The 62,079-nt window shown below is 46.7% G+C and overlaps 1 protein-coding gene and 2 pseudogenes across 3 annotated transcripts; all 3 read left to right on the plus strand.

Annotated features, from left to right (window-relative positions):
- Window positions 1-1,476: 1,476 nt before the first annotated feature.
- Window positions 1,477-23,946, plus strand: LOC106800120 (sialic acid-binding Ig-like lectin 5; annotated as a pseudogene). Its single transcript, XR_015549648.1, has 11 exons — window positions 1,477-1,485; window positions 2,062-2,143; window positions 2,209-2,593; window positions 2,813-3,090; window positions 3,316-3,363; window positions 13,715-13,969; window positions 14,053-14,504; window positions 15,101-15,194; window positions 15,534-15,615; window positions 18,028-18,197; window positions 22,477-23,946. The product of XR_015549648.1 is annotated as a sialic acid-binding Ig-like lectin 5 (transcript).
- On the plus strand, window positions 11,987-13,620 carry LOC147912794 (myeloid cell surface antigen CD33-like; annotated as a pseudogene). Its single transcript, XR_015549426.1, has 4 exons — window positions 11,987-12,070; window positions 12,148-12,519; window positions 12,685-12,962; window positions 13,399-13,620. The product of XR_015549426.1 is annotated as a myeloid cell surface antigen CD33-like (transcript).
- LOC101387750 (myeloid cell surface antigen CD33-like) lies at window positions 15,157-37,749 on the plus strand. The gene is given in 10 exon segments (XM_087422354.1): window positions 15,157-15,194; window positions 15,534-15,615; window positions 28,923-28,992; window positions 29,059-29,304; window positions 29,307-29,441; window positions 29,654-29,932; window positions 30,160-30,207; window positions 31,525-31,621; window positions 31,912-31,993; window positions 37,597-37,749. Coding segments are annotated over 10 exon segments (1,230 nt in total).
- The last annotated feature ends 24,330 nt before the right edge of the window (window positions 37,750-62,079 follow it).

A 62,079-nucleotide genomic window follows, 5' to 3' on the forward strand; every position in this document is an offset into this window, starting at 1 on the left:
GGGAAAGGAGCCTGTGACATAATATGGTGGGTTTTCTATATCAAGAGTGTGATGTGATGGAGATGATGTCTGAACAAAGACTTGAAGGCAGGAATGAATGAAGCTCTGTGTGTCCCTAAGAGAACAGTGTTCCAGGAAGAGGGAGAAGGGAGAGGAGTGAGTGCAATGGTCCTGAGGCAGAAGCGGGTGTGGTGTGTGGTGGAGACAGGAGGCCAATGTGTGACAGCACAGGGAGGAAATCCACAGACCCTGTGGAATACCATTGCAGGTCAGTGCACGGTTCTGGAAGCCTTTGAGGGGAGAAGACACATGACTAGACCCTCAAGCTCACAAAGATCCCAGTGGCTGCTATGCTCTGAATCAGCCAGAGGAGGTCCAGGCCAGCCAAAAATAGGTGTGGCACGTCACTACTGGGTACTCCAGGCAGGAGGTGATGGTGCCCTGGACCAGTGACATCGTGTAGGTAGAGAGGATATATTTGGGAAACATTTTGAAGGTCAAGCTGACTGAAATTTCTGATGGATTTGGTAAGTGGGGGAAAGAGAAGAGCAAGGATGGTGCTGAAATCTTTCCTCTCAGCAACAGGAAGGATGGAGTTATGTTCCATGAAGGACGACAGAGAGTAGGGCTTTGAAGGGTGATGTTCATTCTGAGAAGCCACTTGATAGCCAACTGGGAATGTCAGCTAGACAGCTGGATATAAATGTCTAGAGAGCAGGAGAGGGGTAAAGACTGGATATGTTAGAACATATAGCCAGTGTAAGGTGATACAATAGATGAGGTAAAATAAAAACAAAAAACAAAAAAACAAGAGGGGGTTGATAAGAGAGTGGTGGTTCCTCAAAAAATAAAATTATCATATGATCCAACAATTCTACTTCTGGGTATTTATCCAAAAGAATTGAGAGCAAGGACTCAAAGGGATATTTGCACTCCCATGCTCACAGCAGCATTGTTCACAATAGCCACAAGGTGGAAGCAACCCAAGCATCCCTCAACGGATGTATGGGTAAACACAATTCCTACAGTGGAATATTATTCAGCCTAAAAAACGAAAGAATTATGACACATGCTACCACATGGATGAGCTTGAGGACATTATGGTAAGTGAAATAAACCAGTCACAAAAAAAGGCAAACACCATATGATTCCACTAATATGAAGTATCTAAAATAGTCAAATTCCTAGAGACAGAAAGTTGGATGGTGGTTGCTAGGGGTTGGGAGGTGGAGGGAAATGGGAATTTTTGTTTAATGGGAATAGAGTTTCAAGTTGTGCAACTTGAGAAGACTTGTTGCTTTTTGTTTATTTTTTTTGGACTACATGTCAAAAATACCCTGTACTCCTACTTTAGAAAATACTTAATATGCTACCAGGACGCACAGCAAACTCACCAGTGACTGCAGCTCTAAAGCCCGACGGTACTGGGTGTTTGGAGACGAAGTGATGCCACTGGGTGGGGAACATCTCATGGGCATGGACCAGGTAGGTCATCTCCCTTCTTGTCTCCAGTCTCCCCAAAACAGAGATGCTCACTAAGTGTTTGGGGAATGAATGAATGAATGATTGGCTGATGTCTTCAGTCACCTAGGACCCCCTTCTTTTCCTCTGCTCAGATGCTCACATGACCCTAAAGAATCCTTCACCTGACAGGACCCACTACCCTGAGCTCTAGATGAGGCTGTGACCCTTCGGGGTCAGGCAAGAGCTGACCAGCTCCCTAGTATAGACAGTAGGGCTCAGAAAACCACCTCAGGTGGGAGGCCCTTAGAGACTCACCATGTCCCACTCCTCAGATGTCCTCAGAGGTCCTGGTCCAGCTCTGGTGCTGGAGGATAGCCCCAAGATGGGGGCAGGAGGTGGGGTCTGCTCCTTGTGCTCCTTTCTGAGCAGGTCTTGGGGTGTCTGGGCTGTGGGGTATCCACCTGCTCCGTGCAGAGAGGGACAAGCCTCGACCTGCCGTTCCTCTTCTGTGAATGGTCAAAGTCCCTGGCTCCTCCCCAGCTTCCCCTTAGTCTTCTCAAGCCTCCCCTCCCACTTGCCTTCCTCTTCTCTTTCCAGATACAAGACAGAAGCTCAGAACCCTCCATCTCAGAGATGCTGCTGCAGCTGCTGCAGCTGCTGCTGCCCCTGCTGTGGGCAGGTGAGTGGGTCACGGGGAGAGGGTGGGTGGGGCATGGGCTGCAGCTGACCATCATTTCCCCACAGGGTGCCTGGCTCAGGAGGAGAGATTCTGGCTGCGAGTGCAGGAGTCTGTGACAGTGCAGGAGGGCCTGTGTGTCCGCGTGCCCTGCACTGTCGCCTACCCTTGAATCGGTTACACTGACTCTGACCCAGCTCATGGCTACTGGTTCCAAGAAGGGGCAAATCCATACCAGGATGCTGCAGTGGCCACAAACAACCCAGATCCTAAAGTGCAAGAAGAGACCCAGGGCCGATTCCACCTCCTCGGGGACCTCCGGACATGCAACAGTTCCCTGGACATCAGAGATGCCAGGAGGGGCGACAATGGGAAAATACTTCTTTAGGGTGGAGAGAGGGTCTTTTGTGAGATATAATTACAGAAAGAAGCAGCACTCTGTGCGTGTGACAGGTAAGGAATGAGGTCAAGGAAAGGACACGTAGATGGGTTCTGAAGGCCCCCTAGCTGTTGCCAGGAGAGGACCCCCTGCTCCTCATCCCAGTGGGACCCAGGAGGACAGGATGCTGAGGTTGGCTGGGGAGGAGACAGCTGGCCTGAGGCAGAGGTTGCTCTTAAGGTCACACTTGTGGTCCCCCCCTCCAGGCCTGTGTCTGTCTCTCTCCTCCTCAGCTCTGACACAGACACCTGACGTCCACAACCAGGGGATGCTAGAATCTGGCCAGACCAAGGACATTAGCTGTGCAGTGCCATGGGCTTGTAAGAGGGGGACGCCTCCACCTTCTCCTGGATTGGGGTTGCCCTCACCTCCCTGGGCCCCAAGATTCCCCACTCCTCAGTGCTCACCCTCAACCCGGGGCCCCAGGACCACGGCACCAACCTCACCTGTCGAGTGACCTTCCCCAGAGCTGGTGTGGGCACAGAAAGGACCATCCAGTTTAACATGTCCTGTGAGTGTCAGGCCAGGATGGCTGGGCCCCTGAGGGCAGTGGGTGTGGGGGAGGTTGGGTCAGGGCCTGGGGTACTTTGTGCTGCACTCTGCAAGCTGGCTCTGGGGAGGGAGGAAAGAGGACACCCGACTCCACCCCCTTCCTATTTCTAAAGTTTCTGGGGGAAAAGACCCAGCACCCATGTTCCTGCCCCTGAAAAGCGAACAATTATGTCTGTCTGTCCAGATGTGCCCCAGAACCTGACCATTAGCGTGTTCTGGTGAGAAGGCACAGGTAGGGTGCAACCTCTCCTCCTGGTGTTGGTTTCTGGTTCACAGAGCCAGTTGTTTCCATTTTTCCCAACTCAGGGTTCAGTGAGTTCAAACTGGGTGCTTGAAATTGGCCAAGATGGGAGTATTTGCATCAAGGAAATTGACAAATGCTACAAATCAGGACCCGTATCTGCCCCCACATGAAGGAGCTGCTTGTTAAACATTGACTAGTAAACCACTGGTTGCATTTATCAATATTTTCTTTCATACCTCTGACTTTCCCACTCTAATATTGTATTTTAAATCTCCCATAATTTCTTCCAACAGCCTAATATGTAAACACTCCCAAACAGGCCCATTCACTCAAACCTCACAGAACTATGTGTTTTTCCCTGAGCATGCAGGGTTATTTCACCCACCAGCTGTAGTTGCACCTCTTGTACTTCCCCCCCACAAGGTCTTTCCATCAGCACCTTCCTCTAGCCAGCTCCCACCCGTTCTCAGGCTCTGTTAAGCCCCTTCTCATCCAGGAAGCCCTTCCTGTCCTCAGGGCTCCCTCAGCCAAATTTTTCCCCATCACAAAACGTGTCATTTGGCTCTTTTGGGTAACTTGCCCCCGAGGCTGTGAGCTCTCAGACACAGCCAAATTAAACTGGTCTTGGTGAAAGAGAAGTCTTTATTGAAAGACAAAAACAGCAAGGCTCATAGAGGCAAATCTGGGATCTGTGTTGGCACAGATGTCCAAGAGAGGAGGTGCAGGGACCAAGGTAGTTCCAAAGAACACACCCAGGAGGACCTCTTGGAAAGACTGTAGTGCCTGCTCCTGGCTCTGTCTCCTCGGGGCTGAGCCCAGGCAGCATGAGCTCATCAAGCAGTGGAGGAGAAGAAACAGATCTACATGATTAAAAGAGAAGAGAGAGAGAGAGAGCCGCTAATGAGGGCTGGGGCTCAGCTTTCTCTCTGTCTTGCCAGAACCTGAAGCTCTGGGCAACAGTTCATCTCTTCCAGTCCAGGAAGGCCAGTCCCTGCGCCTGGTCTGTGTCGCCAGCAGCCCCTCCTACCACCATGAGCTGGATCCGGGGGAGCCTGCCTCTGAGCCCCTCCTCACCCTCAAACCCTGGGGTCCTGGAGCTGCCCCGGGTGGAGCTGGGGCACCATGGGAAATACATCTGCTGAGCTCAGCACCTGTTGGGATCCCTGGAAGCTGCCCTGAGCCTCTTTGTGACCAGTGAGTGGGACACACCTGGGGAAGTACGCCTGGGTCCTTGAGAGGAGAGAGGTTCCTCTGCTCCCTCTTCTCTCTCCCCACAGACCCCCCACTGCTCTTTGGTCCTTTCTGCTCCTGGGAGGGGGAGGCAGGGTCTGGGTCACATACTGGGGACTGTTCTTAGGGACATGGCTGGGGTGGATATTGAGAGAACCCCTGTGACCCTACCACCTGGCTCATGACCACCCCTCCTACTGCAGGAGGCCACTTATTTATTTCTGTTCCAGATGCTCCACAGAAGCTGACAGTCCATGTCTTCCAGGGAAACAGCACAGGTGGGAGAGGCCTGGGTGGAATTGAGGCCTCAGAGGTCACATCAGGGGACTACATGGCGGTTGGACAGAATGAAGCCCTGTCACTCTTCACCCCCTCTCTGGTCCCGCCTTTGCCCTCCCCCTACTTGTCCCCTGACAGGACTCCCTAGGGTCACAGTGAATTCCTAGTTGACCCTTCACTGTCACTTCCAGTTGCTTCCTCTCTCCTGACCTCCTCTCTCCCCTCACTGTCCCATGACATATTTTCCCAGATTCCCTTCCTCTTTGACTGTGCCATCTCCATCTCCCACAAGGAGACTGAGTCCCTACAGCTCTGCACTAGCCTCCAGCCACCTTCTTGCATGACCCTGAAGCCCAGCTCATCCACCCTGGTGCTTCCAATCTGACCTCTGCCCTGAAGACCCTCATAAATCCCTGTCGGGTCCAGAGAGTCCTGAGCATCCTCCCCTCCACCTTCGCAGGCCTCTCCCTCCAGAGTTACCTGAGTCACTTCATGGAGGTCACTTCAGATATCTCTGTGTGTCACCAACACTCCCCATGACTCAGTGAGTTTTGCAGACTCAACTTCCTGAAAATGTTTCAAATCCCTCTCTTCCTCCATCCGTATGGCTGAAGCCCCACCACAGGCCTCTGTCCTTGCCTCAACTGGACATGAGTGAGACCTGGACAGGACCAGCCTCCTCTCTGGTCTACCAGCCTCTGGTCTCTACCCTCCACCTGCCAGAATTTGGGCCCCAAAGGGGATTCTACATACCCCAGACCTGACCCTCTTCCTTCTCTGCTCAGAACCCTCCCAAGGCCCCTGTGGCCCTCAGGGGAGAGGCTGAGGGCATCACCTTGTGGAAGCCTCCAGGTGGTCAGAATACCTGTGTTAGCGCCTTTGCATGGCTCACCCATCAGGTCCACCTCCTGGGACGTTTTTTCCTGTGTCTACACATGGCCAACTCGTCTTCAGATGTCCACCCCCCATCCTGGATCATCCAGTTGCTTCTCTTTACCCTGTCTCACCTCATGATCCTCACCCCTGTCAACCCTTGCTTGCACTGCTGTCTCAGAGACACTATTTTCCATTCCTGTGTCTGTGGGAGACCAGAGGGAGAGAAGACTTCTCAGCCCTGTCCTATGGCTCTCTCTGTCTCCCTAGTACTAGAGTTCCTGGGCAATGCCACCTCCCTGCCAGTCCAGGAGGGACATTCCCCACACCTGGTCTATGATGCTGGTGGCAACTACCCTGTCAGGCTGAGCTGGTCCCAGGGAAGCCTGACCCTCTGACCTTCTCAGCCCTTGGTTACCAGGGTCCTAGAGCTGCCCTGGCTGGTCTTAGGGCATGGAGGAGAATTCACCTGCCAAGCTCAGCACCCCTGGGGCTCCTACCATGTCTCCAAGAACCTAGTTGTGCAGGGTGAGTACAGAAGGACACCTGTGTTCTAGGTGGGGCCATGAGCAGGCTCAGGTGTGGACTTTAGGAAACTCACCCCTCCATCCTTCTCCTCCTCTTCCTCCCCCAGGTTTCTCCTGCTTCTGCCCCCACATCTTTGGGGAGCAGCAGGGCTCCTGGCCTCTAGTCCTCACCCTGCTCAGGGGGCCCCTAATGGGGGCTGGCTTCCTTCTCACCTACGGCCTCACCTGGATCTACTACACCAGGTGAGAAGCCCTTCTCAAGGTGTCCTACATTTGGGGACACCTTGGGTGGCTTCACCCATCTTGTCCTCTCCAGAGAACACCCTCTACAGAACCAATCTCTCATTTCAGAAGTGTGTTTCCCCTACAGGTTCAGAGACTCCCAAGGGGATAGGGCTGGAAGGACTGCTGTGACTGAGCCCCTTCCTCCCGGTGGTGCCGAGATCTGAGCTCCAGATCCCTGACAGGTAGATGAGGATCCATCAGACCACTGTGTCCTGAGACCCTCCCCGGCACAGATCTGTGGAGCAAGGAGGTGGCCCTGCCTCCTCTCCAGAAACAACGCTTCACCTCTGGTCTCCAGGACTCTTCCTGATGATTCTACATGAATTGTTGGAGGGCATGTGAAGAGATAGACATTTTTTATTATTAATTTAATTATACTTCTTGTAGTATGTTGCTTCTCTGTGCTTACCTTAATGTGGTTTTGAGAAGCCCATAATTCAACTTCCTCATATATTGTTATAAATACCATATTACGTTTTTAAAACAGTCCTTTTTAAAGAGATTTTGTTTTTAAAGCTTCAATGCATGGTTGTGTATTCTATCTTTAGTTTTTAGTTCTCTATGTGAGCTGCCACCACAGTATGACAACTGACAGACTGGTGGTGTGGTTCCACAATCAGGAAACAAACCCAAGCCAGTGGCAGTGACAACACCAAATCTTAACCACTAGACCAGCAGGCTGGCTCAAGAGATATTTTTTTAATTAGAAAAATAAATTCTTTTATATTGATCCACATCTTAACCACTTTAATGGCTCTTCACTCCTTAGTACACGTTCCAGTGTCTCTATGGTATCATTTTCCTCCTGCCTGAAAATCTTTTTGTATATTTCTTGTAGCAATGGTACATTGGGGATGAATTCCCTTATCTGTCATTGGTTTGGAAAAATGTTCATTTACATGAACTTGGGAAAGATATGTTTATTGGGTAAGGAATTCTAGGTTGACATTTTTCCCCTTTCAGTTCTTCACATTCTTTGGCCTGCACAGTTTCTCAAGAGAATTCTGCCATAATTTTCATCTTTGATTGTACTTTGTCCTTTTCTTTGATTGGTTTGAATATTTTCCATTTTTCCTTGGATTTAAAGGATTTGATTAATATGTGCCTTGGTGTGGGATGTGTGTGTGTGTGTGTGTGTGTTCCCACAGCTCCGCCCAGGCCCTCTGTTCCCCTTAGTGAACATGTTCACCCGTGGGACCGACTCTGCTGCCTTCTCTCCCACCTTCTTCCCACCCAGCCCTGCACGTTTGTCCTGCTCTGGGCTAGAGCACCTCCATCCCCCTGTTAGTTCCTAGAGTCAGGGCTCTGGGAATCACTCCAGAAACTTCCCTCCTTCACTCTCCATTCCTCCCTTAAAATTTCACTTCCCGAAAGTGTCTGAAATGGCTTCTTTCCTCCATCACCAAGGCTGTTGTCTCCACGCAGACTTGGGTCTCACTCCCGAACAATCCCAACAATTTCTTCTCTGGCCTCTTATCCTCTAGTCTCTCCCTTCCAGCTTTTCCCTACACTGGCCTCAGGGGAATCATGTTGATATCTATAAGACCCTGCCATTTTCCTACTCAAAAACCTTCCATGTGGGGCTCCCAGTTGCCCTCAAATAAAGCACGAGTTTGTCTGTCTTCCCCCACTGCTTGAAATAGTTGAGATCAGAACTGATTCAAATCTGTGTTTTTTTTTATGTTAGTTTGTGAATGAATGAATGGATGGATGGATGAAGTGAGTGAAGGTGTGTGTTAGTTGTCTTGCCTTGTCTGGACTCTATTCTGCCTCTGGCACCCATATATGCTGTCCTGAGACCCACCTCTAGCAGGCCACCTCCAGGAGAGTCCCGAGGCCTTGACTCTCTGGGAGCTGGTCTGGTGGGACCTTCCTCTCTAGTACAAACTATTGTGCAGGAGACCATGAGGCAAGATCTGGGGGCTCTCATCCTTCTTTCCTGACTTACTTGGGTAACCCCTTGCCTTCTGCGATATTGTAATTTATATGTGATCTTTGTCTACAGTTTCTGGCTCACAGCTCCCCAAACACTTGGAATTTCTAGTTCATGTTAATGAAGGTGACTTTTGGACACCATAACCTGTGTGGGCTAGCTGCAAGGAGAACCAGCCATGTGATCAGAGGATTGGAACTCTAAGTCCCACAGCCTGATTCCCAAGGAGGGGAGGGGGCTTGGGGTCAAATCAGTCACCAATGGCCAATGACTCAGTCAATCATGACTATGTAATGAAGCCTCCATAGAAACCCAAAAGGACAGCTCAGAGTCTTTTTCAGAGAGCTTCATGGTTGGTGAACACAAAGAGGTGCCGGGAGGGTGACATACCCAGAGAGAGCATGGAGGCTCTGTGACCCTCCCCTCACACCTTGTCCTACATATCTCTGCCCTCTGGATATTCATCTGCATCCCTGATCATATACTTTAATAAACTGGTAAACATAAGTAAGTGTTTCCCTGAGTTCTGTGAGCAATTCTAGTGAATTAATCAAATGAAACGAAGGGCCGTGTGAACCTCTCATTTGTAGCCAGTTGATCAGAAGCACAGGTAACACCCTGGATTTGCAGCTGGAGTCTGAACTGTAGGGTAGTCTTGCGGGACGGAGCCCTTTGCCTGTGGAATCTGATTCAGTCTCCAGGTAGATAGCGTCAGAATTGAGTTGAACTTTCAGACACCCTGCTGGTGTCCAAGACCTCCTGGTTGGTGTGGGAAAACCTCTACACTCACACATTGAAATTGAGCCCAGGAACCCCTTTGCATCTGGATATAAATGTCTGGAGATCAGAAGAAGGGTCCAGACTGGAGATGTTAAAATGAATAGCCAGTGTAAGGTGATGACAACAGATGAGGTGAAAAATAGAGAAGATGGTAAGAGAATGGGGATTCCTCAATAAATTAAAAATAGAATTAAAATATGACCTGGCAATTCTACTTCTGGGTATTTATCCAAAAGAATTGAGAGCAGGGACTCAAAGAGATATTTACATACTGATGTTCACAGCAGCATATGCACAATAGCTTGAAGGTGGAAGCAACCCAAGTGTCCCTCAACAGATGGATGGATAAACAAAGTGTTGTGTACACCTACCATGGAATATTATTTAGCCTTAAAAATGAAGGAATTTTGACACTTGCTACCACATGGATGAAGCTTGAGGACATTATGGTAAGTGAAATAAACCAGTCACAAATAAGACAAATACTATATGATTCCAATAAAATGAAGAATCTAAATTCCTGGACATTGGACAAAAAATGAGATAGTGGTTGCTAGGGGTTGGTAGGTGGAGGGAAATGGAAAGATTTTGTTTAATGGGAATAGAGTTTCAAGTTGTGCAACTTGGAAAGAGTTTTTTTTTTTACTAAATTTAAAAATAAAAAAAAATTCTTATTTTAGAAAAAATCCAATATGCTACCAGGACACACAGCAAACTCACCAGTGACTGTAGCTCTAGAGCCCGACAGTACTGAGTGTTTGGGGAGGAAGTGACGCCACTGGGTGGGGAGCACCTCATGAGTGTGGACCACGTGGGTCACCTCCCTTCTTATCCCCAGCCTCCCCAACACAGAGATGCTTGCTAAGTGTTTGGAGAATGAGCAAATGAATGAATGATGGCTGCTGCCCTCACCTTCCCTAGGATCTCTTCTTTTCCTCTGCCCCAGACCCTCACACAGACCCTAAAGAATCCTACACCTGCCACTGCCGAGCACCCAGGCTCTAGATGAGCCTGTGATCCTCCAGGGTCCAGCAGGACTTGACCAACTCTCTGGTGTAGACAACAGGGCTCAGAAGCAAATTAGATGGGAGGCCCTTAGAGACTCACCAAATCCCACTCCTCAGATGTCCTCAGAGGGCCTAGTTCAGGCTCCATGCTGGAGAGAAGCCCTGAGATGGGGGCAGAACACAGGGTCTGCTCCTTGTCTGCTCCCCTCTGGGAGGGTCAGCATGTCTTAGCCATGGGGTGTCTTCCTGCTCTGTGCAGAGGGAAACAACTCCAGCCTGCAGTTCCTCTTATATGAAGGGTTGAGCTCTCGGGCTCCTCCTCAGCTCACTGACCACCCCACAGTCTCTCCTATCTCCCAGCTGGGAGAGGCTGATCAGATGGTGTCAAAGGAACCTAGACGATCCTCTGCAGCCCAGAGATGCTGCTGCCGCTGCAGCCACAACTGTGAGGGCAACAGGTCTGAGGAAGAGATTTCCAGGTGGCGCTGCAGTCAGAGACTCTGTTTCCTGCAGTGGACCCTGGGGGACGGTGCAGGCACAGTCTGTAACCTTCAGTCTGTGACCATGAAGGAGGGCCTGCCTGTGCCTCCTATCCCATTCTCCAATCCAAACCATGGATTTTCTGGACTGTCTTTAGCCCGCTTGACACCAGCCTTCAGATCCTGGAGGAGCCAACGGACACCATAATCCCCCTCAGGCCACAGACCCTATCAAACCTGGAAGAGAGAATCTGGGGCTGACTCAACCTCCTCGGGGACCCAGGGGCCCACAGTTGCTTTATGAGCATCAGGTTTTCCAAGATGTGGGAAAGTGGGAAGATTTTAGGATAGAGAAATATTATGTGAAATATGACTCTCAATATATGACACTGTCTCCGAAGCTGACAAGTAGCCAAGAGTCCCCAAGAAAGAACCCCAGAGACAGGAACACACCTGTTCCTTATCTGGAGGGTGAGGAGAGGTGATCAGGAACTTGGGGCTGAGAGAGGGGTGGCTGATGTGGAGGCTGCCCCCAAGATCACACTCTGGGGTCTGAGTCTTTTTCTCCTCTCCAGTTTGTACCAGATACCCCAAATCTACAACTCTTTCACCTGAAGTTCAACTATCTTGGAGTCTAAATAGTACTATGTCAGCAGCTTATGTAAGAGCAGGCTTCTCTACCCCTGGGCCCCAAGCCGTCCTCCCTTTCCTAAGTCCTCACCCATATGCTAGGGTCAAGGTCATGACATCAACCCTACATCCCAGGTGACCTTCCTATGAGGTGGTAGGTCTGTGGATAGAACCATCAGAGGAGTTCAGCCCATAGCTGAAAAACAATATGCATTTTTCAGGCAAATAGAAAGGCGTTCCCTGGCTGTCCTCATGGGAAGCCACCCTCCCTACAGTCTTGACTCTCTGGGAGCTGGCCACTTGGGACTTGCTTCTCCAGTACAAACAACCGTGCACAAGTCCAGGAGGCAGGACTTGGGGGCTCTCATCCTTCCTTGCTGCCTTACTTGGGTAAGCCCCTTGCCTGTCTGAGCTTCAGGGTTCATTTGCCACATGCAGAAATGGGCCTGGATGATCTCAAATGGGCAGTCACGCTGACTCTGTGGTCTGTATTTCCACTTCTGAGCTTGTGGCCCTTTCTTCTTGCCAGGCTTCCTCTCTCAGCTTCCTCTGCCCTCCCACAGCTGCGGTTTTCTCTTCTCTCTCAGAGGGATTCCAGAAGGCGGACCATCCCAGGGCAGGAGGACAGAATGTCACTGCAGCTGCTTCTGCTGCTGCCTGTGCTGTGGGGAGGTGAGTGGTCGAGGGGAGAGGGGACCCCACTCTGGGGAGGCACCAGAGCTGCAGGCTGAGTTTCTCCCTCTCCCCAGTGCCCACGGCTCAGGATCACAGGTACCAGCTGGAACTACCGGCGTCCGTGACAGTGCAGGAGGGCCTGTGTGTGCTCGTGCCCGGCAAATTTTCCTATCCCTGGACTGCCTTTGGAATCCTCCATGTGTTCTGGTTCCGGAAAGGGGCGGATAGAAACCCTGATAATCCAGTGGCCACAAACAAAATAGAACAGCAGCTGTAGGAGAGCACCCAGGGCCGGTTCTTCCTCCTCGGAGACCCCCAGGCCTACAACTGCTCCCGAAGCATCCGAGACGTCAATGTGGTGGCCAGTGGGACTTACTTCTTTCACATGGGGAAATACTTCAGGAAACACTCGTATCGGGATAAGATGCTTTCTCTGCATGTGACAGGTATGGCAGGCCCAGGGAAAGGCCCCAGGGTGGGGGGCACTGGAAATAGAAAAATGAATGTTCTCTTCCTTCTGGGGATGGGGTGGGTGGGGAGAGCCTTGACAAGACCCTGGGGCAGGCTGAAAGCATGCCTGGGGGCCTCAGCTTCATCTCTCCATTCATCAGTCCTGACTCACAGACCCGACATACTTATCTCGGGGCCCCTGGAATCTGGCCGCCCCAAGAACCTCACCTGCTCTGCGTCCTGGGCCTGTGAGCAGGGCACACCACCCCTCTTCTCCTGGATATCAGCTGTTCTCACATCCTTGGGCCCCAGGACCCTCCTCTCTTCAGTGCTCACCCTGACCCCACGGTCACAGGACCACGTACCAGTCTCACCTGTCAGATGAAGTTCCCTGGAGCTGATATGACCATGGAAAGGACCATCCAGCTCAACATCACCTGTGAGTGCTGGGCCAGGATGCCTCAGTCCCTGAAGGTATGGGGACAGGGCAGAGCTGGGCCAGGGTTTAACATAGGGGTCCTGCCAGTCCAACAGGAAGGGGTCACCCTTTACCTGTTTCCATGGCTCCCTGGGAAAAAGGCCCAGTGCCCACCCATCAGTCACCATGGATGCTGAGGTTTCTACACCATTCTGTCACAGATGCTCCACAGAACATGGTCCTCAGCATCTTCCAAGGAAACAGCACAGATAGGAAAGAACCTCTTCTCTCCAGAGCTGGGCTGGATGCAGGTCTAGCTGGATCTAGAGCTCCTTGTGTCTGGGGACTAAGTGAGAGATAAGTGAGAAGCCAGCTACTGAGATCAGATGTAGGGAGAGCACAGGGGGAAGCCCCCACAAATCCCAACTCCCTGAAGTTAATCTTTTCTCACCCACAGCTTTCTCTGGCCAAATCCAAAGGAAGCCGTCACATCCCTCTTGTTTCACCTTCTCTCTGACGTGTTACCTCCTGCTTCCATAGCCCCTCATTTGTCCACTAACTGCATTTGTTCACTATATCCCTGTCCTGAGCCCTCTGTCCTCCAACTGCCCAACACTCTGAGCAGCTCAGGGAAAGTGTCTGGGCCTCCACTGAAGGCCTGAGGCCAGACTCTCCCGGTCCCCTCTTCAGAGTTAGTATGGAGACAGATGCCGGCTTCGCCCACCCCATCTCTCTCTGTCTTTGTCTCTATCTCTGCATCTCTCTTTCCAAAGCCCTCAAAATCCTGCAAAATGCCTCTACCCTTCCCATCCTGGAGGGCCAGGCTGTGCGGCTGCTCTGTGCTGCTAACAGCAATGCCCCTGCAGTGCTGAGCTGGTTCCTGCGGTCCGCAGCCCTGAACACCACCCCCATATCCACCATTGCCATCCTGGAACTGCCTCCCATAGGGACTACAGGAGGAGACTGCACCTGCCTCGCTCAGCACCTGCTGGGCTCCCAAAATGTCTCTGTGAACCTCTCCGTGGTCTGTGAGTATGGGGACCCCCGGGCCAGGACACATGGGTCCTGGGCAGGGCAGAGGCCCTGCTGCCCTTCTCCTCCCTCCCCACAGACCCCTCACAGCTACTGGGACCCTCCTGCTCCTGGGAGGATGAGGGTCTGCACTGTGGCTGCTCCTCCCAGGCCCATCCGGCCCCCTCCCTACGCTGGTGGCTGGGGGAGGGTCTGCTGGAGGGGAACAGTAGCAATGCCTCCTTCACGGTCACCTCCAGCTCCACCGGGCCCTGGACCAACGGCTCCCTGAGCCTCCGCGAGGGGCTCACCCCTGGCCTCCCAATCAGTTGCGAAGCCTCAAATGTCCATGGGACCCAGAGTGCCACTGTCCTGCTGCTGCCAAGTCAGGGGTCTCCAGAGGGGTGACACCTCGGGAAAGAGGAGCCGGGACCTTTCTTTTAGTTTCCTAGGGCTGCCGTAACAAAGTACCACAAATGGCGGGATAAAAAATGGAGATTTATTGTCTCACATTTCTGGAGGCCAGAAGCCTGAGATCAAGATGTCAGCAGGGTTAGTTCCCTCTGAGCCTATGAGAATCTTTTCCAAGGCTCTCCCCAGCTTCTGATGGTTTTCTGGTAATCTTTGGCATGCCTTGGCTTGTAGAAACATCTCCCCAATCTCTGCCTTCATCTTCACATGGCGTTCTCCCTCTCTTCGTGTGAATTTTCCCTTTTTAATGAGGACATCAGTTATATTGGACCAGGGCCCAACCTAATGTCTTCATTTTAACCATTACTGCTTTAAAGACCCTGTCTCCAAATAAGGTCGCATTCTGAAGTACGGGGCAGGGAATATGGCAGGGTGTGTATGGATTTCAACATATGAATTTTGCAGGGGAAACGATTTAACCTATAACAGCCCCAGAGAGATGGAGCTTGGAGGAGAGACACCCCAAGGCCCGGAGCAGAGTGGCTGGGGGTGTAAGATCCTCAGTCGTGGCCAGGAGAAGGGGTTGGTCCAAGGTCTACAGAGCAATGGAATGCAGAGTGACTGAGTCCTCTGTGGGGAGTAGGTACACTAAGGGAACACACAGAGAGAGAAGTGGCCAGTTGGGAGGATGCCATTTTTGGGAGTTGGAGTTTACCCTAAAGTCAAATTATCTACAGGTAAACCAGAACCCAGGGCCAGTGGCGTCCTGGGAGCAGTTGGGGGAGCTGGCATCATGGCCCTGGTTTCTCTCATCCTCTGTCTCCTCTTCAGGTAAGAGTGGGCTCCAGGGACAGGGGGAGAGACTAGAGGTTGGAAGGGCTTAAGGTCTCAGAATCTCAGAAGTTCTGAGCTGGAGGAACTGGACTGGCTGGAAAGCCAGGAGTCTGGAAAGAGAGGTTGAGTGGTGGTGTGAATCAGCTTGTAACCAAGAGAGCCAAGCACGGGGTCTCTTGCTAGCCCTGGTCCAGCTCTTAGGTTAGCACCTGGAGAAGGGCTTCACCTCCCTCTACCTCATTCAGCACTTCCATGCCCTTCACAGGGAGTAGGGGGTGGTCTGCTTACTCCGTACCCCAAATAACCAGGCTGAAATGCCCTGGGTTGTTCCCTTAGAGTGAAGACCTGCAGGAAGAAGGCAGCCCAGCCAGTGCAGAGCATGGAGAATGTGAACCAAATTGAGGCCTCAGGCTCTGGGGTGAGTGACGGGACATGGGCTCCACTCAACATTATTCCTGGTGGATGCTGCCTCAGGAAGGGCCCTTAGGAAATTCCCTGTTTACATCTAACACTCCCCAGATTTCCACATGTGGTATTTAAAATTATTGGTTCAACTGCTCTGATGTGTCTCCTTCTGGTGGGGTAATTACGTAGTCCAGTGGGTTTGTTGGGGGTGTTTATGCCTCATCTGTCAGATGATCATGTTTCCCTGGAGTATTAACCTTTTCGTCTGGTGTTGATCATCAGGGAAGAGTAATAGCCCAAACCTAGTCTGTGTCAGACCCACTGGGTACAAGGAGAGTGGTGGACATGGGCTCTAGGGTAGAGAGCCCAGGCACCCCAAAGTCACAATTTGCCACCTTATTTTGTATTTTTCAATTCTACCACCATGTTTATGTAATATTAACACTGAAACTATTGAAGTATTCTTTACATAAAATAATATGCACCCATTTTAATCATATGGTTAAATGAATTTTGACAAATGGATACACCCTGTAACCGTGTCCCCAATTCAGACATGGAACATTTCCATCACTCCCCCAAATTCCCTTGTTCCCCTTCCCAGTCAACCCACCTTTCCAGCGATTACTGATTTCTATCACGATAGATTAGTTTTGCCTGTTGTGGGACTTCATATAAATGGAACCTGCAATATTTACTCTATGTATCTGGCTTCTATCACATCGTTAAAAGATATAAAAATCCTAAACACATATGCCCCCAATAACAGAGCATCATTCATCATAACAAATGAACAAAAACTGACAGAGATGCAGGAAGAAGTAGACACACCCACAATCACAGCTGATTATTTCAAAACTCCTCTCTCAGTAACTGGTAGAACAAGGAGACAGAAAGTCATTTTTTCACTTCAATTTTCTTAATCCCCTATATTGTTTCCTCTGGTCGATCTTGGGGAATGGAACCTTCACTGTGTGCTAAGTCCCCATCAGGAATCATGAGGACACAAATCACGGATGTCAGGAATCAGGACATATCTTTTCCATTGCTTTACTTTCAAATTTTCAGTAAACTTTTTTTTTGATGAATGTCTCTTGAAGTCAGTAGAGAGTAGGTGTTGAAAGCAGGTGCCCCAGAGCCACTGGGGCTCATATTCAAATCCTCTTTCCCTATTGATGAGCTGTGTGACCCTGGACAAACATCGTTTCCTCTCTGACCTCTCTTTATCCGTGACATGGTAATATAAGGAGACCTTGTGTCACAGAGTACTTGTGAGGGGTACTTGAAACATCACCTGGCACATACTGAGCACAGGACTCATTACTATGGATCAGAATCCTTCCCTCCTCCAGCGAGTGAGTCCCAAGGGTGGTTTATTGTTGTTGTTGTTTTATTCCCTGTTGCATTCCCAGGGCCTATAGGATGCCTGACTCATAACTCACGGTAGGTACTCAATAAATATTTCTGGAATAAATCATTGAATAATCATACTGCTGGAAAACTTTTCTATTAAAATCTCTGTCGGTGTCTTTTGATGGGCGAGGTTTGCCGATATGCAAGTACCATAGTTATGATTATTCACAGACACGTTTCTTTCTTTCCCGTGTTGTGGCTGCAGTAGATTAGCACAGCTGATCCATCACTAATTTTCATCTTGCCTTTGCCCAGTCTGGGCAGCCTTCTCCCTCTCTGCTATTCGCTCTGCAATAGTGAAGCCCTTTCCTCCTGACCTGAGGGCTGTTTGTCTTTGCCTCTCTGAGCTGCTGTTAATGGTTTCTGTTTCCTGCATCTGTAGCTTCAGGGTGTTGTGGGCAGGAAGCAGATGTGGGTGAGATGTTTGGGGCCATCTTTCCTGCAGGACCTGCTCTCTGCTCTGTCTTCTAGGACCTGTCTGGAAACTGGGTGTGTGGCCCCTGCCCCTGCCTTATATTTCGAAATATCTCCTATTCCAAATTGAGATCTTGAAATGTACTTGTTTTCTATTTGTTTAGGAACTACCTGTCCTAGAAAACCATCAGCTGCATGGTGTCAGGGGCTGGGTATGCTTTCTTCATCACTCCATGCAAAGCACCTGGCACACGGCCCCAACAGAGGATGGCGCCATAGTGAGAAAGAGCTGGATTTGAGTCCAGGCTCAGTGGTGCATGTATAGAGACGTGTGTCTTCAGGGCAATGCATGTAATCCTTCTCAGCCTTAGTTTTGCTGTTTGTAAGATCAAAATGATAATAGCATCCTCTCCCAGAATATAACGTGATTAATATATATACTCACTAAGGGTTGGACAATCTTAATTATTAACTATTTTTGAAAAAATGAAGAGGTAAATGATAAAAGCTCCATCAGTCCCAATCCCATTCTAGTCCTTGGCTGCTTTCTCCCAGACCCTATTGCCCAGCTCTGAATCCTTCTCTTCCTTCCACTCAGGCTCATCAGCACCGGTTCTGGACAGACTCCCCTTCAGATCACCCAGCCCCTGCTGGGGTGAGCCCCATCTCAGGAGAGGAACCGGAGATCCACTATGCTTCCCTCAGATTTCATGAGGCTCCCAAAGAAAAAGGCACCAACATCGAATACGCAGAGATCAGGACGCACAAGTGAGGAATTATTTTCTCACAGTTCTGGAGGCTAAAAGTCTGTGATCAACAAGTCAGCATGGTTGCTTCCTTCCGAGGCCTCTCTCCTGGGCTTACAGACAGCTGTCTCCTCCTTGTGTCCTCACAGGGTCTTCCCTCTTCTTATAAATGTTTCCTCTTCTTTTTTTTTTTTAATTTTTTGTTTATTGCAGTAACATTGGTTTATAACATTGTAAAAATTTCAGGTGTACATCATTGTACTTCTATTTCTGCATGGACTACATCATGTTCACCACCAAAATACTAATTACAACCCATCACCACACACATGTGCCTAATCATCCCTTTCACCCTCCTCCCTCCCCCCTTCCCCTCTGGTAACCACCAATCCAATCTCTGTCCCTATGTTTGTTTATTGTTGTTATTATCTACTACTTAATGAAGGAAATCATACGGTATTTGACATTCTCCCTCTGACTTATTTCACTTTGCATTATACCCTCAATGTCCATCCATGTTGTCACAAATGGCTGGATTTCGTCATTTCTTATGGCTGAGTAGTGGCGTGAGGTGATATCTCATTGTAGTTTTGATTTGCATTTCCCTGATAGTTAGTGATTTTGAACATCTTTTCATGTGTCTGTTGGCCATCTGTATATCTTCTTCGGAGAAATGTCTGTTCAGGTCTTTTGCCCATTTTTTAATTGGGTTGGTAGTTTTTTTGTTGTTGAGATGCATGAGTTCTTTATATATTTTGGAGATTAAGCCCTTATCAGAAGTATGGTTTGCAAATATCTTCTCCCAATTGTTAGGTTGTCTTTTCGTTTTGTTGATGGTTTCCTTTGCTGTGCAGAAGCTTTTTAGTTTGATGTAGTCCCATTTGTTTATTTTTTCTATTGTTTCTCTTGCCCGGTCAGATGTGGTTTCCTCTTCTTAAAAAGATACCAAGTGTATGGGATTCGGGCCCACCCTAATGACCTCATTTTCACTGAATTACTTCTTTAAAGACCCTATCTTCTAACACAGTCACATCCTGAGGGACTGGGTGTTAGGACACCAACTTATTCATTTTATGATTTTTCAGCACATAACACTCAACCTCTGATTATTTTAAAATCAATGGCCTTCCTGACAATGGAATGTATCCCCTAGTATATGTGGAAGACCACAGGACTTGTGTCCAAAAGAACTGAGTTCAAATCCATCTATGCCACTTAGTGAGTGAGTCCATTTATCTCTCTCTGGCTCACTTTACTGTTCTGCAAATCAGGGAATCATCCATCTAATCAGCTTATTGTGAACGAGCCATGAAAATGTATGTAAAAAAACACCTAACAAAGGTCCTGATGTGAAGCTTTTTGTGAATTCTGGATGCAGGCTTGTGTCACGACTTTTGTTGGCTGTTTTAACAGAAAGTTTCTGCTAATAATTTCTCCTAAGGCTTGGAAGGGCCTGTCTCAGAGGCCACAGAACCTCTTCCTTAGGATTGGAAATGAGGCAACAATGGCTGTTCTTACCACCTCCATCAAACAGTATATAGTAGATCATTCCCAGTGCAATGAACGCAAGAAAGAAATAAGAGCTCTCCAGATCATAAAATGAGAACTAAAAGAGTCTTTATTCACAGACAGCATGGTAGTGGGCATAGAAAATATAAAATCACAAAGAAGCTGCTAAAAGCAATAAAAGAGTTTATCAAGTTGTTAAGATATAAGTCCAAATGAAAAGATTCCTTTTCAATGCTATGTATTGGCCAAGAACAATTAGAAATTGAATATTTTTTTAAAGATGCAATTTACAGTAACATGAAACTCTGAAATAAATTGTATGAAATAGGTGCAAATCCTGAACATTGAAAGAATACAAAGTATTCTTTAAAGAATTGGAAGAATAACTAAATACATGGAGATATATGCCGTGTTCATGGATTGGAAGACTCAATATTGTTTGGTTGTCAGTTTTCCTAAATTGGTGGGTAAATTCAATGCAATCTGAAAGTGTCAGTGAGAGCGTTGTAGAAATTGACAAGCTGAATCTAAACTATACATAGAAAAGCAAATAACTAGAATGTCCTAAGAAGTTTCAGAACTGACAATAAATCCATTAAAGGAGACCCCTCTAGTTCCTGTCCCTCTGTCCCAGGGTTCCCACCACCTCCTGCACAGCCCACCAGCTACACAGGAGAAGCATGTCCTCCACATCCAAGAGCAAGTCTCTTCTCCCAACAAATCCTGATGTTCCCAGTGGAAGATGATTCCCAACCTGGCAGGCCTCATTCCTTGTGTCCTGAGCACCAAAACACCCAGCAGAGGGGTCTGCACAGGCAAAGCCCCAGAGGTAGGGCAGAGCTTGTCGTGTTCCAGAACAGTGCGGGGCAGTGTGGCCGGGCAAGGGGACAACTGTTCAAAATTCAGTTATGGAGGCCTGCGGGGCCGCTGTGTCAAAGTGGGCACTTGTTCTCTCTCCTTTCATTTGCCCTACAACCCCATCCTACAGAGAATCCCAGTTGTCCTCTGGGGAGCTCTCAGTGTTCCGGGCCCTCTGATGAATTAAGTGTGTTGTCCCACTTACTCCTCATGACCTTCCACCTTGAGAGTCCGTCTGCCAATTCCATCTAGATTTCTAGTTCTTGGTGCCTAGTCCAGCTCCCCACTTGACGGCAAGGGGAGTGTCCTGATCTGTCAAATTTATCTTTCTTTGTCTTCTCTTAACAGAGTAGGACTTATCCCTATGTGTTTGGAGAAATGAAAGAAAGGATAAATGAATGAAAGATGGCCTTCCCATATTAACAAGAATCATAACTGAAACTTAAAGATTGAGAAAGGATGAAATGACAAGATGTCATTAGATATACCATGGAAGCACTAAACAAAGGAGAGTTGGTGTCACTGTCCTAAGATCAGATGAGAGAGTCCTGGAGGCAAAGAGCATTAGGTGTGGGCACTTCATAAAATCAAAGGTTTAGTTCACCACCCAGAAAATATAAAATTCTAAATATGTATGCCTCTGCAAATTGAGTCTCAAAATACACAAAACACACATATTCACAGAATTGCAGCTCCTGTCACAGGAAGCTCCAGGTGCCGAGACACTTACTGTCTTCCCACTGGGCAGTGACTCTCGGGGCAGCATCAAGGCTAGTGTGTGACCTCGTGAGCAGAGAGGGACTGTCTACCCCGTGGACACTGAGGGAGGAAGGACAGCTGGCCTCCTCAACTCCTACCCAAGCCCTCCCCCATCTCCCGTGTCCCTACATCCCAGCACTGGACTGACCTCCACAGACATCTACAGCCTGTGACTTGGGGAGTCTAACCACAAGGTACCTATTTTCACTTGACAGAAAATGACCCCTGAGCAGAAGGGCATCAACAGTGAGGCAGGAGATGTGCTGGGTCCCTGTGTGGGGTGTGAATTTGGGTGAGGCTCAAACCCTCTCTGGCCCAGGATCCCCAGGAGCGGATGTGCTGGTGGATTGTTGATTTCAAGGGCTGCCCTGCCCCGGACAGCATCTGGGTGTGAAGTTCCTCCTCTGAGGAGGGTCACTGTTCTGCCCTCACACTCAGCTTCCTCTTGGAGCCTCCTCTAAATCTTGCAACTTTTAGTTCCTGAGAGAGAACCTTGAGAAACACACTTTCTAGGTGAACAAGACACTGACAACCCCAGACATGCTGCTGCTGCTGGCCCTGCTCTGGTGAAGGGAAGGGGCCGAGGGCTAGAGGAAGCCCAAGGAGGATTGTCAGTTGCAAGTGCAGGGCTCGGTGATGGTGCAGGAGGGTCTGTGCGTGTTTGTGCCCTGCTCCTTCTCCTACCTCTGGAATGTCTGGGTTATCTTTTCCTGGGCTCATGGCTACCGGTTTTGGGAAGCAGCCAACACAGACCACGATGTTCCAGTGGCCACAAACAACCTAGATCATGAAACATAGGGTGACGCCCAGGCTGATTCCACGTCCTTGGGGATCCCTGGACCTACAACTGCTCCCTGGACATCAGAGATGCCAGGAGGAGGGACAATGGTTCATACTTTTTTCAGATTGAGAGAGGAAGCACAAAGGAATGTTACATATCTAACCAATTCTCCATGCACATGATGGGTAAGGAATGGGATCTAGGAGAGGGAACAGGGGAAAGACATGGTGATCACAGGGCCGGGCTGGGATGGGTCTCCCCAGCCTGAGAGGAGCATGGGGATACAATGTGTCAGGGCTCAGAAAGAGGAGCTGGATCAAAGTCTGAGGCTTCTCTCAGGGCTGCACCTTGAATCCTCCCTGCTGATCCCTGTGTCTCTCTCTTTCTTCACCAGCTTTGACTCACATGCCTGACATTCTCATCCTGGAGACCCTGGAGTCTGGCTGCCCCAGGAACCTGACCTGCTCTGTGCCCTGGGCCTGTGAACAGGGCACTCCCTCCATCTTCTCCTAGATGGGGGTCTCCATCCCCCCAGGTCCCCATGGTAGCCCACTCCTCAGTGCTCACCCTCATCCCACAGCCCCAGGACCTCGGCACCAGCCTCACCTGTCATGTGATGTTGCCTGGGGTTGGAAGGACCACCTCGAAGACAATCCACCTCAACGTGTCCTTTGAGTGCTGGGCCAGGACACCTGGGTCCCTGATGAGGTCCTGACGGCAGTAGGGATGGGAGTCCGGGCTTCTGACACTGGTATTGGGTCCAAGAAACCAGGCTGAGCAGGGGTCAGGAGGACACCCACCTATAGCTTTCTCTCATTTATGCAGTTCTGGGGACAAGGGCCAATAGCCACTCAGCCCTCACTGCTGATGCTGGTCCACCATGTCTTTCAGTCCCAGACTCTCCACGGAACTTGACTGTAACTGTCTTCCAAGGAAACAGCACAGGTAGGAAGGAGCCCCCTCCTGGGCTTGAGGGAGCAGGGCGTCTTCCAGCTCAGAGCAGGGCCAGGTCCCTGCCTCACCCTGTACACATCCCAGTGACCAGATGCCCCCTTGTGGGTGAACCCAGTGGTCCCTCCCATCCTCAGCTGCCATGGCCACTATGAACATCCATCTTCATCTGCCCCTCACTCTCCTCAGACAACTCCACCCTCCTCAGCACCACAAGAAGAGGACAACATTCACACAGCAGAGCCTACCTCTCCAGGCCCCTTATCGTCTATCTCCTGATGACTCCAGTCTTGCCTTTTTATTTTCCTTAAAAAATTGTTTATTTAAGTACTTTTGCACAGGTAATATAGTCACATGCTCAAAAATTCAAAATTCACAGCAGAGTCTGTCCTCAGATGCCCAGTTCCCTCCAAGGAAGTTACCAATGTCCATAGGCTGCTCTGAGCCTTGATTTGTTCACCTAAAGGATATTAGGGGTCCTTTGATAACAGTAGTACAGACTGTCTTCATTATTCTCCGTGACTGTGCAGTATCTCATGGCCTGAATGGATCTGATTCTGTACACAGTTTCTCCTAGTGGAAAATCATGGCATTAACTTTATTCTACTAACAGAAACACTGCAATGAACAATCTCATATCTACTTTCTCACATGTGTGTATGTGTGTGTTTCTTTGGGATAAATTCCTAAAAGTTAAAGAGCTGGATCATGTGTTCTTTCTTTCTTTTTTTTTTTTTGTTTTTTGGTTTTTTGAGGTGTAATTGACATACAACACATAGCACAGCAGCCTTCATATGGAAATGGAGACTCGAATTCATGGTTAAACCTGAGTATTTTCATGATACCTTTGATAAAGAGTGGAAAATCATGGAGAGATATGATAAGACAAAGAGTGTGAGTTAAGTGGATTAAACTGGGAGAAACTTAGCAAGGTCTGTTCCTTCAGATTCCTCTCTGTGTCCGTTGATCTTAGGAGATAAGATGCTCCTTTCCTTCGGGTACAGAGAGGGCACCTCTCACTGAGGGTTTATGACCCACTTCAAGAGAAGATCAGAAGGTCCTTCCTGCACATGCCATTTCTCAAATTCCTCCAGCTTGAAATATTCACTATGCAAAGGAACCACATCTTGGGGTAATGTGTCCTGAACCCCATCATCTAGAATGTTAGTCTGGGCAGAAGTCAAGTTGTTCGTAGGCCACAATTTCTCAGAGGTTTGAGCAGAGAATCCATCTCTTACTTCTCCCAGATGATTGTGCTGCCGGCATTCCTTGACTTGTGGCCACAACATTCTGTCTCTGTGGTCACATTGGTCATCCTCCTCTCTGGGTAGAAAATCAGCCTCTGCTTCTCTCTCAGAAAGATATTTGTGACTAGATTTAGGGACCAACCCAGATAACCTAGAATAATCTCCTCAGGTCAAGATCCTTACCTTAATCACACCTACAAAGACCCTTCTTCCTTATAAGGGAACATTTACAGGGTCCAGATATTAAGACCTGGGTGTCCTTGGATGGTTGCTCTTCTTATGTGACTTTTTGCACCCCTGAATGCCCCCATCTGGACTCCAGATCTTCCACATTTTGATCTTCTTTGTTCTGCTGTTCCATATCCTGACACACTAGTGGGTCACCTCATGGGTGACACATGTCTTGGAGAACAGGGGTCTGCTGTTCTGTAAAAGCCACTATGAAGAGATTAAAATTACAGACTAGGAGAATATCGGCAAATATATATCTGATGGATGACTTGTATCTAGACTATATCAAGGAGTCTCAAAACAAAACATAGGTATACACACAAACAAAAGAATCCAGTTTTATATATATTAAAAAACCCAGCTACTCAACAACAACAAAACAAACACGCTTATATAAAAATTGGCAAAGGATTTCAATCAACATTTCTCCATAGATGTACAAATGCCCTGTAAACACATGAAAACATGGTCAACATTACTAATATTAGGGAAATTCAAATTACAACTACAGAGTGAGGTACCCTTCACATGCATTAGGGTGGCTATTTAAAAAAAAAAAAACAGCAAACAAAAAAAAAACTGAAGTAACAAGTGTTGGCGAGAATGTGGACACAGTGGAACTCGTGTGCTTTTCTCTTGAGATTGTAAAATGGTACCTCTCTATGGAAAACAGTATGGCAGTATCTTTTCCTCAAAAGACTAAAAATAGAATCACCATATGATTCAGTAATTTCACTTCTAGGTATGTACACAAAGAGTCAAAAGCAGGAACTTGAATAGATATCTGTGCAACATGTTCATAGAAGCATTATTCACAATAATGAAAAAGTGGAAGCAACCCTAGGGTCCATCAAGAGAGGAATGGATTAACTAAGTGTGGAAAACACATGCAGTGGAATACTATTCAGCCTTAAAAAAGGAAGGAAATTCTGCCATGTGCTGTAAGGTGGATTAAACACATTAGGCTAAATTAAATAAGCCAGTCACAAAAGGACAAATACTGTAGATTCCACTTCGATAAAGTATCTGGAGTAGGCAAATTCATAGACACACATAAAATAGAATGGTGGAGGCTAGGGTCTTGGGGAGAGGAAATGGAGAGTTATTCATTTAATGGGCACAAAGTTTCAGTTTGGGAAGATGAAAAAACATCTGGAGATATATGGTGGTGATGGTTGTACAACAATGTGAATCTGTTTAATGCCATTGACTTGAACAATTAAAAATAGTTGAAATGGGGGGCTGGCCCCATGCCCAAGTGGTGAAAATTCTGCACACTCCAGTTCGGTGGCCTGGGTGTGCAGGTTTGGATCCTGGGCGTGGACCTACACCACTCACAAAGCCATGCTGTGGCAGTGACCCACATAGAAAGTGGAGGAAGATTGGCACAAATGTTAGTTTAGGGCTAATCTTCCTCAAGCACAAATAAAGGATGATTGGCAATGGATGTTAGCTCAGGGCGAATATTCATCAGAAAAAAAAATGTTAAAATGGTAAAGTTTTTGTTATGAATATTATACCATGTAATAATTTAAAAAGCAATCAAATCTTTATTCAGGCACTTCACCAAAGAAGAAAATAATGAATGCAAATAAGCACAGGGAAACATGCTCAACATCACTTGCCATCAGAAAATTAAAGGTTTAACCCAGGACGAGATCTACATCTATTAGAATAACGAAAAAACTAAACAGAAAGAAAAAGAAATTCTGATAATAGCAGGTGCTAACGAGGATGTGGAGCAGCCAGAACTCACACACGCTGCTGGTGGGAACGCCAACGGTACACCACTTGGGAGAACAGTTTGGTAATTTCATATAAAGTTAAACCTACACTTATAGGACTGAGCAATCTGACTTCTAGGTGTCTACCCAAGAGAAATACAAACTCATGTTCCCACAAAACCTGCATGTGTATCTTTATGGTAGCTTTATTGACAGTCACTCCAAACCTGGTAACAACCCAAATGTTCTTCAGCTGTTAGTGTAAACAAAAGGGGGTACATGGAAACAATGGAGAACCAGTCAGCAATTAAAAAGAACAAATTATTGATACATACACCCAATAACAAGGAGAACCTGCAAATGCCTTATGCCGGGTGAACAAAGCCAGACTTTGAACATATTCTGGAAACAGTGCAATACCAGGGATGGAGAACAGATCAGCATTATTCAGGGGTCCTGGGTGGAAGGAGGATTTGTTTACACAGGGACAGCAGGAGGGAATGTCTTGGGTAATGGTACTCTTCAGTCTCTTGACTGTGATTGTGTTTACATACGATTTACATCTGTCAAACCTCACAGAATGGTATATGATAAAAAGTGAACCTCACTGTATCTCAGTTCAAAGTAAATTGAAAAACAATGAGATACCATTACACTCCCAGTAGAATCATTAAAATTTAAAAGTCTGACAATACCGAGTGTAAATGAGGGTGTGAAGCACTAGGATTCTGGCACTTTGTGGACAGGAGTGTAAAGGTTAAAACTATTCTGGACAAGTCTGGCAATTTCTACTAGGGTTAAACGTGTGGTTACTCTTTGATCTAACAATTCCACTCCTTGTGTGTACTCATGAGGGTGAAGATATGTCCATAGAAACACTTACACCTTAATATTTATTGCCAAAAACTCAAACATTTCAAATGTCTGTAAACAGGAGAATAAATAAAAGACACAGTATACCCATATAATGCATTATTATTTAGAAATCAGATATTATATGCTACAGAAACATACAACTTGGATCCATTTCATAAATAGCATGCTGAGTGAATCTAGACACAAATGAGCACATTTCTAGAAAATTATCTCATAGACAAAATTAACTCACCAAGATAGAGTTTATCAATGGTCACCTGGGGTGGAGGTGATGAGCTGAAAATAGGTGTGGGTTATCCTTTTGGGGTGGTGGAAACATTCTATCTCTTGATTCTGGAGATAAGAACTGGGCTGTATACATTTGTCAAAATCCATAGACATGTAACTTTCAAGTGGGTACATTTTATTTTCCGTAACTTATAAAGTTCATTATAGAAAAACAATGAGAACTAACAGAGCCTTCCACTCCATGAACATGGTACAACTTTCTGGACTGTGAAACTAGTTGTGTTGGGGTTTCTATTATGTGCCACATCGCTCTTTTTTAACAACGCAGAACAAGTATTATATTACTTATTGGAGACTCAATTCCCTACATATAAAATGAGAGTACAAATCTCTCTCAGTAAGGTTGAAGGAGCAGTTATCTAGATACTACTGTATTTGAAAGATTTTACAAATCAATGCTGGCAAATCCTATTATGTCACAGGTGTCAAGGATTTCCCAGATGCATACGACACGGAGTGAGATACAAAACCACATGAGCTGAACCTAAAATTTTAATTGTAGCTGCAGATTCCACTCAAGTTTTCCAGAAGTGTTATGCCTTGTGAGCCACATGTAACTGTGAGAAGATGTTTTACATGACAGGAAATGCTAATCTGTATTATGAGGATCTAAAAAAATTCACTCCAGTCCCCATAACACTGAACAGCAGCATTCAGGGAAAAGAAGTTTCTTCTGCATTGGCTCCTGGAACATGTGCTCTCCCTTTTGTTTTACCTTAAGATGCTGCATAGTTTTTATTTTGCAGATGCCATTGAAACTTCATGAATCAGCATACAAGATGTGAAAAAAAAATCTCATACTCATATTTTAGAAAATACCAAGTATTCTTCTAGGACACACAGCAAACTCATCAATGACTGCAGTTCTAAAACCTGACAGTACTGAGTGTTCAGGGAGGAAGTGACTCCACTGGGTGGGGAGCATCTCAGAGCCATGGACCAGGTCTGTTGTCTCTCCTCTTGTCTCCAACCTCTTCAATACAGAGATGCTCACTAAGTGTTTGGGGAATGAATGAAAGAATGAATGAATGAACAGTGGAATTGCTGCTAACTTAACGTCAACTAGGACCCCCTTCTTCCCTCTGCTCCAGATGCTCACACAGACCCTAAAGAATCCTCCACCTGGCAGGACCCACCATCCAAGCTCTAGAAGAGGCTGTAACCCTCCAGGGTCAGGCAGGAGCTGACCAGCTCCCTGGTGCAGACAACATGGTCCAGAAAAACACCGCAGGATGGAAGGCCCTTGGAGACTAATTGTGTCCTATGACGGAGATGTCCTCAGAGGTCCTGGTCCAGGCTCCAGTGCTGGAGGGATGCACCCAAGGTGGAGGGACTTGTCTATTCTCATCTGGGCAGGTCTTGGGGTTTCTGAGCCATGGGGTGCCGCTCACTCTGAGCAGAAGTGGAAAACTCAGGCCTGTAGTTCCTCTTCTGTGAAGGGCCAAGGTCGCTTGCTTCTCCCCAGCTTCCTGTGTGTCTACCATCAGCGTCCCCTCCCACTCACCTTACCCTCCTCTTTTCAGACACAGGACAAATGCCCAGAACTCTCCATCTCAGAGATGCTGCCACTGCTGCTGTCCCTGCTGTTGGCGGGTGAGTGGGCCAAGGGGAGAAGGGGCAGGCGAGGCAGGGGCTGTGGCTGACCCTGTTTCTCCTCAGGGTCTCTGACTCAGTATGACAGACACCTCCTGGAAGTGCAGGAATCCGTGACTGTGCAGGAGGGCCTACGTGTCTCTGTGCCCTGCACCTTCCTCCACCCCCGGGACTACTGGAGTGATGCTGCCCCAGCTCACGGCTACTGGTTCCAGGAAGAGGCCAATCCATACCAGGATGCTCCTGTGGCCACAAACAATCCAGTTTGTAAAGTGCAGGAGGAGACTCAGGGCCGATTCTACCTGCTTGGAGACCCCCAGACCTACACTGCTCCCTGGACATCACAGACGCCAGGAGGAGAGACAATAGAAAATATTTTTTTTTTCTGGTGGAGATAGGAAGTACAAGATGGATTTACAAATCTAAGCATCTCTTTGTGCATATGACCGGTAGGAAGTGGGCTCCAGGAATCACCACAGGGGAGCCACCTGCACTGGAGGTGCTCGTGCAGGGCTAGGCTGGGACCCCTTTTCTGGGAGGAGTTTGGGGTACAATGACTCAGTGCTCAGTGGTAGGAGCTAGACCTAAGCCAGAGGCTTCTCTCAGGGCTACCTCTCAGACTCTCCCCCATGATCCCTGTGTCTCCTCTTCTTCTCACCAGCCCTGACCCACACACCCCACATCCTCATCCTGGGGACCCTGGAGTCTGACCACCCCAGGAACCTGATCTGCTCTGTGCCCTTGGCCTGTGAGTGGGGCACACCCCCCATCTTCTCCTGGACATCAGCTGCCCTCACCTCCATGGGCCCCAGGACCCACCTCTCCTCAGTGCTCACCCTCACCTCATGGCCCCAGGACCATGGCACCAATGTCACCTGTCAGGTGAAGTTTCCTGCAGCTGGTGTGACCGTGGAAAGGACCATCCAGCTCAACGTCACCTGTGAGTGCTGGGCCAGGATGCCTGTTTCCCTGACCGTGTGAGGGGCAGGAGGGCCAGGCTGGAAACACGTGGTTCTTTATTTCTGGGGGCCTGGCTGAGTAAGGGACCTAGAAGTGTACAAGCCCTGTCCTTTCACCATTTCTGTGGCTCGAGGGGATTAGGAGATGCCTACATTTATCTCACCCCACCCTCCCACTACAGGGAAAAATATCCACTTCTTGTCATAGGTGCTCCAGAAAACCCAGAATATGGTGTCTGCTTAGGGGATGGCACAGGTAGGAAGGAGTCCCCTCCCATGGGGCCTTGAGTGGAGTGGGGTCTCTGCCAGGTCAGGTCAGAGCTGGATTTTCAGAGCTCAGATGGTGGGGGACTGATGGGGGGCTGCAGTTACATACAAGAAGCCCCTGTTAGACCTCCTCCCTCAATATCCTCCAAATCCCGTCTTGCCGGGATAACCTGCAACCTCCTCCCTGCCCACCCTAAATGTGCTCTTTATCTTCCTCCAGTCACTGAAAGCCTCGGGGAAATTTTTTAGTAGGCTTTGTTATTTAGAGAAGTTTCAGGTTCACAGCAAAAGTGAGTGGAAGTTAGAGATATTTCCACTATACCAGTTGCACTTTCCCACACATGCACAGCCTCCCCACTATCAACATTCCCCACCTGAGGGGACGTTTGTTACAACCCATGAATCTACATTGTCATGTCATTATCACCCAAAGTCTGTAGTTGATATTAGGGTTCACTTTTGGTGTTATACATTCTATGGATTTGGAGAAATGTACAGTGACATGTATCCATCATTATAGTATCATACAGAGTAGTTTCATTGTCCCCCAAAATCTCTTTGGGCCCTTTTTTGACTATCAATCACCCACCCTCACCCTGATTCCTCTCTGGAGCCCAGCTCCCCCCACTGCTTTATCTCCATGGGTAATGGCATCAGGTCCCCTCACTGGACAGTGAGTCCCATTGGGGCTTTCTCAGGAGTGCCCATCAAACTGTTGACAGGTGATGGAGAGAGACACATCTCTCACCCTGGGTGTTAGATTCCTGGGAGACATGGCCAGGCCAGGCCAGGAGAGCTTTCTGGATCTGACTTGAACATCTGAGAACTGCTTGCTTCCACCCCCTTCTGGTGCATGAAAGACCACCTTTGACCCTGAGTGACAGGGCCATGGAGGACAGGAGAGGAGATTCAGACACCCTCCATGGAAGGAAGGGCAAGGCCTTCCAGCATCCCATAGGGCTCTGTGTGTGTGTGTGTCTCTCTCTGGAATGCCCACCCAGCTCAGAGCCTCACGCTTCTGCTGTGGCCAGGTATGGGTGCTGTTGCCGAGAGACCCCGGATGGGGAAGAACCTGGGTCCTGGAAGAGATGGAGTTTCCTGGAAAGGACTGGGGGGGGCTGGATAGGAGGTGTCACATGGACCATGTCCTTCTGGAGAGGGCTGAGGTCCTATGATGGGTGGAAGAACCCAGAGGCTGAACCCTGGATGGGAGAGAAGAGGTGACCCTCTCTACATGCTGGAGGAGGAGGGGACACAAGTCTATTCATCAAGATTTGAGTTCTTTCCAAGTATCTCTTGTCTGCAGGGGAACCAGGGACCAGGGCAGGAGTGATTCAGGGGACCATCGGGGGAGCTGCAGTCACTGCACTGCTCGCTCTCTGCCTCTGCCTCATCTTCCTCATGTGAGCTGGCCTGGGTGTGGGCCAAGAGTTGTAGAAGAGGGACCTGGAGGGGTTGTGAGAGCCTGGAGCAAGAGCGGGGTAATGGTGGTAGTGAGAATCCAGCTGGTAGCCCCTGAGCCAGGCATGAGTGTGTTCCCAGTCCTGCTTCCAGACACCCTGGAGTGTGAGTACCTTTTTACAAAGTCCTGTTATGAAGGCTCCTGGCCTCACCCCACCCTCAATCTGCCTTAGTCACTCACTCTAGCCTCAAAAGAGTGACCTGTGTCAAAGAACCTGGTGTCTCTCATCAGAGTGAAGACCCGCAGAAAGAAAGCAGCCAGGACAGCAGTGGGCGTGGATGACATCCACCATGCCATCGGACCAGATTCCCCAGTGAGTGATGTGGGCAAGCTGGCATGCAGTCTACCCACCACATCTCCCTAGAAGGGGCCTCAGTCACGCTCCAATAGGCGTGTCAATAAATAAGCTCGTCGTCTTCCTGTTTGTTTGAAAATGTAGGTGTTATTATTACAATCATGCACCACATAATGAAGTTTCAGTCAATGATGGACTGCGTATATGACAGCGGTCCCATGAGATTAGTAGACACAGCCCAGGTGTGTAGTAGTCTCTACCGTCTAGGCTTGTGTAAGTACACTCTGTGATGTTCATGTTCACACAAGGATGAAATCACCTAAAGACGCATGTCTCAGAACACGTCCCCATTGTTAACGATGCATGACTGTGTTTAGGTACGTGAGGCCAGCAGATAGGGAGACAGTTGTCACCCACAGTTCCTAAGAGGAAGGGAAATGCCACATCACACAGGGTCGTGTGAGGAAGCACCAGGTTTCGTCAGGGTCAGAGGGAGAAAGGGGAAAACGTGGGCAGGAGCCTTTACTGTGGCTTCCGTGGGAAAGGCAAGGCGAGGCAGGGCAAGCAGGTTCAAGACTGGCTAGTTTGAGTAATTTCAGCAGGCTCTGGGAGTAGGGGCTGTCTCCAGTTGTCTGGTGCCTGGCCCTGGGCGATTAGGGTGGGAAGATAGTCCAGAGTGTAAGAGCTTGATAAAGGAAGTGCTTGGGGTGTGAGCTTTGGACTGTTTGGTTTGAGGTATGAAAGGCACGCTTGCAGGCAGGTCCTTTAGTATCTCTAGCAATTCACTAGTCCTGGCAGGGGCAGTTCCAATGTCAGAGGGTCCAATGTCAAAAATCAAGAACACGCAGTTGATACACCTCCAAACATACTTCTGCTGCACTCCCAATCTCACAGGTGGCACTCTTGTCCCTGGCACCCAACAATAGATGTGGTCTTTTATCCCACCCCAGTCCTCTGTCACCTCTTCCTGCTCCCATATGCTGCAAAGCTTGACTGTGTTTCTTCTGAATACAGCTTAATACAACCACTCCCTTTGAGCTGAGCTCCCCTCTTAGTCCTTCTCCTGCTGCAGCCCTCCCCTCTCTCCTCCCCAGCACATTAGCATTCCCTCTATAATGAAATGCACTGTTTCTCCACATGCCAAAAGACAAGCGTTCAAACAACTTGGTCTTTCATTTGGAGCAGGAAAACCACAGTCACCTTCAGCGCTTCACACCTCCCACAGTGGCCTGTTCGCTCATGTCAAGCAGAGTCAGCTTCTCGCACCTCGGAATCATCCGTTGGCTGTCCCCTCCTCCTCATGTGCCTATATCAACCTGTCCTACTCCTGCTCATCCTTTGAGCTCTGACTTTCGTTTGTTTCTTTCACCCTGACTAGTGTGGTCACAGCTGTGAGGGTTTTGAGCACGCGGTCAGCTATCACCCGTGCATTCATCTCCTTCAGCAACTGTCTTCCACTTGTCAATTGTTCTGAGGGCTTGGGTAATACTTGTGTTTTTAAAAATACATATGTTAGAAATGTCAAATGTCCTTGCTGCCAAGGATTTTCACTGATTGTGGAGAAGGATGTCAATAATGAACAAATAAGTAGTGAAAATATACAGGAAATAAGTGCTCTGGAGGGAAATGAAATGGGACAATGGGAAAGGTTGGTGCTGGGGGCTGGAGTATCTGATAAATCACATTCAGGAGGTGAAGAAGTGCATTGTGAGCCCTGACAGAGGATCACTGAGGGCTTTAAACAGACAGAGCAGCAGGTGCTATGTCTCTGAGGATGGGGCATCTCTGATGTGTTGGAGAAACAGTAAGTAAGACAGTGCTCCTAAAGCGGAGCTCTGTGGGGGTGGGGAGTAGGTAATGGTGGGGAGGGAATGAGGATGGAAATTCATGGAGGCTGCAAATATCACAGAGTCATGAAGTTCACCATCATCACTTATGTACTTTGAGAAGAGTGACAACTTCTGTGTGTGCCTCCTTTACTTCTCACACAGAACACTTCAGTTCTGACACTTCAGACACCAGATGGGTGGGGATATTCCCCCCACCAAGCAATTCTCTGTAACACCAGCTGGGTATCCTCTCTATCTAGACACAGCCTCAGACTGTGTCACAGGTTAAGGGCTCAGTCCCATAAGATTGCCCCACCTTGGCCAGCTCCGTGGCTTAGCAGTTAAGTATGTGCACTCCACTACTGGTGGCCCGGGTTCGGATCCTGGGCACGCACCGACTCACCGCTTGTCCGGCCATGCTGAGGCGGCGTCCTACATACAGCAACTAGAAGGACGTGCAACTATGACATAACAACTATCTACTGGGGCTTTGGGGAGAAAAAGGGGGAAAAATGGAGGAGGATTGGCAGTAGATGTTAGCTCAGGGCTGGTCTTCCTCATACACACACAAAAAAAGATTGCCCCACCTCCACATTGCACACACCAATCTCAAGTCCAGGTTGTCACTGTGCTTGTGACCAACTGGCTATAAATGGAAGGTTCCCACGACTCTCTCTTTGGGTTCAATTAATATGCTAGAGTAGCTCACAGAATTTAGGAAAACAGTTTACTTACTGTGTACCAGCTTATTATAAAAGGATATGATAAAGGATACAGATGATGGGCATCCAGATGAAGAGATGCATAGGGCAAGGTATGCAGGGAGGGGCAAGGAGCTTCCATGCCTTCTCTGGAGCACCACTGTCCCTGCATCTCCCTGTGTTCACCAAACCAGATGCTCCCAAAACCTCTACATTTTGGATTTCTATGAAGGCTTCATCATGTAGACGTGATCGAGTATTAACTCCGTTTCCAGCCTGTCTCCCCTTTCTGGAGGATAGGTGATGGGGCTGAAAGTTTCAAGCTTCTAATGATGGCTTGGTCTTTTTCTTGGCCAACCCCCATCTAAGAGCCCTCCAAGCTCTTTAGAGCTCATTAGAACAAGAGACACTCCTATCACCCAGGAAATCTCAGGGATTTAGGTGCTGAGTGTCAAAAAACAGGGTCAAAGAGCAAACATTAAAACAGAAACTGGAAGTAGATCTATATCTGTATTCATATCATCGATGTCTATATCAACATCTATATTAAATACAGATGTAGATATATGAAGATACATTCTAGTATTTCACAGACATGAACTGACACTCATTTTAATCAGATCACTCTGGCTGTTCTGTTGAGAAATTCTGTAGCGAGATAGGGTAGAAGAGAGAAGACTAGTTACGGGAGACACTCAAATAATCCAGGCAAGAAATGATGCAGACTGTATTAGTTTGCTGGGCTGTCATAACAAGATACTATAGACAGGTTTGCTTAAACTATAGAAATGTATTTTCTCACAGTTCTTTAGGCTGGAGTCCAAGATCAAGGTCCAGCAAATTTGCTTTCTCCTGAAAACTCTCTCCTTGGCTTGCACAGATGGCCATATTGTTGCTATGTCCTCATATGGCCTTTTTTCCATGCTCACGCATCCTTAGTGTCTTTTCTTCTTCTTCTTATAAGGACATAAATCATTTCTGGCCCTACTCTAATGCCCTCACTTAAACTTAGTTATATCTAAAAGTCCCTATCTCCAAATACAATCATATTGGGAGTTAGAGTTTGAATATATGAATTTTGTGGGACACAAGTCAGTCCATAGACAGACTTATTCCAGGATAGCAATGATGAATCTGGTGTGAAGATTTTGCATTCTGGATACGTTTTGAAGATGAGTCCAACAGGATTTGTTAATGGGGTGATAGAGTATACGTGGAATATGATCAAAGACAGCTCACTGCCTCTACCTCATAGGTGTCTCAGATGACAAGGATGACTCTATAGATGCCCATCGAAGTCATACATGTCCATAGATGTCAAAGCTGACTCCATAGAAATCCACAGGTAACATAGACATCCATAGATGTTATAGATGTCCACAGATGTCAAATATTACCCCATAGATGTCCATAGATGTCAAAATATTCATATATGTCATGGATGCCCATAGATAGCCATAGATGTAATAGATGTTCATAAATGTCCATAGACACCAAAGTTGACTCCAATGTGGTTGCCTTGAGCAACTTAAAGAATTGAATTGCCAATTCCTAAAATTACCAACTCTGCAGCAGGAGTGTATTTTCAAGAGGGCACCAAACTTTATTTTGGTTACCTTAAGTTTGATGTACCTCTCAGACTTCCAAGTGAACATGACAAGTAGATGGCAAGAGTCTGGAGCTCAGGAGAGGGGTCCAGGTGTGAGAAACAGAGGTTTGGGACTCCTCCACTTCAAGGTCTGACCAAGTATGAAACCACAAAGAACAGAAGGGGTCCACGGACAGACCCCCGGGACTCTCCAGCATTTAGAGTCAGCGAGATAAGGTTGAAACAGCAAGAATACCACTGAGAAAAAAATAAATGACCAGGAGTGTCTAAGTTTGTGTCCTGTTGGCCAAGGGGAAATGGAGCGTCAAGGAGGAGAGAGTGCTCACTTGTTTCAAATGCTAATAAGTCCAGTGGGATAGGGTGTGAGAAATGACCATTTAAATTTAGCTAAGTGGTATCACAACTGATCTTGACAAAAGCAGATCTGGTAGCATGGTAGAGGCAGATATCCTGATTGGAGCGATGTCAAGAGAGAATGGGACGAGAGGAAGTGCAAAGACTCTTTTGAGATATGTTGCAATAAATCTAGAGCTGAGAAATGAGTCTGCAACAGAAAACGGTTGTCCTCCTAAATCCCTTGGAAATTCCTGGGTGAGAGCACTGTCTTCGATTTTAACGAGGTGACTCTTGATGGGCTGCTGGTTGGGGATTTTCACTCCTGACTCCACTCTCCTGAGACTTGAGAGTGGCTGTAAATGCAGTTAATAATTGATCATGGCTATGTAAGGAAGCCTCTATGAAACTCCCACAAGTATGGGGTTTGGGAAGCTTCTAAGTTGGAGAATGCTTGGAGGTGCTGGGAGAGTGACGCTCCTGGAGAAGGCATGGAAGCTCCTCACCCCTTCCCGTATACCTTGTTCTATGCATCTCTTCCATCTGGATGTTCATATATACATTATCACTCCCTTTTATAATAAACTGGTACACAGTAGGTAAATTTTTTTTCTTGAATTCTCTGAATCACTATACCAAATTAGGGGAGGGGGCCATGGGAACCTCCAATTTATAGTCAGTTGGTCAGAAGCACAGGTGATAACCTGGACATGAGATTGGTGTCTGAAAGAGGAAGAAAAAACGCCCACACATCTAGTTTCAGAAGAGTTGTGTGTGTGATGCTAGTGTGAGAGTTGTTTTTCATAAACACCTTCCTGTGTATCCAGTGCCCGGCACATAGGAGACCTCAGAGAGACCATGATCAGTAGATGTGTTACCTTGGGAAGTATCTAACCTCTCTGAGACTTAATTTCTTTCCCTGTATAATAATAGTATTTTCCACACGGGTCTGTGTGGGTTTTCAGTAGAATTGGAAAGCAGCAAAATGTGCAATGTTTGTTGGATAATTGAGTTAATGGGACTTTGAGAATAATGTTTGATGAAAGAATGGTGTCCTGTCAGAATCAAACTCACTTCATGGACCCCCTCTGCCTTCTCCCTGACCTCACCACTGCTCTGCTTTGACCTCCTTCTTTGCTTTCCTCACAGGGTCACCAGCAGGAGTCCAGGTTAGACAGCTCTGCTGACCCCACAAGCTCTGCAGGGAACGACTCCACCTTCAAGATAGAGAAGGAGCTGCATTATGCCTCCCTCAGCTTTAACAGGATGAACCCTCAGGAAGGCACCTACAGGACCCAGTGAGGAACCAACAGAAGCATCAGTCTGAGCCAGAGCATCCATGTCCCCTACAGGAAGGGGGACCCAAAGCCTGATCCTTGGAGACTTATCCCAAGAGGCGGTGGGTTTATAAACTGTTGAATGTGAGATTCCTGATATACTAAAACTACAGTAGGCTTTACAATCAGAGAGACCTGGGATTAAATCCATGCCCTTTTGTTTATTTAGAGAATGACATCGAGCAAGACACCTTACCCTTCCATGTCTCAGTTTCCTGCTTTGTGAAATGGGTGTAAGAAGTCCTACTTCACAGGGTTGCTGTGAGCATTAAATAAAATTATATTTGGAAAACACCCAGCAAAAGTCCTGGTACCTTGCAAGAGTTGGTGCATCCTGGTTCCTTCTCCCTTGAACAGAAAGGCCTTAGTGACATTTCACCCAGAGGCTGGGTGTGTTCTGTCCCAGACACCACATCAGCAACATACCAGTTCTCTCTCTACTCAAAGGCCTCCCAGGATCCCTGCTCTGACTTGGCCTCTAGCATGATCTCTCTCCATTCCTGAATCTTCCCTTTCCATCCTGCCTGCCTCCTACTAGTTATGTTATAGGCAAAATGAGATATCAACATTCAGAAAAGTTCCTAAAACTCAGAGCTGACCATAGTTAAAATACTTCTCTATCTCCTCAGCCCAAAAGAATGATTTACAAGCTTCTTGCCTTGACTTTCTAAGTCAGGGATCAGGAAAATTTTCTTGTATAGGGCCAAATATGAAATATTTTCAGCTTGGCAAGCTGTATGGTCTCTGTTGCAGCTATTCACTCCATGTTAGCAACACAAAAGCAGCCACAGACAATGTGTAAATGAATTAACGTGGCTGTGTTCCAGCAAAATTTTACTTACAAAATCAGGCAACCCATGGGCTATGGTTCTCTAACCTCTATTCTAGATTGTTCTTCATCTCACCCTGCCTACTTCTCCATTGCCATATCCTAACCCATCAATCCCTCAAGTCATTCTCAAAGTACCCCCATTCTGATGAACTTCTCACTGTCTCTGTGCATCCACGTCCCTCCTCCAGGAAGGTCCATCATCATGTCATCATCTGACTAACACCAGCTTATCCTTCAAAATGAGCTCAGAAATATATGTCTGGGTTGATAAAATGGAGGGAAGCAGGAGCTTGTCATCTTCCTCCTAAAAAGTTTAATATTTTAGGGGCCGGCCCCATGGCTTAGCGGTTAAGTGCGCATACTCCGCTATTGGTGGCCCAGGTTCAGATCCCAGGCTCGCACTGATACACCGCTTGTCCAGCCATGCTGAGGCGGCATCCCACATACAGCAACTAGAAGGATGTGCAACTATGACATACAACTATCACCTGGGGCTTTGGGGGGAAAAAGGGAAAAAAAGGAGGAGGATTGGCAATAGATGTTAGCTCAGGATTGGTATTCCTCAGCAAACAGAGGAGGATTGGCATGGCTGTTAGCTCAGGGCTGATCTTCCTCAAAAAAGAAAAAAGTTTAATATTTTAATTTTAATAAAATCAGTTTAAGCAAAAATAGTCCGAAATTCACCAGCATTACACAAACCATAACAGGGATAAATCATTATGCAATAAGTTCATAAAGTGAAAACAAAAATAGTGCCAAATTCACCTGCAGGACTCAAACCATGACAGGGATAAAACATTCTGCCATAGGTTCATAATAGGTAGGTTAAGTTAACTAGTGGGAGATTCTGGTGTAAAAAACGCCTAATACCTAAAACCCGCTAGCTTTGCCCTACATCCAGAAGGGAGAGTTGAGTCAGACTTCTGTTTATGATAGTGTCAGGGTGGGTCATATGGGCCAACCTGTCTGTTGAAAACATTAAACATTGATGGTTAGGTTTACAATCCAGACAAGGTGACATTATTCCTTGTTTCTCCCCTCTATTCACAACTATAAATCCTGTAAATGGTGCAAGAGACAGCCAAAGGAGAATTCTAGAAGGTGGTAAGAAGAAGGCAAACAGATTTAACACCTCAGGACCAGAGGAACAATACAAAGGCAGGGCATCTTGGTCACCCCATTCAACAGAGTAAGGACACTCACACTCACTGTTTCCCAAATCTGGACCAAGAAGCAGAAGGCAGCCAGGTAGGCTCATTCTTCTAGGTGGAAGGGGAGCCCCTCTGACCATATCAAGTGAGTTCAACACCACCGGCAAGGGGAATTGATTGGAACCAGAAATAAGTGTCCAGGAAGCACTTACCTTCCTCATCAGGCCTGAGACTATCCTCTCCTGCACAGAGGCACTGGAGCAGGTGGACAGAACAGGATAACAAGATCAAGGCACAGAGTCTGATGTTCCTGACCCTGACACTCAGTTTTCTTTCTTGTCACAAGTGAAAACTAGACTCCTCACTTTCAGAGGCTTTTTGTTTTTTTATTGTGAGACTGGCATGAAGCACGCTATTTAAAAGAGCAGTACAGATGCCAGTAAGCAGAAAACCTCAGCAATATTATCCCCTTGCCTTGTGGCTCAACCAGGTGGGGCAGACAGACATCACCCACAGAAGGGACAATACCTGAGAGTGAACAGGAGAGGTGAGAGAAGGAGCAGAGAGAGGACACCAGCACCACCCACACCTGACTGTCTGCTCCTCCCCTTAACTGTTTGCCCTCTGGGCCCCAAACTGGGACCTTAAGCCTCAGCTCAGACCCTTCTGCAGAGCTGAGAGGTACCTGAGCTCCAATCATGACACTGTTTCAGCACCATGGGCAGCACCAACTCATCCCAGCATGGTTCTCCCCCGTGGTCACAGTGTCTCCTTGTGAATGGAGCCCTCTGGGTGGCCAACCATTTGCCAGCCATCAATGCAGAGTGGGAGGAACCTGGGGAAGGTTCTGGTGACAGCTTAAGTCAATGATGCTGGTCAGGGGTATCCAGGACTTTCCAGGGTGTGCCACCATCTTCAGATTTGTGTTCTTCATCCCATACAGGTGTTAACTAGGGATTGAGTTTTGTCCTGAGGTATGGGTGGTTTATCCAGGGGTGTCCCCAGTAATTAGATGAAATAACAGAGTCAGTCTCAGGGCATCATTGATAAGAAAGCATTAATGACTCAAAGAGGGGGTCACTACAGTATTAGAGAAATAATCATTCTTTTTAATTTTGTAGCTGCCCCATACCTAGCCTGAACGACAGCAAGAATGCTTTCTGTCTTTCTCCATCTGAGCTAATTTTCATTCCTTCAGTCTCGGACAGGTTTTTCTTCCTTCTGGGTTTTCTCACATTTTTGTATGGAGTCTTCTGGTGTCTGCCTAGGTGGTCTCAGCCACCCCAGGGCACCCACCCCAACTCTGTCCAGACACTTCCTGCACGGGCTGTCCTGAGCCCTAGAGTCATGAAGAGGCAGGAAGTCTGGGTACTGATAGGGCTTGAAAGAGGAACTTAACACCCTCCTGACATTCCCCTATGTGTGCCCCTCTCTGGGTCCTCAGGAGTGCCCACTGGGGGCTGTCTTCCTCCTCCCCTATAGCCTCTCCAGCATCTTCTACATCAGGGCCCACCCAAAGTAACCCCTCATCTGAGTCCCCCGAACGCCAGAACAGTGTTCATCTGCTGGTCACTCCCCAAACTGGCATTCTATGGGACTCTGACCGCGTTCCTGTCTTTCCTAGCAAAGTTGGTGCTAGAAAAGGAAGGATGAGAAAAACTACAGCTCCTTTGCCCCTCGGGTCAGGGGAAGGTCCTGGATATGGAGGCCTGAAAGGAAGGGCCAGACATGGGGATACTATGATTATTGTCTCCCAAACCTGTCTCCCCACCCCTAACCCACCTCTGCAATTGAAGGAATCACCCTGCTGAGGTGGCCCTGCCCCTACACAGAAAAACAAACAAACAAACATGTTCACCTCTCACTTCTGGTCTCCCAAGCTATTCCCAATGCTTGCGAGTGAGTAGATGCAGGGGGAGGAAAGAGATATATATGTGATTTTCTTTACCAGAATTAAAGCAGTATTTCATTCAAGATTCTGCTGTGCAGGTATTTACCTCTATGTAGACTTGGGAAGTCTGTCATTTGGCACATATCCATCACCTACTGTGTAATTTATCATCACTGTGTGCAAAGCAAGTCTACAGCACTCGTGATAGACACACATTCCTGTCTCCAAGGACTCATTTTCTGTAGTGAAAACTTAAATACACAGTTAAGGAAACTCGTCTTCTTACCTGCTCTCTGCCCACCTCGAATCTATTCTCCACAGAGAAGCCAGAGTGAATTCTAAAAACCCAACACTGTCTCTTTTCTACTTCTCACCCTCCATTGGCTCCCAATTACCCAAATGGAAATAGCCAAAATCCTTTAAGAAAAGCCCAGGGTGTTGTATGGTCCATCTTATTTGGCCCAGGGGGACTTGTTTCTAATGCCTAGAACACACAGCAAATCAACAAGCCAATGCATGCATAGAGGCATACACAAATTTTTTCATTTATTAAAATGACATGTGTTAAGGATTTTTTTATTGTGGTAAAAAAACACACAAAATGAGATCTATCCACTTTACCAATTATTAAGTGTACAGTGTTGTTAACTATAGGCACTATCTTGTAGAGCAGATTTCTAGAATTTTTCCTCTTGTGTGACTGGAAATTTACACACATTGAACAGCAACTCTCCGTTTTACTAAACTCATTAACGGAGAACCAAGCAGAAATGGAGGAAGCACAAATTATGTGGAGTAAAGGAATATAGAAATAAATTTGTGAACACAAGTGAAACTGTCTACGTGGGGGGATTCAAGTGGCCCCCCAGTGAACAGAATGCATATTTCTGTGGACATGAACTATTTGCATTGCTATTATTTATCTATAAATTATAATGTTGTAAAACAGTTCAAAGGCAATAAAATGCTAGAATCAGAAAACTCCGGAAGGGTGTGCTCTACAGAGTGCATAGTTTTCCAATGGAGAAAGCCAGTCATCTCATCTTGCTTATTTTAAATGTCCTTACAATTCTTAAAGCAAATATTTATTGATCACTTAATGTATGCCAAGCATTTTTCTAGGCAGAGTGGACTCAGCAGTAAATGGAAGGGATACAAGATCCTGTGTGAAGCTTTCATTTTAATGACAGAGGAGATAGGAAAGAATAATTAAGTAGATTTTATATTATATTGACTGATGATACGGGATTAGGATAAAAAAGAAACAGGAAAGATATATAGGGAATATGGGATGGATTATCCTCTTTAATATGTTATCCAAGGACATTATCATTGAGAAACTGACATTTGAGTGTGTACACATAGGCACACACACAATAGGCATTAGACAGAGACATACACACACAGCTCAGACATGCACACAGAGAAAAAACACAGACACACATATAAACAAACATAGAAACTGATACACACATCAAATATACAGAGACACACAGCTGCCACAGACATGCACTCAGAAACCACAAACACCACCACAAAAATGTATACACACACACCAAAGAAACAGACACACACATACACCACAGACACACATACACATACAGAGACTAGAGACACAAACACACATGCAATATACACAGACATACATGCCATGGACACACTCATACTACAGACACACAAATGAGGCATCAGCCATTGGCTCCCTGGGAAGACTGGGGCCCTGGTTCTCAGGCCAACTAGACCCAACGCCCCCGCAGGAGAGAAATGTCAGGGGTGCCCTTTGACTCTGGGCCACTTTCTGTTATTTGGGAGAGATTTTCACTCTCAGAACGCACCTCCCCTGCCCACTGACATCACCATCCGCCTGTCGCTGTTGCCCACAGTCCAGCGGACCCTGCAGCGTCACCACCCTGGTTGCTGGCCCGTGTCTGGAGCAGCAGCCATGTCCATATTCAGAGTGACCACCAGGGAATGGACAGGGAACGTGCGATTTTCCCTCGGCCTTTGGAAAGACTGAGACATGAAGCCAGGACATTTGAGAAGGGAAGTGGACTCACCTGAGAGGAGAAGCAGGGGGTGAAAAAGAGTGGGCTCTGGGGTCACAGCCAGTGTGGGGGGCCCAGCTGCTAAGTGGCTTCTGTCCCTGGAGCTCCCCCTTGGTCCTGCTGTGAGGATCCCATGGGGTTGTGAGTGGAGTTCAGGGAACATACTGGGAGCCCTCAAAGGTGTCTGGAAAGTTCTTATGCTCCTGGCCTTGTCCCAGCCCTGATGGGACATCCCTTTGGATACTGCAGCTACTGCCCAGACCCTAGCTTCCCTGAGGAAGCTCCTGAGATGTCTTCCTGGAAACCTGTATGTTGATGAAGGGACCTGAGCAGGAGGGAACCAGGGTCCCCTGCATGGGACAGCAAGGAGCAATGTTGGCTGCAGAGCTCATCGGGTGGCTCAGTCACCATCCCCTTCCCCAAAAGAGGAGGAGGAGATGTGTTGGAAGAGTTCAGACTCAGATTTCCTTGGACCCTGGAGCTGAGAAGCTGAAGAACTGACTGAGGCAAAGGCACTGGCCGGGGGCTGCAGGTGGAGTTGCAGGGGCTCCCTGTCTGCTCACACCCGCGTCCTTGGCTCTGGTCCTGCTCTCTGGAGGATGAACTTACCTACCAGACAACCTTGCTCACCTTCCACCTCCCAGCACACCTGTCCCGCCCTCCAGGCACATCCTCACTCCCTTCTGGTGCTACCATGGCCCCGACCTCCCTGCTGGGTCAGCCCTGACCACACCAGGCTGTGAATGTGTCTCTACTCCCCCCTCCTGGTCCCGGCTGGTGATCCTCCAGGGTCAGCCTCACCTCAACACAGCCCCCCAGGATATTCTGCTCAACAGGATGGGAAATGGCACCCAGGATGCAGGAGTAGCCACAGGCTCAGCCAGCAGAGGGACCAGCATGAGCAGAGGCCCGTGGAGCCTGTCCTGTCCTGGGGAGAGGAGGGGAACTGTTGCTGGGGTGAAGTAAGGGCCATGCAGAGTTTAGAGCTGGTGCCTGGGGGAAACAGCAGAGGTTTCCTCTGGTTACCATACATTTCCCTTCCCTTTTGTCTTCCCATCCTCAGAGTGGCCCCATCCTGCAGAATGGCCACTGGCCACTGTGTGGGCTGTGTCCATTGTGGGCCGGACTAGGCTGCTTAGAGCACTTTATCTACATGAACAGGTTGAACCTCCTTGGTGACCCCATGTATTCCTGTGCTGAGGCTGCCATAACGGATACCACCTACTGGGTGGCTTAAATAAGAGAAATTCATTTTCTCACAGTTCTGGAGGCTGGAAGTCCAAGATCAAGGTGTCAACAGGGTTGGCTCCTTCTGAGACCTCTCCCCTTGGCTTACAGATGGTCACCTTCTCCTCCTTAAGTCTTTACATGGTCTTCCCTCTGTGCATGTCTGTGTCCTAATTTCCTCTTCTTGTTAGGACAACAGTCCTATTAAATTAGGGCCCATCCTAATGACCTTATTTAACTTAATTACCTCTTTAAAGGCCCTATCTCCAAAGATAAGTCCCATTCTTAGGTACTGGAAGTTAGGGCTTCAACATATGAATTTTGGAGGTGACACAATTCAGCCCATAACACCCACCGTGCACAGGCACCCAGCTATGCACAGAGTGGTTAAGCCACTTCCCAAGGCAGCACAGCAAGCATTAGGGAGCCAGGCTCGAGCCCAGGGCCACCTGGTTGCCGAGCTGGTGCCTCTTTTCCCTCACTGGAGGCCTCAGATGAGGGAGTCCCAGGGCAGTGCTGACCACCAGGAGCTCCTCGCTGAGGATGGGACTCGGAATGACCACTGAGGAATGGGCAGGACCAGGCACTTGACCTGCAGATCTGTCCACCTCTGTCCCCATAATGGATTCTCCCACAGACAAGGGATGAGAATTGAGATCCCTCCAGGTGACAGATGAGGAAACTGAGGCTTGGAGGGGAGAAGGGCCAGGCCCCTGACTCCACAGCCAGGGCGTCCCCCCCAAAGTCACACTGTGCTGTCTTCTTGCTCCAAATGCCCAGCACTCAGACCTGGCCTGTGCAGTCAACACCAGGGATGCCTGGAGCAGGGGCTGTGAGCAGATCAGGATGCCCCAGGACCACTCATGGGGGTCACTGTGTGACCCCCTTGGAATCCTGATCCCATCCACTCTGCCATTTCTACCTGGGAGCTCTCCTTCTGGCTGCACAGGGCAATCGGGTTCCTACAAGCCCCTGCCTGTGCTTCCACCATCACACACTGACCCATCAGGAGTTGGAAGGGCCTGGGGTTTCTCGGCCTCCTCATGTATTAGAGAAGTTCTCAAGGACACAGACAAAGTCTGTCCCATTGTCCCCTGTGACTCCACTCCTCAGAAAGGAGTATATGCTCAAGATGCCGTTGTCGTGTTCATTCAATTCATTAATCTCCACTTCCCTCTCCCGGGGTTGGTGGACCCTTCCCCATCTTTCTCACCCTGAGGTTCCCTCACCAGCCCCTCCTGAGCCCACACCTGGTGGGACTGCCCCACCAGGGAACCTAGAAGCTGTGATTGGCCAGACAGCCTCCTTTCCTGGGGTGGACAGTGTTGTGGGAGGGACAGGTCATGGAAAGGGAGCAGGGGACAGCAGGGCTAATCCTCCTTGCTGTGTGTGACCCTCATTGGCACCCCATCTGAAAGTAGAAGTGGTTATTCTCCAAGGACCATACCAGCTCCAACGGCATGTGGGAGTCAAGTTCCTCTTCTATGAGTCACATTTCTGACCTCAGCCTGGGCTTCCTGCTGGGGCTTCCTCTCAGTCCTGTGACACCAAGGCCCTGTGACTCTTACCCCAGAGATGCTGCCACTGCTGCTGCTGCTGCTGTGGGAAGGTGAGCAGGTCAAGGGGAGAGAGGACTGCCAGGCGGGGACTGAGGCTGACTCTCATTTCCCCGCAGGGTCTCTGGCTCAGGATGGGAGATTCTGGCTGCAAGTGCAGTGGTCTGTGAAGGTAGAGGAGGGCCTGTGTGTCTCTGTGCCATGCACATTCTCCCATCCCCGGGACTACTGGACGGACGCTGCCCTAGCTCATGGCTACTGGTTCCAAGAAGGGGCCAATACAGACAAGGATGCTCCTGTGGCCACAAACAGCCCAGATCGTGAAGTGCAGGAAGAGACCCAGGGCCAATTCCACCTCCTTGGGGACCCTCAGACCTACAACTGCTCCCTGGACATCAGAGATGCACAGAGAGGCGACAAGGGGAGATACTTCGTTAGGGAGGAAAGAAGGTCTTAATAATATGGATATAATTACAGAGAGAACCTCCTCTCAGTGCGTGTGACAGGTAAAGAATGGGATCAAGGAGACGACACATGGTTGGGTTCTGAAGGCCCCGGGGCAGGGCCAGGAGAGGATCTCCTGTTCCTCATCTTGGGAGGGACCCAAGGGGACCCAGGAAGACAGGATGCTGAGGTTGGCTGGCGAGAAGACAGCTGGCCTGAGGCAGAGGTTGCTCTTAGAGTCACACTTGGGGTTCCCATCTCCAAGCCTGGCTCTTGTCTCTCTCCTCCTCAGCTCTGACACAGACACCTGACGTCCTCATCCAGGATACCCTGGAATCTGGCCAGCCCAAGAACATTACCTGTGCAGTGCCATGGGCCTGTGAGAGGGGGCGCCCCCAACCTTCTCCTGGATTGGGGTCACCCTCTCCTCTTCTGACCCCAAAACTCCCTACACCTCAGTGCTCACCTTCACCCCGGGGCCCCAGGACCACAGGACCAGCCTCATCTGTCGAGTGACCTTCTCTGGAGCTGGTGTGAGCACAGAGAGGACTCTCTGTCTCAATGTGTCCTGTGAGTGCCAGGCCAGGATGGCCGGGTCCCTGAATTTGATGGGTGTGGGGAGGGGGAGGCAAGACCTGGGGTACTGGGTGCTGGGTCCCGCAAGCTGGCTCTGAGGCGGAAGGAAAGAGGACACTCGACTCCACCCTCTTCCTATTACTAAAGTTTCTGGGGGAAAAGGCCCAACACCCACCTTCCTGCCCCTGAAAAGGGAACAATTATGTCTGTCTGTCCAGATGTGCCCCAGAATCTGACCATCAGCGTGTTCTGGGGAGAAGGCACAGATAGGGTTCAACCTCTCCCCTCCAGGGGGTGTGGTGGAAATGGGGTCTGTCTCCTCCCTTCAGAGCAGAGCTGGGGTCAGAACTCATATGGGAGAAAGGCTCAGGCCAGGTGTGGGCACAGCAGAGGTGGGAAGTCCACCACTGGATTGTCAGATTACAAACTCGCCTCCCCCACTGCTGACCCTGCTCTCGAGGGGTTTGCATGGCCTCTTCCATGTCCAATGGATGTGCTGTTACCATGCCAGGGATACCTTCTCGTCCCAAATCCTGTCCTCATTCTCCTTGGGATCTGGACCCCTCCTACTCCTCCAGCCTCTTTGGAACATTTTAATGTTAGTGTTTAAAAAAGTAGGCGTAAAACATGCCTTAGTCTACTCTGGCTGACATAATAAAATACCACAGACTGGGTGGCTTAAACAACAGAAATTTGTTTCTCATGATTCTGGAAGCTGGAAGTCCAAAATAAGATGCCAGCCATCGGGTTCATGGTAAGGACTCTCTTCCTGCATTGTAGATGACTGCCTTCTCTCTGTGTCCTCACAGGACTAGGAAAGAGCCAGCTCTCTGGTGTCTCTTCTCATAAGGGCACCAATGACATCATGGAAGCCCTAATCTCGTGACCTCATCTGACCCTAATCACCTCCCAAAGGCCCATTAAGATACCTCCAAATACCTGCACACAGGGGGTTAGGGCTTTGACATATGAATTTGGTGGAAACTCGATTCAATACCTAGCAAAATTTAATACTAATGAAATAGCATTCAGCACCTTGTGTACCTCCATCATGGTTATCTTCCCATATTTAACCTATAGATATACATTTAAAGACAGACACATACATACACATCATACACACAGTGCTCTCCATCTTTAATATTATTTTTAATAAACTTTTCATGTTGAGTAATTTTAGATTTACATGGTAGAGAGTTTCCATAATCCCTCACCCAGCTTCCCTTATCGTTAAAGTCTCACATCGTCTTGGCATATTTGTCACAAATGTGGAAGTGACGTTGGTACATTTCTGTCAACTAAACTCATCTTTTTCTCAAACTCAGTCTATCTTGGAGATCCTTCTGTATCAGTACATAGGAAACCTTCTTCATTCTTACTGTGAACTACACTCATCTTTTTCTCAAACTCAATCTATCTTGGAGATCCTTCTGTATCAGTACATAGGAAACCATTCTCCATGGTTTTCCAATTGGAAGTATATTACACTATAAAGTACTTAATTGGTCCCCTGCTGGTGGAAAACTATGGTGTTTCCAGTCTTCTCCTGAGACAAATAATCCTGCACTGAATAACTTGTATGAACATTCCCCATGTGTGTGCATGTGTCCGTCAGATAATTTTCTAGAGAAGAAAGTCCTGGATCAAAGAGTATGTGTGTAATTTCTACAGATGTCAAATCCCACTGCGTGGAGGTGGTTCTGTTTATACTCCCACCTGCATTGTGCCTCCTTCCCTGCTGAACATGTTCATCCTTGCTGATCTTAAGGGAATTTACTGCCATTTTAAGTTGCAGTGTCATTTCCAAGAGTAGTTGTAAATTGGCTTGTCTGTGGGAGGAGGTGAGTTCAGAATCTGCCTATGCTGCCATCTTAACTTCTCTCCCTCCCAGTATTTGTTTTAAACTCACAGCTCATCTCTGATCTGACTCACCACATTTCTTGTGCTCGATAGCTACATGCGACCAGGGCTACCATATTAGCACAGACCAAGGGAACCAAGTCCAGATTCTTCAGCCTGATGTTCTGTAATACGGCCCCTGCCGCGTTCTCTAGCTGGCCTCCTGTCCCTCCCCACAAAACGAGCTTATTATATACTGTGATATTGTGACTTATAGTAAGAAATAGATATTTGGTCTTTATGCCCATTCTGGCATTGAGCTCCTAGAACCCCTGGAATTTCTTGTGATGGGAGCAATAAAAGTGTCTTTCTTTATGTTAATGAGATGACTTTGGGAAAGTGCCGAAGGAAGGGGGTGGGATGGTTGCCAGGGGAACCAGCCACATGATCACAGGGTTGGAATTTTCAGTGTCACCCCCCTAACCTCCAGAGAGGGGAGAGGGGCTGGAGGTTGAACCAATCACCAATAGTCAATGTTTTAATCAACCCTGCCTAGGTAATGAAGCCTCCATAAAACCCAAAAGGACAGGGTTTGTAGAGTTTCTGGGTTGGTGAACAGATGGAGGTCTGTGGAGAGTGGCACAATTGGAGAACGTGGAAGCTCTGTGTCCCTTCCCTGTACCTTGCCTTATGCATCTCTTCCATCTGGCTCTTGCTGGGTTATATCCTTTTATAAAAATCTGGTGATCTAGTAGGTAAAATGTTTCTCTGAGTTCTGTGAGCCACTCTAGCAAATTAATTGAACCCGAGGAGGGGGTCGCGAGAACTTCTGATCTATAGCCATTTGATCAGAAGCACAGGTGACAACCTGGACTTGCAATAGCATCTGAAGTTGGGGAGGACAGTCTTGTGGGACTGAGCCCTTAACCTGTGGGATCTGATGCTATCTCCAGGCAGAGAGAATCAGAATGGAGTTGAATTGTAGGACACCCAGCTGGTGTTGGAAACTTGCTTGTTGGTGCGGAACTCATTTCCAACATTGTAATTGGTTCCAGAATCCTTCTATATCCAGGAAGAGCTGGCTTTTCTGTCCTTTTGTGCCTTCACCTGGGTGATTCTCTCTGTCCCTCCTCTTGGCACTGGTCGGACCTCTGTCTTGCATACTCCCGGTTAAATATTCCTCTTCCTTGTGCCAAGCAGACTGTCATCTTGCATCCCTGTGATAGTCACAGGCCTGTCCCCACCACACTATGAGCTCCTTGAGGGCAGGGGCAGGTCTACTGCAGGCCCCTGTAATTCTCACTCACAACACCCCGCTTCTGTTCATCAGATCACAATGTGCAATTTGATAAGTTTCTGTGTGTGTGTGTGTGTGACAATCTGATACTGTCTCCTTGCCCTGATAAACTTTATGAGGTCAGGGATCTTGTCTGATGAAGAGTTACTTGACCTTGCTCACTCAGTCTGTTTTCATATCTGTAAAATGAGAATAGTAGTTATATCATCCATTGAGGGAAGATGTAAGAATTCAGTGAGATTAGTAATAAGAAGAGACTATTATGATTAAAATTTGTTAAAGGTATGACTGAATGAGTGAGTGAGTAAATGAATGAGTGAATCCTCAGGAAATGGGTGTGAAATGGAGAAATGAATCAATGCCCCCTCAAGCCCCAAGTTCCCTTCTCCAGACCACAAAGGCCAGCTCTGACACCCTTCTCTCATCCCACTCAGGGTCACCTGAATGAATCCAAGTCAAACAGCCCCTCAGACCACCCAACCCCAGCTGCCCCCGCCTCCACCTCAGAGGAGGAGCAGAAACTCCATTATGCCTCTCTGAGGTAACAGAGGATGACATCACGCGACTTTCAGGAGCAGGAGACCACTGAGTACTCAGAAATCAAGGTCTGGAAATGACGACCCTTTCCTCAACTGCCCTGAGTTGAGTGGAGCCCAGAAAAGGCATCTCTGAGGAAATGTGTAACAGGCACCAATTCTTGAAGAGTTGACATCCCTCTGAGCCAAAGTTTATAAATGGGAATGTGATGTCCCTGGGAGTGGCTGAAGGTCACAGAGATTCCTAGGTTCAAACCCAGGCTCAGCTACTTACTAAGGATGTTAGATCAGGCAGTCACTTTACCTCTCTGTGCCTTGGTTTCTTCCTCTGTAAAGTGGGGGGATATTCATGAGGTACATTGTTAAATGGGAAAAAAATGCATCATTGACATTGTTAAGTACATCATGTGTTAAATTTCCCTCAGGATAGAGGGAGATGGAGAGCTTGTGGCTCTACTACATACATTTATTTTGCTTGATCATATCTGGGAACATGTATTATTTAATTTTTGTTTTTCCTTTTTTTTTAGGGGAGGAAACATGTATTATTTTAAAAAAAATAAGTCTATTTCTAAATGTAACTCTCAGGCAGGAGAAGATATTTCCCAATGCATGTATCTAACCAAGGATTAGTCCAGAGTATATAAAGAATATATAAAAATCTTCCACAAATCAATAAGAGAAAGGCAGATAACCTAATAGAAGAACAGGATATTCAAAGAGCCAATAAACATATAGAAAATTGTTTGAGTTCAGCAGATCCCAAGGAAATGCAAATAAAAATCACAATGTTGTGCCACTGCACAGCCACCAAGTTGGCTAAAATAAGAAAAACAATATCAAGAATCTCAAGTATTAAGGACATTACACTAAGTGAAATGGGCCACACACAAAAAGACAAATACTGCTTGATTCCCCTTATATCAGGTATCTAAAGTAACCAAACTTCTAGAAACAGAAGGTAGAGCAGGATCAGGGGAGGGGGAAATAGGAAGCTGCAATTCAATAGGTATAGAGTCTCAGTTTTGCAAGATGAGAAGGTTCTAGAGATCTGATGGACAGCAATGTGCATATAGTTAACACTACTGTACCGAACACTTAAAAATGGTTACGATGGTAAATTTTATGTTATTTTTTTTTCCAAGATAAAAAAAACGTAGTATATAGTGGGTTTACAGGGGCTAGTGATTGGGGGAATGAATGGGAAGTTAGTGTTTATTAGGTACAAAATTTCAATTTAGAATGATGAAAAAGTTCTAGAGATAGATGATGGTGATGGTGGCACAATGTAAAAGTACTTAATGTCACTGAATTGAACACTTAAGAAAATGGTTAAAACATTATGCTTCTCAAACTCTTCCAAAAAATTGAAGAGGAAGGGAAGTTTCCTAACTCATTCTATGAAGCCAACGTTACCTTGACACCAAAACCAGACAAGGGCAACACACACACACACAAAATTACAGGCCAATATCATTGATGAACATCAACGCAAAAATCCTCAACAGAATACCATCAAATCAACTACAACAAACACTAAAAATATCATACCCCATGATCAAATGGGATTTATTCCAGGGGTGCAGGCTTGGTTCAACATCTGAAAATTAATCAATGTGATACACCACTTTAACAAAATGAAGAATAAAAATCACATGATCATCTCAATAGACGCAGAGAAAGCATTTGACAAGACACAGCATCCATTTATGATAAAAACTCTGAATAAAGTGGGTATAGAAGGAAAGTACCTCAACATAATAAAGTGCATATATGAGCAATCCACAGCTAATATGATTCCTGTTGGAGAAAAAGTGAAAGCTATCCCTTTAAGAACAGGAAGCAGACAAGGATGCCCACTTTCGCCACTCTTATTTAACATAGCATTGGAAGTCCGAGTCAGAGCCATCAGGCAAGAAAAAGAAATAAAAGAGATCCATGGCCGGCCCAGTAGCACAGCAGTTGAGCGTACTCTGCTTTGGCGGCCCAGCATTCGCAGGTTCAGACCCCGGGCTGGCACCGATGCACCGCTTGTCAAGCCATGCTGTGGTGACGTCCATGTAAAGTTGAGGAAGATGGGTATGAATGTTAGCCCAGGGTCAATCCTCATCAGCAAAAAAGAGGAGGATTGGCATTGGATGTTAGCTCAGGGCTGATCTTCCTCACAAAAAATAAATATAGATAAATAAATAAAATAAATAAATAAATAAATAAATAAATAAATAAATAAATAAATAAATAAATAAATAAAAATAAAAGTTCCAAATTGGAAAGGAAGAAGTGAAACTGTCACTATTTGCAGATCACATGATTTTGTAAGTAGGAAAACCCTAAGGAATTCACCAAAAAACTTTTAGAAATAATAAATGAATACAGTAAAGTAGCAGGATACAAAATCTACACGCAAAAATCAGTTGCCTTCCTATACACTAACAATGAAGTAGCAGAAAGAGAAATTAAGAATAAAATCCCATTTACAATTACAACAAAAAGAATAAAATACCCAGGAATAAACTTAACCAAAGAGGTGAAAGACCTGTACACTGAAAACTATAAAACATTGTTGAAAGAACTAGAAGAAGACACAAAGAATTAGGAAGATATTCCATGCTCTTGGGCTGGAAGAATTAACATAGTTAAAATGTCCATACTTCCTAAAGCAAACTACATATTTAATGCAATCCCTGTCAATGTCCCAACAGTATTTTATACTGTTAGGACAGTATAGAACAAAGAATCCTAAATTTATAAGGAACAAAAAAAGCCCTCAAAAAGCCAAAGGAATCTTGAGAAAACAGAGAAAAGCTGGAGGTATCACACTCTATGACTTCAAAATATACTACAAAGATATAGTAATCAAAACAACATGGCACTGGCACAAAAACAGACACACAGATCATTGGAACAGAATTGAGAGCCCAGGAATAAACAAACACATCTCTGGATAGCTGATTTTCGACAAGGGAGCCAAAAAAAATACCATGCAGAAAGGAAAATCTCTTCAATAAATGGTGTTGGGAAAACTGGGCAGCCACATGCAAAAGAATGAAAGTAGTCCATTATCTTACACCATACACAAAAATTAACTCAAAATGGATTAGACTTGAATGTAAGACCTGAAACAATGAAACTTCTAGAAGAAAACATAAGCAGTACACTTTCAACATTGATCTTAGCAGCATATTTTCAAGTACCATGTCTGAACAGGCAAGAGAAACAATAAAAAAAATGAATAAATGGGACTACATCAAACCAAAAATCTTATGGATAGCAAAGGAAACCATCAACAAAACAAAAAGACAACCTAAAAAGTGAGAAGAGACATTTGCAAACCAAATATCTGATAAGGGGTTAATATCCAGAATATATAAAGAACTCATGCATCTCAACCTCAAAGAAACAAACAACCCAATTAAAAAATGGGCAAAAGTCCTGAACAGACATTTCTCCAAAGAAGATATACGGATGGCCAACAGGCACATGAAAAGGTGTTCAACATCACTAATTATCAGGGAAATGGAAATCAAAACTACAATGAGATATCACCTCCCACCCGTCAGAATGGTTATAATTAACAAGACAGGAAATAATAAGGGTTGGAGAGGATGTGGAGACAAGGGAACTCGCATACGCTGCTGGTGGGAGTGCAAACTGGTGCAGTCAATATGGAAAACAGTGTGGAGATTCCTCAAAAAATTAAGATTAGAACTACTATACGATACAGCTATTCCACTGCTGGCTATTTATCCAAAGAATGTGAAGACATGAATGCTTAAAGACATATGCACCCCCATGGTCATTGCAGCATTATTTACAATAGCCAAGACTTGGAAGCAACCTAGGTGCTCATTAAGGGAAGAACAGATAAAGAAGATGTGGTTTATATACTCATTAGAATACTACTCAGCCACAGACATGGATGAAATCTGGCCATTTTTGACAACATGCATGGACTTTGAGGGTATTATGCTAAGTGAAATAAGTCAGAGGGAGAAAGTCAAATACTATATGAAATCACTCAAAAATAGAAGATAACAACAACAAACACATAGAGACAGAGATTGGATTGGTGGTTACCAGAGGGGAAGAAGGGAGGGAGAGGGTGAAAGGGGTGATAAGGCACGTGTATGGTGATGGATTGTAATTAGTCTTTGAGTGGTGAACGCGATGTAAGCTACTCTGAAATCGAAATATAATGATGTACACATACAACTTGTATAATGCTATGAACCAATTTTACCACAATAAAAAATAGTTAAATAAATAAAAGAAAAAAAAGAGAGGATGGTGTGGACAGAATAGAGTTCATAAATAGGCCCACACGTTATACGTGGTCCACTGAACAGCACCCAGTCTGTTCATCTGGGAAAGGAAGGACTTCTTAACTAATGTGGTAGAGCAAGTGGATCAAGGTTTGCAAAAAATGAACTTATAAATATTATAATTTGTTTATATAATTGGAATCATGCAGTATGTACACATGTGGCTTTTTCTCTCAGTATTGTGTTTTTTGAGATTCATCCATGTTGTGCATATCGGTGTTTTGTTCCTTTATTGCTGAGAGGGTTTCCAGCGTATCACACTTTGTTTACCCACTTTTCTGTTGATGCACATTTCCAGGTTTTGGGTATTATGAATAAAGCTGCTGTGAACATATTTGTTCAAGACTGTTTCCAGGTGTGTTTTCATTTCTCTCAAGTGTTGGGGAGCAGGCCTGAGATGGAGACAATGAGGTCAAAGTCACATGTTAGGAGCTCGAGGGTCTCTGGGACTCCCCATGGAGACCAGCATCCAGCCGGCAGCTAGAAAGATGGACGGTCTGGAGCTCAGGAGGAAGGTAGGGACTGAAGATGGATCAGGGGGTCCAATAACTCTGATAATGAATGCCTGTTGTTGTGGGTTGAATTGCGTTCCCCTAAAAGATATATTCAAATCCTCATCCCTGGTACCTGAGAATATAATTTTATTTGGAGATAGGGTTACTGCAGATGTAATAAAGTTACTATGACATCAAGCTGGATGAGGGACCCTAAATCCAGTGACTGATGTGTTTATACAAAGAGGGAAATTTGGACACAGACACACGCAAGGAAGAAGGTCGTGTGACAATGGAGGCAGAGACTGGAATTATGATGCCACAAGGCAAGGAATGCCAAGAATTGCTGGCAACCACCAGAAGCTAGAAGAGGCAAGGAAGGATTCTTCCCTCGAGCCTTCTGAGGAGCATGGTCCTGCTGAAGCCTTGATTTTGGTCTTCCAGCTCCACCACGGTGAGAGAATAAATTTCTGCTGTTTTAAGTCGCCCAGTTTGTGTAATTTGTCACATCAGCACTAGGTGACTAACACATTCATTCAGCACCTGCTGGGCATCAATTCCTCACATGTCCTCTCTCATTCTATCCTCAGAGTGACTCTTGAGAGGGTCAGCCCTGTTCCCATGTCACAGAGGAGGCTTAGGTGAGCTGCTCAAAGCCACACAGGCCAGCAAGGGAAGGAGCCAGAAAAATCAAGATAGATGACTCCAATAGCACAAGCGGTCTGGATCAGTATGCCCTTGGAGTTTGCCTTGTGTCCAAGTACTGTTCTAACTTATTGGTGAACATTCAGACAGTCAAGCAGTTCCTATGAGCAGTGACGACCACAGCTGCTAGCCTGGCCTCCATATGCCCATAGATTCAGCCAGGAAGGAGTCTCTCTCTCTCTCTTCTCCTTCTTGTTCCCTCCCTCCCTCCCTGCTCCTTTTTTCTTTCCTTTTTTCCTTCCTTTTTTTCTTTTCTTTCTACTTCCCACCCTTCTCAGGCTCGTCCTGGAGAAGAGAGAAACAGATGTCCCAACATTGCCATGTCTTCTTCATCTATCTGTGCACAATGCTGAGGTCCTGCCTGGACAATATTTCCTCACTGCCCATTCCCAAGAGCAAGTCTATGCCTGATCTGTGATACTGGGAGAAGGAATATTTGTCTATTTTGTTCATCATAACAATACTTGGCGAGTAATAAGCTCTCAATAAGTATTTTAAATGCTAAAAAATGAAATGATGCTGTTGCTTGCAAACTTTCTGTCTCCAGCCCAGGACTACTTTTTCCAACCCCAGCACTTTCATAACTGTTCTGATATTGTCTATAATGGCATCCTCAATGCTTCCCATCTCACTAGATGATGAGCCCATGGGGACAAGCATTGGGTCTGTTTTGACTCTCAGAGCAGTTCAGAAAATTTTGTTGATAAGTTATGTCCCAGAGAAAGCTCTGAGTCAGGTCGATAGGTCCCAAGAAGGCAAAGACAAGCAAAGTCAGAATCCACTACTTTCAGAGAAAGCAGTAAGCAAGCCTGCTCTTTGTCCTGGAGGGAGACATAGTCTCATCCCTCAAGGTTGTTCCCTGCAAACACAGCCCTGAGAACTTGGCCATGTAACTAGCAGTCAGAGCGTCATGTTTTGGGCAGACCCAGCAAGACGTGTAGGAGTACAAGGGACTCAGGAGGACTGTCTTTCCCAACAGGTGGTTTTGCTCTTCTTTAATGATGTGAAGATCTCAGAATCTTCTCATAAAATCCTCCTTCACTAGGATAGACTAAGGATTTTGTTGCTTGTGATCAACATATTACTATATAAGCCCGGGCCATTTGACTTGTTCCCATTGGAAAACCAAGAGGATGTAGTGAATAGAGAAACCCCAATACCGACATTTCACAACTCTGATTTCTCTCTTCATGCTTTGTTTGAGGAAGTGGAAAGGGAGATGACTGGAAGGGAAGTGACACTGTGGGAAAACAAATATTCATTTTTTGATCATAAATCAATTGCACTTTCTTACTTCTATCAACAGCCAGACTTTGGTTACTTCCCTCAACTCCTCCACATGCCTCAAAGGAGCTGGACTCCAGAGTGTGGGATTCTTGTGTGAGATCCATCAGTTTAGGACGTTAAGGTGGGAAATTGACTGAGGAATGCTGTTGTAGAGGAAATGAGGGAAAGATTCACTGACAGTTCTAATCAGGAGTGTGAGCTCTACTGATCTTTGTTCTAGAAAGTTTATTCCAGTTTCCAAATGAGAAAGAACTGGAAAAACTGGTCATCTCCAAAGGTGGTGACGTTATAGCTCTTCCACTCAAAGTGTAAACAAAATAAAAGTCCAACCTCATTTGAGAGATTTATTAAATATAGCGCATCTCCTCTTAATGAAATCAGTGAGAATGAAATTTAGAAAACAAGAAATGACCCAGAAAAATAAATAAAATAGAGTGACCTAAAATCATACCTCTTACAGGATCAAAATGAGAGAAAAAAACAAATGTCTTGAAAAAAACAAGGCAGTATACCAAGATGGTCATCAAGTGTTGTTGGCTCTGAGAGAGGGACCTGGTGTTGATGATGTTATAGATTGTACCGTGGGAAACACGTAACCACACATGTGGGATGGTGCTTGGCACAGAGTAGAGGTTCAATCAACATTCAAGACTGAGTGAAAATCAGCCGGTTTCCCCAAGTTCTAGATCTAAATATTCTATTTAGTAGGTATAAATTATAACTATCAAGGTCTTCTGAGAAAACATGTTTTTAAAATTTTCCTGAAACATGATAGTAAATTTGTTGTTAGTACTACCAAGTTGATTCCATATTCTAGCAACCTTTGTACAACAGAGAAGAACCCTGTCTGGTCTTTTTTGTGCCACTCTCTTATTCTCTGCTACTATACAAGACAATGCTTTGCTACTGTTCATGAGGTTTTCTTAGCCGCCTTTTCCTAAGTGGATGGCCAGTTCCTTCTTCCTAGTCAGTGTTAGTCTGGAAGTTCCACTGAAAACTGTCCACCATGGGTGACCCTGCTGATACCGGTGGCATAGCTTTCAGCATCACAGCAACATACAGTTGCCATGATATGACAAACAAGAGATGGGTGGTGTGGTTCTCAGACAGGGAAACAAACCTAGGGCCTGGTGGTGAGAGCACTAAATCTTAACCACTAGACCACCAGGGCTGGTAGTCAATAAATAAGGGTTATGAATATTTCTCACTGTTATAATAATTACTTTTGAAGCTGATGGCCCTTCCCCCTTGAGTTCCTGTCACTGCATTTCTCAACTTCCCTACATAAGGCCCAATACTATCCTGCAATCTTTGTCTTCAGGTCCCCCTTGGTCTCTTCAATCTTAGTTCCAATGGTCTTTCTTATAGTCTCACTCTCCCTAATTCCCTTAGACAATTAGGGACATCCAGACTTGCAGAAGTGTCCATAAGTGTGAACTAGGAAGCGGAGAGAAGCATAACAGAACCCCAGCCCACTGATGAGAGGGTCTTGTTATCCCCAAATCCTTTTCTTATAAGCAGGCCATAATTTCTCACCACTCCAGGTTATATGGCTGCCTTCCTGGCCTGAGTCTTGGATCCCTCACTTGAGGGGTCAGACCCCTCTCAGACTGGGGGACTTAGGAGCTCAGATCCAAGCCATAATTCAGCACCATGGACAGCATCATCCCGTTGCCTGCAGCTCACCAGGTCTACAATCTGTCTTGGGAGGAGAGACATCTCGTTGTGTGCTGACCTATCTTCACTGCATCCCAGACAAATTGGTTCAAGATAAGGCTGGATGGAGGGATGTGTTCAGTATATCCTAGTAAACAAAGGATCCGGACACACACCTCATTTTTAGGTCATCACCCCACAATTCTGGGAATTGATGTGAACTACCCTGCTGTATGATGTTTCCTGGAGTTTATGTGACCACAGAAACCATCCAACTCAATGTCTCCTATGAGTGTGGGGCCAGGACTCCCAGAACCCTGAATGGAATACGGAGTCCAAGGAGAGTTCAGGGCTTGGGATACTCAGTTCCTGGTTCCTGAAGACCAGATGAAGAGAGGGTCCTGAGGGATTCCATAACCCACCTTCTTTTCTGTTTTTGTGGTTCTAGAAGTGGGGATAGCCAACACTGATTCACCACTTTAGAGGGAACTATTACATTTCAGTCACAGACACTCCATTCCCGTGGACATCATTGCCTTTAAAGGACATAGTACAGATAATAAATATTCTTTCTTCTCTGGGACTAGTTGAGAGTGGAGTCTCTGCCACCCCATAGTAGAGCTGGATTCCCAAGTTCACATAATGAGAAGGATGAGGTCATACATGGGATGTCCTCTTTACCCTACAGTCATCTTTCTCCCCACAAACCTTCCTGATCAAACCATAATGAACTCAAGATCTCCACTGAAATCCCTCAGATATCACACAGGTAAAGGCTTAGAGCCCAAGGGATGGGAGCAACAGCCCCAAGTATTCAGAGGATAGAATACAAACAGGTCCCAGAGCCCAGAGCTTCTCTGGGAAAGAGAGACTTCAAACACTGGTTCTTATGGAGTAAACGTGTCTCTAGTCAATAGATGATAAATAATTTAATGGGAATTCTTTGCTGAGGCAATAAATATGAGCTTTAGAATAGGAGAAACTTGGATTCAATTTTGGTTTCTCCACTTACTAATGGGGTAACAATTGGAATGTATGTCACTCTACCTCTCGGTGCCTCAGTGTCCTGCTCTAAAAAGTGGGGAAATAATAAGCCTTTTCTCACAAAGATGTTGTGATACACATAAGCACAGTACACAGGTCCTGATACTGGCGTGTGTTCACTGTGGGCTGGTTCTTTACCCTATGAAAATGCAAGTTCCTGCTGGCAACTTAGCCTGATGCTCAGAGTGCCAAGGCCCATCATGTATTAAATGAACACAGGACATTTCAGTAAAAGGAGAGAAAATTTCACCAGCAGCATCCAAACCAAGAAATAAATAAAACATCACACCATATACTTCTATATGGGCTCATGTGGAAGGAATCATAAGTTTGTAGTGTGGCACAAAAAATATCCTGACCTTGAATTGTTCCCTCTACTCCAGAAGTAGGAATATAAGGGGGAATGTTCGACTGAGAAAGGTATGCGAATTTTCACTGAGATCTCGCAATAGGCACAAATCCTCCCCCATATGAGTGGACAGACCTGGATAAAATCAATGAAAAGTCTTCCAGAGAAGAATCTTTACATGTCATTGGGGCTGTCTCTGAGAGATACCAGAGCTTACCATCTTCCATTACACTCTTTTGAATTGGGGTTCAAGCAGAAGCCCCAATGTAGGATACAGATGTGGGTTGGTGGAGGGGACTCTAGTGAAGATTGGAGCATCAGAAAAGGGAGTAGAGCCTGGACCCCAGGATGTGTGTGCTGAACCTCATTTGAGTTCTACCCTCTTTTTGTCCCCTTGGCTTCCCTCAACCCCAGACACTTAGGTCTCAGAGAAGTTAATTGAAAGCAACACTCGCTCCTCAAACACTAGCTCAGAATGGAGGGTGCAGATACAGTGTCTGGACAGACTGCCTGTGTTAACTATGAGAATATAAAAAGTAATCACATGAATACTTTGCAGACATGCTACAGTGGAAAGGAGGAAGAAAGACAGAAGACTGTGCAAGCCAAAGAACCCAGTCTGGAAGCACTAACAATGCAGGAACAGAAGAAGATTTCTTTCAGGTGTTTGCAGTACAGAAGAACTTAATAAGACAAAATTCTGACTCAGCGTAGCTCAAGAAAAATGTGAATAATTGTTAAATTTATGTGATGGGTTTATTATTTTATTCTCTCTTTGGTACTTTTGTAAAACAAAAGTTAAAATTTGGTGTTCTCCCAGTGCCGTTACTGAAACTTTTTATTTCAGTTTGTGTAATTTCTTTGTTTTTCTCCCCAAAGCCCTAGAACATAGTTGTATATTTTAGTTGTGAGTTTTTCTAGTTCCTCTATGTGAGCCACCACCACAGCATGGCTACTGACAGACAAGTGGTGTGTTTCCGTGCCTGGGAACTGAACCTGGGCCACTGAAGGGGAGCACATCGAACTTTAACCACTAGGCCATCA

Source organism: Ceratotherium simum, chromosome 33 (assembly GCF_057802395.1).
Source record: "Ceratotherium simum simum isolate JZ-2026a chromosome 33, ASM5780239v1, whole genome shotgun sequence".
In the NCBI taxonomy this organism is placed as follows: Eukaryota; Metazoa; Chordata; class Mammalia; order Perissodactyla; family Rhinocerotidae; genus Ceratotherium; species Ceratotherium simum.